This window comes from Convolutriloba macropyga, chromosome 7 (assembly GCF_964194025.1).
Source record: "Convolutriloba macropyga chromosome 7, txConMacr16.3, whole genome shotgun sequence".
In the NCBI taxonomy this organism is placed as follows: Eukaryota; Metazoa; Xenacoelomorpha; order Acoela; family Convolutidae; genus Convolutriloba; species Convolutriloba macropyga.
In genome coordinates, this window is record NC_134474.1 from 27,263,306 (window position 1) to 27,335,394 (window position 72,089).

Genomic DNA, 72,089 nt, shown 5'->3' on the forward strand with positions numbered 1-72,089 from the left:
GTAAGTTTAACGTAATAAAAATTTAATCAAGATATCTTCCTTAACTTTGCTTTCGATCGCGCGCTTAAATTGTCACTGTATTGTATTAAAAGTGGGGTTTTCCTCTCAACTATTTTTGCGAATGCTATATTTTTTTCTTGGTAAATGTGGCTTTATATTTCCCTTCCAAACGTGTTTCGAGTTATCCGGTTACAATTTTTACAGTCCAACATTCAGTGTACTGAGTGTTCAACCATATGATGTGTTGTACACGCCTCGTCATAATATTTCCATTTACTCGGGCAACAAAGAAACCTATGCACAGTTCTTTGCAGTATATTTTTCATGTGTTGCAATGGGGCACAGCTACGAAAGTTTAGAATTATAGAGGTATCAGTAGGATCGTGGTACCATATGCCTGAAATTTTATTTTGCTTGCTGACACGCTTTTCATATCAAGAAGAGCCAGTTCGCAGTTTGAATCCAGATTTTCTATTGTAAGCTGAAAGTTTTTAAGCAATGCGTTAACGTGGAGAGTCACGTCGTGTCTGAATCATTACACAGCCCTGCATCTGGAGGTATCGCCAGAATTGCACACCCTGGAAGTTGTGAGGAAGCGCTTAGACAACCTCACACAGTTATTGAACAAAGGTAGAGATAAACAGAAAACAGACGAGAACAGCGAAAATCCAGAAAAAATTGTCAAGCTAAGGAAGCGAACCGGTTACTCACGAATGGTATTGTCCGCAGTTCTGGTGACCTTGTTGTGAAGGATGCAGACGTCTTCTCTAATTCTGCCGGTCGTTTGGATGAGAAATCTTCTCCAAAACCCTAAAAAATGGAAATAATCTTCAGAACACGCGAATTGTTTGGTAAAAATGATGAAAGCAAAAATGAGAACAAGTTTTCTTGAACGCTGCTTGTAGAACAATTTGATAACCAACATGTTTTTTTCTGAGCAAGCAGTGCAAAGTTATTAAAAAATATTTATTAAAAAAATGGAAGGTGAGAACGATTACATAATTGTAAAGGTTAAACACAAAATCAAGAGCAGTTTGCTAGAAGTGAGGAAACGGGAGTTGATAAATGAACAAATATACTACGACTCCAAACAACAGGAGCACAACCTGCTGGTCTATATGGTTTAGCAAAAATTCACAAAATAGACACGCCACTGAGACCGGTTCTGGCAGTTCCTGGGAGTACATACAACTTACAAAAATATCGTACCCTATAATTCAAGCATCCTCACTTGATGCACGCAAAGAACTTGAGCTATCTCTGCTTGATGACATCAAACCGATAGTCTTTTAAACGTAAACAGTTTATGCATGAACAAACGAAGAAATAGCTCCAACATTCCTCTATTCAAATGACCACGCTCCCGACATAGTGAGATTAACATTAAAACTTCCGTTTAATCTGGTTGTGACGAATGTTCACACCAAATGTAACAAAAAATGGTACTGTCAAGTAGAAGGCCTAGCAATGGCTGCATTCTTGGCGGTCATAATGGCAATCGTTTGGATGAATTCGATTGAAGATGATAAACGAAAAGAGCAAAGTTGTATTCCAGAATCAGGCTTGAAGAAAGATCCCAGTGAGAGATTTAAGAAGTTTATTCAAGAATATTAGTTGGGAATAGCAAAGAAATTGAATGTAATGATGCAGAAATTGGTTTTAGGGAAAGTGCCAGAAAATAAACAATGAAGATTATAAATTATTAGGGTCTATTGGGCGGTTTTGTAGTCACTGCAACAAATTACCCAAAACAGAACTCAAGTTGAAGAGACGGGTTCTTGCGGGATATGTTGACGCTATTGTATTTGACACAAAATCAAAAAGCGAAGGTTTGCTCAAAAGAGTAAAAGCATTGCATAATACATTGAGTTTACATTAGAAAATGTAGATGCAAACGGCGACCTGGCTTTTCTTGATATTATAATATCCGTCAGCAATGAAAAAAAATTTCATGCAAATGGTACCTTACGCTTAATGATACCTTTAAATTTCTAAAATTTTGGTAGTTGTCCCGCTTTGTAACAATAAAAATATATAGTGCAAGGCACTGTGCATAAGCTTTTGCAGTGCCCAAAAAATTGGGAAAATTTTGACGAGGCACTTAAAATAAATCAAGATAAATGGTTGAAAAACCAGTTTCCTGAAAGCTGGACTGTTATAATTGTAAACAAAACTATTGAAATACTCGTGATGGGAAACAGAAAGCCTCATACACCTAGAAAAATTTACCATTGGTTAAAAAGGCAAATTAATCTTGCGATTGAAAGAAAAACTACAGAAGATATTTTGGTTAAATGTTTTTGTTATGACTAGGAAAATGAAACTGGCTTGCCTTCGCTTAAGTAGAGTGAGTTTCGATAAAAACCTCAAATCTACCGTCAGGTGTTATATAAATTTTTTTGTAGTGAATGTGAAACCACCTATGTCGGTCAGAATTGCCACCGTGTCACCACGAGGATGACAGATTGCCAAAAACTGATCCACCGGTCGGGCAGTGCGTTTGTGGTTCTTCAAAGATTTTTAATTGTTGGATCATCAACCAGTGCAGTGACACTGAAAAAGGAATCACTTATTGTGATTATCAAGTGCGCGTGTGTCATGGCTGTTGACTGAAAAATACTATTTGGACTTCCAAACTACACTGCCTCTAAATCCTTGCATTTTGTCTACAACACATTTTTCTATCAATGGCTGGACAGTCAGAAGCAAAGTTTACTCTAACATATATTTAACAGGTTAATGTCTATCCTGAGTTGTCTTCTGGCTTTCTCGGACAGAGCCAAGCGACTACCCCGGGCCGAGGATTCAGTGGTATCAAGGACATTGAAACAAACAGATTGCAACCGGCGGCGTTGAAAAGGTGCATTTGAATCTCATTATGCGATGAATCATACATGCCATTAACCTGCAAAAGTCTCTTCTACTGCAGAAAGAAGAACAAAAACAAGCTAAACCAAAAAAACTAACAAAAAAAGCTTCATTGTCATCTGTATCCTCCTCCTCTTCATTCTGTGTTGAAGACGTAGATCAAATTTTTATTATTGCAGCACAAATTTCTGTAATTTTTTTTCCTTGTGCGGAGCCTGGATAAGATTTACACCCGTTGAAAAGAAGGAAATAAGTGGACAAAACAGTGTAATTGTAGTGTATTTCTAAGAGTGTAATTTCTTAAAAATTGCGGTGTATTTCTAAGAGTGTAATCACTTCAAAATTACACTTTTCACTCTTGTCCCCACTAAAAATCGAACAAAAGAGTGTAATTTTTAAGAGTGTAAAAAGAGTGGAATGAAGAGTGTAAAGAGTGTAAAAAGAGTGTAATTTTCTTAAAATTACACTCTTACACTCTTTTCCCTGCTATTTAAGAGTGGAAACGCTTTACACCCTAATCTCGCTTAATAACGGTGTATTAGGGGTGGACACCTCGGCCCGGGACCTCACATCCAGCAGCAGGGTCAGTATACGGATTCTCGTTTACATATTGTTTTATGCCTGAATGGTCGGCTCGCGTGTGGCTATAAAAGGCTTTTGGAGGAAGCAATGCACACTTGGTTTCATTTTTTATCTGGAGATGGCCGCGTACATCGAGTATGTGCTTGAATTCATTGTATGTCATAGAATGAAGACTGCGATGTTGCTCGAATTTGACATCAAGAGTGTGCTGACCGCGAGTATTGAAAATCCATGGGTTGCGCGTAATTTCTGGAAACAAAATATTGAGAATAATTGGTTCCCACTTGGTATCTAAATGTGATATGTCCAAATTTGTATTAGGAAAAGTTGTATCTCTACAGAGTATCAGGGGTTTAGGTTTGTTGAATTTGTTGTCTATATGCTGTAACACTATTTCGAGTTCGCACCTTGTATATCTGTACTTACTATTTGTCGGCGGAGTATAGAAATCGCAAAGAAAAAAGTGAGGGAGAGGCAAGTAATGGAAAAATGCAGCTATCGCGCGATGTTCTGACCAGAGTTCTTTTGGGTCTCACTATGGTCGCATCCTTTTTTGGGTCGCAATACGGTCTGATCAGAGGGCTTTGGGTTGCACGATGGTCTAATCAGAGGGCCAAGTCTGGGAAATGGACTGATCAGAGAAGTCGAGGCTTGAGCAACTAAACCTTGGAAACTTGTGTGAAATACATTCAGATCTACTCTGGATCAGTCCCTGGTGTTTTTACGACACGCTGCCGCGACGTGAAAATTATACGTACAGTAAGCAGCCACGTCTTGTCCCGATTTCATGGTATACATATTTGAAGTGTTCTCATAGTAAAAATTAAGTCAATTTCTTACGATCTTTTTCGCTGTTGGTTAAGTTGCAGTCAAGTGTTTCACCTTCATTGTTAAAAATTTGTTGAATGATATTTTTCATCGTGGAACTTCAGTTTAGTAATCTTTGTCGTAAAAAATTTTTGTCCTACTGATGCCTGATTACTGATTTCTGGACCACCTATTTTAATGTTGATGACGCCGCGTCGAAACTCTGTCACATATTTGATCCCTTACAGAAAGATGCACTTTGAATGCTCTTTTGCGTTTCATGTCCTCAATTGGCGCACAGAATCGAAAACATCGAGAAATCCCCGTTTCAAATGGTTTCTGGAACCACTTAAAGCTTATAACCTTATCAAGTTATATATTGACAGTTCAAATCGTATAAAATCACACTGGTTTAAACCTCGACATATGAAAATACTTTATAATTCTAGTAGGATAGGTCCAAAATTGACTCTAATTTCACAGTCCAGCTCCTACTTAAAGTCGAGGTAAAGTCTTTTCATGGTCCAGATAAGGTCTTTTCATAGCAAATTGAGGTCGAGCATGATTTCTTCATGAGTCGAGGATTGCATTTTGTGGGATTAATAACAGTTAGAGTTTCTATAATTCTTTTTGCTGTTGTGTAACACCTACCAGCAATACAAAACCAGCGTTTCAACAGGCAGTCCACCTTCGAAAAACAGGTAGATTTTTGCCAAAAAATCTTAAGAAACATTGTACCGTAAGATAAATTAGTTTTCGCAATTCACCAATATAGCGAACTTGTTGGGCTTAATTCAACTAGTTAACAAGACTCTAACAATCGACATTTCATCAGCAATGAGTTTATTGTGTTATGATTTAGTTCAAATGATTCTAAAAATTGTTTTTCAAAAATATTTATAATAGCACAGTTCGTTTTTCGAGAAAATATGACAAACATTGAAAAATTTGCAAGAAAAACCCGTTGACTACCTTATAAGCAAAGGCCAATTTTGAGTGCAAATGTAAATTTTTATGGGTCCAGCATGAACTTATTTGGTCGAGGTAAAATGAACCATCATATTTGAGTCGAGATAAAGTCCAGCATCAAAGATTTTGGTCGAGCCAATGTCTAGCTGAACGATTAGGTCCAGCTAAATTCTTTTCATGGGCTTTTTGAGTCCAGCATGGTCTTTTCATACCACTTTTTGGTCAAGCATGGTCTTTTCATCAGTCGAGGCCTAAACCTGGATAGTGTTTCCGGCATAACCGAACCCTCTGAAAAACTCTTGCGTTTGAAACTGATCGTACCAACGAGTTCCTAATAATTTTTGAGTTCATATTTAACATCTGGACTAGAAAACGAAGTGTCAATTGAAACAATTTTGGTCATTTTTTATTTCTAAGCTCAACGTTAGAATTTATAGACTAAAATTTATTATAAGACCGGAAAAATACAGAGCTGATTTGACTCGAACAAAGATAGATGACATTGAGATATTTTATAATTCACCTAAGTATTTTTCTGTGTTCACTTTTTTAGTTTTAAGATGTTTTTTTTTGTATTAAGTTTTTTTTTGTTTCGTTCTGGTTCATCGTTCAATATTCTGGTTGTCGCTTAAATTTCATTAGCGATCAAAATTTTACTTCGAAGAAATGTTGCTGTAACAAAACTGCAACTGTCAAAAACTCAATTAACAGAGATATCAAGTTTAAATATACATAGCATTTAAGCTCATATTATTTAGTAAAAATTGTATGCCAAATCAAGAGTAATCATAATAAAATTTATTTCGATAAATCAACCAATAACCTTTAAAAGTTAATTTTAATGAGTTAGAATAAATTGTCCATTAATGAGTGTAGCACAAGACAATTTTTTTGAAGCTGACAAAGACACCTTTGTTCTTGGCGCTGAAATAAGAAACAACAACTGAAATGAGCAATTTTATCATTAAACTCAACTGCTATATATATCACCATTTGATTATGCGCAGTTTTGCAGTTTTTTTAATGGTTTCATGGGAGTTACAGCATAAGAATGATCGCCCAAAATTTTAGTTTTTTTTACATATATATATATATATATATATATATATATATATATATATATATATATATATATATATATATATATGTGTGTGTGTGTGATACGCGGTGTTTGAGGAATAGGTTTCGAAGTGGGGTTAACTTATCTGGGGTGAAAAATTATGATTTTAATTTCCGGGGTTAAATGAACCGTGTCGAAAAGTGGAAGAGCTGCATACGTAGGAGTACAGAAGTGTGCTTACCATGTGAAATATCGTCTGTCCTGGAACACTCCATCGTGTTTGCCCTCTGAAATCACACAAAAGAATTGCTTCATAATTAGAGCAGACACAACTAATTCATATAAGCAAGCAACCGCAGTGAAATAATAATAATAAATTGTTCTCAAGTATGTATAAACAAACAACATTGTTCAATGAGGTTTACATATACATACTCAAAAGGTCATCAAAAGGCAAAAAAGCCTAGTCGTGTGATGCCTTTGGGAAGCAGTTTGTTAGCAAATAGGGGTGGGGGTAGGGAGAAGACACAACTAATTAATATAAGCAAGCAACCGCAGTGAAATATTGCACAAAATTTTAGAACATAAATATGGCTTTTGACCTTTAAACTTTAATCAGCTATTTATGAAAGTAAAACCTCTAGTTAGCTATTTATAAGCAATTAAAAAACATTCCGTCAAGATTAGCTCCGACACAGCTCATCAAACTAAGCAAGACCCGGATAAATTCACAGTTCGAGTTATTTCAAACTGTGAGCTAATCTGGATCGTGTCTATAAAGGCTAGCTGAGTTGAGTTAAGCTATGTTAGACAACTATAAAGGAACATTTTTTCTTGCTGATAGAGAATTCAAGAAGTACATCTCACCTGCATCGCAAAGTTCCACTCCTAAGTAGTAGTCACTTCTGGATGGGAGAGTGCCAATGTACATCACAATTCCCTGGCTGATCTTGCCCCCTGTTCTGGAGAACTTGATCCTATCCCCAATGCTGAGGTCACCCGGTACCCTTGGAATGTAGGGTCTACCTGCTTCTAGGGGTCTGAAAGGTACATACCCGCAAATATAGTTACTTGCATGAAGTCCTGATACTCCAACATTATACACTGCACTCATAGTTTCATCACTTTCAACCAATATTTTCCGGAACAAATTGTGGTCGCTGTGAATTCAAGAGTGCCATACCAATGAACTGGGATTGGGCAGTATTTTTAAAAGCAAGGTATTATTTCATACCTGGAGAATGCCTTGGACTTGGGCATGTGTTTGGTGCTGGCAGACGAAGAAGAGTGGGGTTTGCTATAGTTTGCAGAAGAGGAGGGCAAATTCCATATTTGACTTATACCCTCGCCGTCTGAAATATAGTCTGATTCAAAAACAGCTGCACGTGTTGGCTTAAATTTTAAAAGGTAAATTTGTTCAGAACGAAAGGAATGTGAGAGAAAAACCAGTGGATTGTGTATGGTTTCGGCCATCGTAAATCAAACCTTTGTATCCAAATTTTTTCGCAAAATTTGAAGATGTTATCGTGATCTTTTTCAGCAATTCAAACATTTTCCCTCCCTAACATAGTAAAGGCTACACCACTAAAATCCTTCTCAGCATCTTAAATAACAATCCGCAGAGTTTGCAAGTTATGAGCGTATGTTAAAAACAGCAAAGTATTGACTTTTGATATATTCACTAACACTAGATTGACGCTCTAATCTTTGTTTCGTGACCCAAAAAGAGCCGAAATTAAGGAAATTTGATGTTTGAAAGAACCAAAAATTAAACGGAAACAAAGAACCAAATTACTTGTTACCAACTAATTTTACTCACAAAATGCGAGAAAGATATTACCTACCAAGTATAATCGAAAATTTGGGAATCAAACAATTATTAACGAGCAAAAATACTATTCACGTCGAAGGGGATGTACATCTCTGCCGACATACATGAATATAAGAGTAGCAAAAAACCTATTCCATTTTTCACTGTTTAAAATTCTAAAACAATCAGATCACTTTTACTGAATTGAAAGCTCCAATTCTGACCTAATCACAATAGAGCGGTAAGATTTTGAATGTTATCATTTAATAGGACGAGAAGGAAATCAGAAAAATCGCAGAACAAGCTAAGCCTCGATGGCTGTAGGAATCGATATTAATCTATCGCAACTGAACTAATTAGTGGTCTACTTGCTTTGGTCAATTTGAAAATCATTCCTTATAACTACATTCTCCGCCATTTTTAAAATTAGTTCCTGTGTACTCATTCTTATACATCACAATAGTTGTGTTTAATCGGCTACATGACAATTTACCCAATGCCATTATACCCAATGCCATTATACCCAATGCCAAAATACCCAATGCCATTATACCCAATTCACATTGATATTTTCGTTCCATAATCCGAGTACTAATTAGAAGAAATAGCTCTTACACGTATGATTTAACAAGCGGATAATTTAATACCATGTTTGGTTGTGACAGTTTCATATCAAGTCCCACGGGCCGCTGAGGCATGGTCATGGCCATTAAATGTGTTAAAACATAGGGTAAAAACGCCTGCTAATCTGTTGACGGAATATTGAACGGAAGCATCAAAGTGCATTGGGTATTGTCGTCTTCTGAATTTCTGCTAGGCTCGACATTGAGGGGACTCTGTCGCTCAGAAGATCAACCAAATAAAATAACCAAATGTTTTGAATTGGTGAAGCAAGCGTTAATTTGTTACTCTGCTTTTTCCCCCCTCTTCCGCTCTTGTATGCTGTTGCGAATTAGATTGCCTTGAAATAAGTTATTTCACAATGGGGCTCGTAATATCAATTCTAGTTATATGGATAACAAAGGCAAGAGAATTACTTTCAAATCAATAGAAAAGACAAATTCAAGACAATTTATAATAGTAACTACAATAATAATACCGATATCCGTGGTTCACTTCCCAAATGAACTACATCAAAACAGCTCACAGAATCCCAACTGGTCTGAAATTACAAACTTCCAAAGTTTTTCACACTATCTTTTAAAGTTTAGTCCCACTAAACCAACTACTTTCTCTCGCTTGTGCCAAAATCTCTTCTGTATCCCACGTCTGCTGTGCCTAAGCAAATTGTTTCGACCCTCTCTGATCTCTCTGCGTGTCACTTCAATTTATACTCATCCAATATGCTCTTATCTTAAGCAAACAAACCTTAATCTCTTAAGTAAACAATGCAACTTGCACTTGAAATTATCACATTCTGTAGGAGGGCTTTGTTTGCTATACAAACCAACCAATATAAAACTATGCATTGTCATTCATCTGCTACCAACCATCGTTCAACTTTCTCCTTATCTTAAATAAACGACCTTTGGACTCTTATGTAAATAAATCAACTCCGCTTTATCTCAAATGTGCACTTGACATTTCACTCAATGTTTGCTTAGTAAACATTGAACGTTGTTCTAAAATGTTCTTAAACCTCTATTTCCGCCATCAAATTAAGTAGCTGCAATTAATCCCTGTCGAAAGTCATGTGTTGAAAAAATAATGGAACGCAACCCCAAAAACTAAGAGAAGTTGCCATTCTGAGCTTTCTCAACATTTCATGCAATTCTCCAGTTAAAAACTCCCGCAAAGTCTAATACTCCTAAAAGCCGACAATTTGACCTCTAGAGTCATCCAAAGGTCACCCGTTCAAGATGAAGTTGATAAAACTAAGTACAGTCATGGGAAGTACTCTCCTAGTTGGACCTACCCACAAAATTTTACGGCCTAACTCCCGGTAAAACACGAGCAATGACTGCGCACACTTTTCATCGACCTCCCGGATGAGCTAAAATTTCAGAACTCAATATCTCGGGAAGTAGTGCTTAAAACGTCTTCGAGTAAAAATTTCTAGTAAATATAGGGTGCCAACAACTTGCCTGCCAAATTTCATGACCTACGGATAAGCCGTTCCGAGTGGTTTGCAATTTTAATATTTATAACGAGTCGTGGATGCCGAAACCCGAAAAATCCCCGTTCGTCAAAATTGACCGGGGTGGCTATTTTTTGTCACTAACTGTCCTGGGTTATCATATTAATACCATTTCAAAGTCATTCAGCCGCTCAAAAAGGCCAATTTTCGTTTTTCGCCACTCGGGTTATCACGAAGCACCGACTTCCGGTCGGAATCTGGGGTTAAAAATTTTGCCCATAGAAATCCCTTGAAAAGTTACACTAACCCTCCTGAAATGATAGGGCAGCTACCAATACTCCACGAGCAATTCAAATTTTACGCTCCGCAGCACGGGCGTACGGTAGTTCCGTGCATGGTAGTGTGGGGTCAAATTTGAAATTAAAATTGGATTCCTCGAACCCAAAATAGTCTTTCCCCCAAATTTCAGGTCAATCAGAATTCGACTTCTGAAAAATACTATTTCAATTTAGATGCTAACTACCTTCCAGTGATAATTGGCAATATTCTCAAAAATCGCCATTTTACATCCTAAACCCTTCCCAGATCATGCAAAAACGTTAATTCATATGTGCATGAAAATACGACTGGTTAACCCCAATATTTTTTACCCAAACAGTCATATTTTACAGTAACAAAACCTAAAAACCTTCAAATCACACTACTTCCGGTGTTAATAGCTCGGTGTCGGGTGGTTGGATTGGCCTGAAAAATATACCCGCAAAAGAGGACCAATAGGGATTCCTCCCATCATTGACTGGTCATCAACCAATAATTCCTTCCCATCCCGGGAGGGGTCGGACAATTTATGTACCCAGGGTATTTCGAAAAACTGATAAATTGCCTTTTCTTAATTCAAAATTACAACAAATATCTCCCACAACCTTCTAAACCATTCCCATGATCATTTTTGCACAAATAGATGCTAGTACGACTGTTTTATACAGTTATTTCATTCATAAACTATCAAATTTTTAATTTAAATATCAAAAAACCTTCGAATAACACCACTTCCGGTGCTAATAACTCTGATCGAAAAAGTGTAACTGGCCGCGCATCCATACAATAGCATCCATACAATTCATGAACAGAGGCATATCGACAGCTCAATATGCCTCTGTTCATGAATTTGTTTGTTTAAGATATATCACTCAACTCCCCTCTCTGGCGCCTTCGAAACAATAACCCTTCAATTACCAAAAGCTAAACTCAAATACCTAACTTAACTTAAATAACTTGCCTAACACATCTAATTTAATCTCCCACTGCCATGTCATTTTAAAGAAAATTAAGGACTACTACAGGTATAATGGCATTGGGTATTTTGGCATTGGGTATAATGACATTGGGTAAATTGTCCTGACACCGTTTAATCGCATCCACCACTCCTCAGCTTTTCAATGAACTTGATTGGAAGTTATCAGAAACGAACTTGAGATCAATTAATTTACCCAAGCGATTAGTCTTACTCAGTGTTAAAAATTTAGGGTAAATGAAATGAAAACTTGGGTTCTCTCTGAATCAAGTTAAGTTTCCGAACTTTTCATGATCGGCTCTTTTTAACGTCAGTGGTTTTTAACCGAACCCTAGTTTTTACATTAGAATATTATTGAGGCTAAAGACAGATACGCAGAGAGTAAAAAAGGCAAACGTATCAGCACAGAGTTTTTTTTGTGCTCAAATACGAAACCAGAAAACGTAATTACTGTGTTTTGATTGACTTGTACTGAAGTGCGCTAGCTACACTCAGTAACATGAGCTTGATATTTTACCGCTATTAGATAGAACTTTATCATAAACAGTGGATTTGTGGTAAGACCAAATCTTCACTATCTAACCTCTCTGAGAATATAGTCAAGTAACAAAAGTAAATATAATAAAAAAGTGAAATACCTCCTAATATCATAATGGGTAATGATGTGTGTAATAATGTGTAATGATGACGTGCATTGTCTTCTGTCTTCTAATATCAAAATGTGTAATGACCTAAGATAATAGTACCTTCAATGTCTCTGTATGCACTAGAAGTGGTCATGTGAGGTAGATCGATTGCGAGAGACAGTTCCTTGTCATAGAAGTCCATGTCTTTGCTCATGTTTTGGCTAAAGGGATCTGTCCTACTCTTGTACTCAACTATGTCATCGTTAATTCGTTCTCTTCTCCCTGAAATATTAAATTTTTTCATTGATGTTGAAAATTACGGCAAAACTGCTTTAAGTGCAGAAGCAGTTCTGAACGTACAAAAGTCTGATCAGAGCTATTCTAGTGCTGGGTCTGGACAGTGCATTGAACCTGTGGAACTCATCAAATGTGGCCTGCGAAGAATTGTGAGAATCAAATTTAAAAGAGTTGTTCATCCATTTTAAGCACAATAAATTTGTAATTGACAATAAGGATAATGCGACCGTTTTAATTGATTGGACTTTTTTCTCACATTCATCTCGGTCTTATGGACCTTCCAGACTATTAAGCACTCAAAGTAAACTCTGATGAGATTTTCTTGCGACTGAATCTTTTATGCACCACGAGCGCTGGCCACCAGCTTTTACCTCTCATCAGACACAGTCCACACAATTATCGAGAATTTCTTTAATTCAAATGCCTGCGCAGATCCTGTACTTTCTCCTGCTCTTGAATTGCTTGAGTTTTGCTTTGAATTGGCACGCTCTGAGATTAATTTGATCTGTGACTTCAACTTGGGTGCAGAAGCAGTCAGCATGTGGAAAAAAACTCCGATTTAATACGAATATCGGTTGTTTCAGTAACAACGAAACTGTTTTTTTTTTCATTTTAAGCTGTTTTTGACAACAATGAGTCAGATGATAAAAGCAGCTGAGAAAGGGTGAGAAGAATCCAAACTTCGTTATCCTTGTATGCTTATGACTATTTATCTGTTTCTCTACATAACAGCAAAAAAATCGTTCGCACAAATTTTTGTGAACACAAGAGCACACAAAAACGCGTTCAAAAAAATCATTTCGCATTATAACTCTCAAAATTGCGTGCAATTTCTAAATTTTTGGATTAAAGAACATTTGAATGTTTAACAATCTCAATAAAGAAAAACGTTTGTTGAGAGGGTTGACAAATGTAGGCATGATAACGTATAGCACTTCAAACATATAATTTTTGTGAGTTTTAGGTTCGCAATGTACCCAACCCTTAAATGTATTGTGATTGGGTTTTGTATAGCATAGCTCCCATTGCAACTAAATGTTGTCCAACGGTATAGGACAGTTTATTAAAAAAATTGATCTTTTTCCAAAATACTGCTTCTCATTGCTTGCTTTTTTACTTTAAGGTGCAATTTTTTTGGCTCCTTCGCTTGGTTGAACTAAAGTAGGTGGATGTTCAAATAGTTCCGTTGCAAGGTATAATGGTGGTCTTCTCCTTAAATTCTGCTATAGGATACAAACCAAGTATTTTGTGCGGAATGGTATTAGTGCCACATTCTGTATGATTTTAAGATCAGTTTTTCAATCAAAATATTTTCAATTAAAACCTGCTTTAGAAATAAAAACAAATATTTTACAAAATTATTGCGTGAATAAATGAAGCCAGAATTTTTTGTTTTCAGTATCCCACAAATATTCAAAAATCAGTCATTTTCATTTTTCACTAAAACCATCTGTTTGCTTTTAAATATGCTCTTTCTTCAAATTCATTTATATTCTATACGGTTTTAACTTGATTTCAAAGTTCATTTTTTCAATGAGTCATCATTTATTTTACACCAATAGTTGAAAAAAATGACTGCTCTAGCTCCATCTGTACAAAAATTAATTGCACAATTATTTTAATCAGAGCTATTTTCTTGGGGATTTTTTCATCGATTTTGCTTTTATTTTCATCCGAATTTTTCACATTTCAGAAGCTCATACAAAAAATTTAATAATTACTTCTCAATATCTATGAAGAAGATATTTCTATGAACATCAATTTTTGAGTAGTTTTATGAATATATCTTAATAAAAATGCTCAGAACAGTGTTCAGAGGTTCGTACTACTGTTGATTCCACTCAAGTTGATAGTTTTATAAAATTTCACCAAAATCAAACACGGCTTTTATTTACGCTCCCAAATGTTGTAATAAAAGTTTACCGGAATGAGGTTCATAAGCAGCTAGAAGATTGTTGGATTTGAGGAAACCACTCTTTGGATTATTTTCTGAAACAAAAAACAGGTAAATTGGGTGCAACATAAATTGCCGGATAAGCTCGCAGCATTAAATTAAGACCATTGCTGCAATAAATATGGTCGCATATTTTCGGCCAACTAATTGCTAAATGCTCGATTAAAACAAACCAAAAGAAAATTCAAGCAACGGCTGAATACTGCTCTTGAAGTTATCCAACGACTCAGCTTCGCCTCGGAGTTTGATAACTTCTCCATGGCAAAAGCAACTATTGCGCTCATATTTATGAACAGAGTCTTCCTTAATTGATAAAGTTGCTCAAGGTTGTGAGATGGCTATCAAACGTCAACAAGTCACTTCATGTTTAGGTAAAAATCACTGATTCCCAAGTCGTGAATACGACGTCTGCTATTCTCTTAGTAAATCGTATCCTGCTTTAAATCTGTTTTTGTACAAGGTTCAATTACTTGTTGTTCATATTTGGTTCTAGCAATAGATTACTTTTCGTTTCGGTTCATACACTCATTCACAAAAACTAATTTCAAGCTGAAGACATTGGCCCGTTACAATTGCATGGGTCTTCGATGAATACTGATTTATAAATAGTGATACTTCAGCGCTGCAGAAGTTAATGTTTTAGCATTAAAAATTGTTAGGCAACCAGAACGCTAATTTAATTGTGTTTATTCCGCAGAACGCTTTATTTGCTTTAAAAATGAAATCAATTTCATTTGGACTTCAAATTGAGACTCGTTTACGTTGTCCGGACCACCAAATTTTTAATGTTCCTAATGTTGCGAGTATCAAAAACATATTTTTTGGAGTTTTTTTCAAATTATTTTTAACCACACCATTTTCTGCGTTGTATCCGTTAGTGAACTTTGCTGAAGGTGATGGTCGTTTGCCCTGTTCTTGAGTTTCACTTGAACTAGATCCACTTAAAGAAGATGCACCACGACCTCTTCTGCGAGCTGAGCTGTTCCTAAAGAAGAGTAGTTATTCCGCTATTAATCTATTATGAAAATTCCATATACTCATTAATTATTATCTATTCCCATCGTCAGTGGCACCGAGCCAGGTCTAATAATTGAGAAAAGTTAATTTTTATTCTTACTTCATATATACATTTATAAAAAACAATTTCTCTGAATAAAAATGAGATCAAATTGCCGCGGTAAAATATTAATTAGTTTTCGTGTCTGGGCATGGCTTAGTTCTATTCTAGCATCAAAACTGGCATAGTAATAAAAATCAATCATCATAGGTTGTAACTTGAAAGGAAATAATCAATATGCAAAGGAAAAACTAACAACGAGGCAAATTTAAAGGAACATATGAAGAATATACTTTTTTGAGGAGCGCCATTGTAAGGTAGTTAGAGAGCTACATTATTTCCATTCTTACAAGAATTGAGTACTGCACTGAGTAGAGTTGAGACCAGTTGAAGCCGACTTGAAACGAAAGCCAAAATATATTACCCAGGTTGAGGTGGCATCCGGAAGTGACTTTTGATCAGACCGGTCCAGACGAAAGCAACCACTGATCAGACCATCCCAGACCAAAGTATCCTCAGATCAGAATAAAGTGCGCAAGAAACACCGTGTGCGCTCAAAGTGCGCTCGAAACTGTCTCTACTCAAACCTTGCCAGACGGAAATGACCTCTGATCAGACCAAAAATAGACCATTGTCCAGACCTTTGTGCAACCATGGCCCAGACCAAACCCAGACCAACGTCCAGACGATTGTCCGCTCAAAATCACTTCTGATCAGACTATTGTGCGCTGGAAAATCACTCCTGATCAGACTATTGTGCTCTCGAAATCACCTCCGATCAGACTCAATTGTGCTCGAAATAGTATGATCAGTGAATGGTTTTAACTATGAACAAAATTTTTTCATTTTGCTATAATCTATTCTTTTCATAAAAATTGATGCTTGTAGTATTAAATTCATCTAAAGAAAAGACCATTCTCAAAGTATTGCTAATGAAAAAAACTGCAGAGAAAAAGTTTGTTTAGTATACCATTAGTGCATATTTCTTGGATGATATTGATGAAATTAGACAGCTTTCAATAAGAAACGTCTTGTTCTACATTTAATCAAAATTTCCTCTTAAGGGGAGCGGCATTTTCTATGAGCTGGACCCTTTTGTGGTCATACTATTGTGCGCTCGAACAAAAATCCCAGACCCTGTAATTTTGGTCTGGGAGCACACCGTGTGCGTTGGACTTGGTCTGATCAGACTCCACTTCCAGCTTGACAAAGTACAGGTTCAAAAAAGAAACTGAAAAACTTTAATTTTTGTCCAATTTATGTGATTTGCTTCTGCTCCCATAGAGTGCAAAAAATATTTTTGTCGGAAATATTTGCATCGAGTGGCTACCAATTTATTTAGCTCAAAATATACCACAACAAGTCAACCTCAAAAGCGCCCAATTTGCTGTTACAACCCCTGACATTTATATCTGTAAGAAAAACTTTGTTGTAATGTAAATTAGGTAAATTAAAGACTTTGTTCGAGCCATTAATGTTCCTTGGGAAACGAAAATTGAGCAACCAAAGGATTGTTTAATGTCTGCAAATGTGTTTTGTTGACCAAATTCGAAATCTGTAGGAAACATACAAAATAGAAAACATTGAAGTTTTAACTGTCTACCGAAAGCCAGTTTTTTTTATTAAAGCCAAAAACCATCAATTTTTTCAATTTCAGCAAATGGTCAAAAATCATCTATTTTTCATTCGAATGCAAATTGCCCCGAATTTGAAGTCCAAACATAATAATGAGTTGTTATATTAATTTCATATTTCGGATTACAATTTTTCGCTGTTGATGTTCATGCAAACATAAGAAATAAGATTTAACATTTTACTCCTGTGAATCACAATTCTCTCTCTTAAAATAGTTAATCCCTTCAATGACAAGATAGTAATTGTAATTTACAAGGCAGATTAGGAACACATGTATAAACATAAGCTGTGCTCTTTTTTTTATTTTCGCGTTCAAACTTCCACGAATTCTCAATGATCGAATGCTGTCAATTAGGCAGTAATGACTCAATTTGAAGTACGATAAACAGAGGACAGCAAATTCAGTTGAGTACAATTAAAGCTTTTTAACCCATTTTTGAGTCTACAAAACACATGTCCGTGTAGTTTAAAAATTAAAAATGACGCATAAAATTGCAACGAATAAAATTTGACTTTTTTCACAAGTCGGTCAATTGATTTATCCATCGATTTTTACCAGTAGTACCGAACATTATTTTGAAATTATCAGAAAAAATACCTTTACTCAGCCACGCAGAGGTATGGTTTCTGATCATAGCTGTTTTAGTTCTCAGTGAAATAAGATTATTAGATTTTTAAGAGTAAATAGTCGAGGCAGATAATATATTACTATGATCGAAAAAAGGGATTAAAAGCAGGTTGTAAGTCATCGCCATGCTCAAAACGTGCATCGTCTAATGTTTCAAATTTTTATTTTTTGCATTTTTTACAATTTGTCATGATTTTCCTATGAACATAATGTGGATCAAAACCAAAGATGCACAGTCTATTTGCAGAAAAAAACCATCAATGGGACTATACTGCTCATCATGAGTTTAATGATACCCAAAGGATACACTGCGATACAGTACTGGGCCGACGATATACAATTGGAATCCAATGTTTCAGCACTGATACCCGGGTCGAGGTGTCACCGCCATTAACCGCAAAATTATGTAAGATAAGCGGTGAATGCGGAAAATTTTGTAAGATAAGCGGTGAATGCGGTGAACTTACATAAATCAGGTGGTGAATGCGGTGAAAAAAACCTTAATCGCCTGGTAGCGGTGAAATTACATAATTATACCGCTGATTTTAGCGGTGAAATTACATAAATTCACCGCCTCGAAACAAAATGTCCAAATTATGTAAGATAAGCGATGAATGCGGTGAAATTACATATATTCAACGCTTAATTTAGTGGTGAACTTACATAAATTCACCGCTTCGAAAAAAGTGTTAAAATTTTGCGAGAAGAACAGTGAATGCGGTGAAATTACATAAATTCACCGCTTATCTTAATGGTGAACTTACATAAATCACCGCTTAGAAAAAAGTGGTAAAATTGTGTGAGAACAGCAGTGAAAGCGGTGAAATTACAAGAAATCACCGCTTGTTTTAATGGTGAAACTACACAAACTCAGCGCTTGGAAAAAAGTGTTAAAATTTGGTGAAAACAGCGCTGAATGAGGGGAATATTATGGGACGAGGGTCCGGGTTGTTACAGATGTTCATCATAACAATCTACGACCTATTCTTAAAACAACTTCTAATCAATGCTAGTAGCATTTATGCGACTGATAATAGAATCTAATCAGCAAAATGTTTCCAATAAGAGCACTCATAAACAAAAACGAACCTTGCTCTCGTACTTCTCGTTCGTCTTATTTTAGCATCTTTCCTTCTTTTGCTCCTGATCTCGCTATCCTTATTGTACGCAACAGAGGTGTCATCTCTGAAAGCATTAGCCGAATGTGCAGAAAGCAGAACATCAGTTGTGTCACTGTCTCCACTGTCTGCTTTGTTGTCCGTTGTCTTTACGAACAGACGCTCAGATAGATGTGAGGAACCATTGGTCAACTCTAATGGATCTTTGCTCGCAATGTTAGACGTGATGCCCTTGTAGAGCTCACCAACACTGTAATCTGCAAATATGGAATTTATTGAATGCGGTTTTGAAAAAAAAAAACGAATGAAAAAGTCTTCATTTAATTATAGAAAAAATCCTCAAGGAAAGATACCCCCCACGAAAACAAACCCCCAATTGACTAATTAAAAGCTGCGCATTTAGCGCGTTTGACCATGCCTTGCTATGACAGCCGAAGAAATTATCACGACCGAAATTCAATTTTAAAATGGGGATGTAATTCCTTGGGGTTTTATTTCCTATATAAAGTTTGGTAGGTTTTTGAGAATTTCTCAACAGGAACGGTTAATTTGGGAGAACAGCCCCAATGCGAGCTGCTACGCCCCTTTAAATAGCCAAGAACAAAAAATTCAGATTTAAAAAAAAACTGAGCGTGGAATTGATTGAGATGGTTTGTACAGTACCTTTGTTGAAAGGGTCGTAGCTGAAGTTGAGATGATTGTCAATTGTTAAGTCGTCTGGCTTCTCTTCTAAGGATGCGAACAGTTCGGATGGCTTTTTCAATTTCCCTATTATGTCATTTCTGTTGGCCTCAGATAAACTAAACAGAAAAATTACATTATTAGGATTTTATGATATAGGAATATTAGGATATTATGATATTAGGAGTTTACTACAGATCAACGCCTATCTATTAAATTGACATTGGTCTGGAAAAAACGTCTGAAGTAAATTTTTTAAAAAAAGCACCAAAAAAACTTCAACAAATATAATGTGTGAGAGCGCTAAAGTAATGCTAGAAATGTATGCCTGCCGATCTAATTCCGTAGAATACATTTTAAATCGTTATTTAACAATTTGATCCCATCTTACAATTCATAAGAGGAAATTGGAAGACAAAATTTTCTTTTGCGATGTTAAAAAAAATTTAATCGCAAAATTGGTTTCCTGGTCTCGTATTTCTGTTTTGTGAAATATACGGAGATATTTAATCTTGTAAGAGCTTGCAAAAAGCTTTCTAAATCATGTAAGACCGCGAAAGATAATGCTAGAGTGGCACATGTACAGTGTCTATAGAGTATATGGTATGTAAGCCCCTGAGATCCAAATTAGTACGGCTCTTGTGACACACTACACCACGGTTCTGGGGATAGTTGTTTCGAGTACTGTTAGCACCAGATATTTGTGCTAATTGCTGCTGACAGTGGGTTGTTATACAGTGGGAGTTTCATTATTCAGTCGGGATTTGATGTCGTAGTCCGACTGTAATTTATTTAATTTTATTTAATTTGTTTTATTTTGTTTGGAGATGGAGTTTGAGCCCGGTTTTTTTTACCGAATGCTCTGCTCAAAATCTCCTATAGTTGTTTGTTTGTAGCGGAGTTACAAACAAACAACTATAGGAGATTTTGAGCAGAGCATTCGGTAAAAAAAACCGGGCTCAAACTCCATCTCCAAACAAAATAAAACAAGCCGGTCCCAAGCCCGGAATAAAAAAGGAGGAGGGTAAAAAAACATATCATACTGGAAAATCTCGAAAGTCGCTTCGTACGTTTAAAACCGACGAAAACCGACGCTTCGTACGTTTTAAAACGATGAAAACTGACGCTTCGTACGTTTTAAACCGATGAAAACCGACGCTTCGTACGTTTTAAACCGATGAAAACCGACGCTTCGTACGTTTTAAACCGATGAAAACCGACGCTTCGTACGTTTTAAACCGATGAAAACCGACGCTTCGTACGTTTTAAACCGATGAAAACCGACGCTTCGTACTTTTTAAACCGGTGAAAACCGACACTTCGTACGTTTTAAACCGATGAAAACCGAAGCTTCGTACGTTTTAAACCGATGAAAACCGACGCTACGTACGTTTTAAACCGACGAAAACCGACGCTTCGTACGTTTTAAACCGATGAAAACTGACGCTTCGTACGTTTTAAACCGATGAGAACTGACGCTTCGTACGTTTTAAACCGATGAAAACCGACGCTTCGTACGTTTTAAACCGATGAAAACCGACGCTTCGTACGTTTAAAACCGACGAAAACCGACGCTTCTTACGTTTTAAACCGATGAAAACCGACGCTTCGTACGTTTTAAACCGATGAGAACCGACGCTTCGTACGTTTTGAACCGATGAAAACCGACGCTTCGTACGTTTTAAACCGATGAAAACCGACGCTGCGTACGTTTTAAACCGACGAAAACCGACGCTTCGTACGTTTTAAAACGATGAAAACTGACGCTTCGTACGTTTTAAACCGATGAAAACTGACACTTCGTACGTTTTAAACCGATGAAAACCGACGCTTCGTACGTTTTAAACCGATGAAAACCGACGCTTCTTACGTTTTAAACCGATGAAAACCGACGCTTCGTACGTTTTAAACCGATGAAAACCGACGCTTCGTGCGTTTTAAACCGGTGAAAACCGACGCTTCTTACGTTTTGAAACCGCCGAAAACCGACGCTTCTTACGTTTTATACCGACGAAAACCAACGCTTCTTACGTTTTGAAACCGACGAAAACCGACGCTTCTTACGTTTTGAAACCGACGAAAACCGACGCTTCTTACGTTTTGAAACCGACGAAAACCGACGCTTCTTACGTTTTGAAACCGACGAAAACCGACGCTTCTTATGTTTAAATGCCGACGAAAACCGATCAAACCGACGAAAAAAACGTAAGGGCTTTGATCGGTTTTGGTGAAGTAAAAGCGACGAAAACCGACGATTTCTTATGTTTGAATCCGACGAAATTCTCATCTCGGGCGGACTTACTCATGGGTGTCCTCTCTGGACTTGACCTGTGCCCTGACAGATGCGAGGTGGTCTCTCAGTTCCTCCAGTTCCCTCAGGGTTCTGTCTCTCTCACTCTCCTCGCTCTCCTCCCCACGAGATACTCCACTTCCAACACCCCCACTGTAATCTCCCTTCAGGGAGTTGCGAGAAGGGGAAGCAAACCGGGAGCCGAATTTAGACTCTAAATCAGGCAAAAATAAGGGTGGAAAAAGAGAAAGATATCAGATATAAAAGAACTCAGCTGCATAATCTGAAGACATACATTTAAACAATTTGAACAACATAATCTTTAAATAACAATTAGTTCAGAGAAAAAAAATCCATTAATTTTTCTTAAAAATTTATTATCTCATCTTCAGTTATTGAAACTTTTCATAATTTTCAAAGAGTCATTTCCTTCTTTTTGTTCCTAGTTTTAATTTATTAAGGCCTCAAAAGGCAAAAAATTTACAAAAATTTGGATGACTATTAATGAATGACTTGAATTTCTCCCATATATACGACAATAACGAAACGGATTAAGCATAATTCAATTATTTATTTCAGCAAAGGACGATTGGCGATACTCTTACTTATGGTATCTTTATGGAACGCCCTCAGAAAAAACATAAAACAGGTTACTTGAACACAAGTTCTTTGATTACACTGTTCTGCAATATTAAACTATATTGTAAAAGTTTGACAAGATTTTCAAATTCACGTAGTCATTTTTTCAGTATTTGGCAACACCTCTACACCTTTTTTCTGCAGCAGAGAATTCAATAAAACTCCACTCCTATGTTCAAGTGACATTGTTGTCTTTTTCTTTGATGATTTTGGAATAACATGTTATGCAGTTTGGAACGTGTCCTATAGCTATGATTACAATCCACATCCAAAATCTCATTCATTTCAACTTAAGGCTAAACTTTATGCTAAACTTGAGTAAAGGTTTCAAGTACAGCTCACCAACGGTTAAGAGCTTAAATCCAAAAAAAAAAATGTTGAACATTGTGTCACAAGGTTTTTTGAAGAAAAATAACAAGTAACCTTACCACGCCATTTGAGCGGCAAGCTATTACATGATCAAGTTTGTTCTGAACCAGCAAGTTGAAATGGTATTTGATCAAAATTTTTGATAGAAAACCTTTGAACCCTTTCCAAAGGATGCTCCTAATTCCGCTTGGTTTCACCTCCCTATCTTCAAAGTTTTTGCATTCTGGTGTTATATGGAGTTAAAGCAGTCGAGTAAAATTATGAAGCATGTCAGTCAAATATTAGTAAAAGAGTACAGCAGGAGTTGCAATTGCGATACCTGACGTGTTGAAAGCAGAAATATTTCTGATCATGCTTTCTATTTCACGATCAGTCTCGTCAAATATGCAAGACTCAAGCAAAGGCTCATCTTGCTCCATGTCCATTTCTTCAACAAACAATTAACAATTCACCACTGTCATGATTGTTATTTATATTTAATAAATATGAGCAATAAAAAATTAGTAGACATTCATCCAATTATAGGTAATAAGGTTGCAGTTAGAGGATTTTAATTTTTTACGAGGAAACAATTACTTTTTCTTCAAATATCAATCTTCAGGAGTTTCGGGGGGGGGGGGCATCTAGACCTCTCTTTATTGACAAAAACACTACATTGCATTCAGAAATTAGGAAATTAAATTACATTACCATTTATGTCTATTTTGTGAGATGTCAAGTATATTTCAAATATTAAAACATTATCGCAGAAATACACTTAATGGCTGAGACAAATGCTACAAGGTCTTGACTATATTGCAACATCTTTCTTGGCACCAATTTGTGATATAATGTTGGCATGACTTGAACTGACCAGAATTCTCCAATAAACCAAGAGTGTTTAAAGAGACCTCTAATTGAGGAATTTGAAATCTCTAGAACTTACGAGAAAAATCTGCAGTTTGATTCTTGCTGATTGATCCATCATTTAAGCTCGACTGCACTTGATTGTATTTCAGCTGTAACTTTTCATTCTTCTGTCGCAACTCCGAAAGCCGCTCACGTAGAAATCTCAAATTAGTCGAAGTGAATGAGTCTTGCTCAGCTTTGATAGGCTCAGCTTTATCCATCTTTCTGTCTTGTGATTGGTTGTTGCTAAGGACTGTGTTCTCTAATTGGATAATTGTGTCCTCCATGAAGTCCTCCGTTTTTGAGTACGCGTCATCGGGAATTTTGTCGCTTGATTTGTCCAGCGGTTTTTCTTCGGTCCCTAATTTCAGTCGGAGCCGCTCGTTTTCTTTCACAAGTTGTTCGTATTGTCTGGACTTTTCGGTTAACTCGTCTTTGACGTTTTCGTTCATCTTGCGCGTTTGTTTCAGTTCACTTTCTAGATATTCTGAAACGTACAATGTTTCTAGATGTCATAATAATATGGGAATTGTTTTTATACGAACAAGAGCCATTTTTCGTATCAATTCGTGTGCGAACCCATGCCCCTCGCTTAACAGCCATAGGTCTTATTGCGTACGCTTTTGCAACTCCTGCTGAATTCTTTAATTAGTATTTGACTGACGTGCTTGATATTTTTACTCGATTGTTTTAGCTAAATATGACATGAGAATGCTCAAACTTTTTTATCAGAGAATATCCCAATAGGTAGGAAGATGAAAACAAGCTAAGTTCGGAGCATCCTTTGGAAACGGCTAACCCCGGGTTCAAAAGCAATAACCCCGGGTTATCGTCTTATCGGATGCGTATTGTATTTGTCTATTGCCCTTTCTGAATCAGCAGTATTTTCGTAAACGGCTTTATTGACTCGCCTATTTTGGCTATGCAACAAGCTTAATGAGCGCAAAATATGTCCAGAACACACGCCAAAGTATGACAATAGAGAAAAATGAGAAGGAAAGAAAGGAAAAAATCGAATGGGAGCAAAATAATAGGAACGAAAAAAATTAACGAAAGCAAAACAAGATCAAAAATGTTGTCCAAGCGTCTTTGTCCGCCTTTAATTGGACTCGGACACTTGCCTCTCGCTTAACAGTCATTGGTTTTATCCTCTATGATTCCTGATGCCTACGCTAATTGACATTCTAAAGAGCAAAATTTTTGTTTAGTTACTATTTGGCTTGCTTGTTTTTTCTATGAGATTATTCTATGACTTTTCTGTGCAAAAAATGAACGAAATAAGAGCTTAAATATGGCAATAGTGAACTTCTCCAACCGCTTGCATTACGCTATGCTGCGTGCTTAAGGACCGTTTAACAAGTGAGGATTGGAGATTGAACATGGTGGCACAGCAATCGAGTTAGAATTGACATATAAATGTATATCAGACCCGGCTTCAGCATATTTTTTTTCTATAAGCTGGCAGGTCAAAAACGCTCTTGTATTTGCCCTTAAGGATGAGTGAAAATAACTAGGGCATCTATTTCGTTGAAGAAAATTAATATTTCGTGGCCTTAATTGTGGCATCATCAAATTTTCAAACACGTAAAAATTTTTGAAAGAAAAACAGCAACAAAGATTCACTGGTCTATTTCATTGGTCTCTCAAGTGCACGCAGGTAATATTTTTCTTAATAATCGATATTGATATACCGAAAACAGAAAGATTTTCCATCAAAACTATTGTATCTAAAATCATCGTTTCCTTTTCAAAAAGCAAAAAAAAGAACCAACTGCGGCTTAAAATTCTGGGGACAAAAGTTATTTATTTTACAAAATTGACACATCCACATTTTTTTAATAGCAAATATTTCTATTCGGACAAAAAATTATCATCAACTTAACAAACACATGAAAAACTTCACATTGCTGTTGAAAAATTGTTCAAACGAAACGTGTTGGCTCTGCGTTCTAGACAATTGTCTTTCTCGACAATTTGTCTTTACTTCTAAAACAGCTAAGTTTGTGTTTTTAAAACCTCTGAATTGTACAGCTTCGGATATAAAGTATTTTTGACAAAGATACGATGTGGCGAGTAAATATTATTGATTGTGTATATTTTTAAAAAGTTCCCTCCAATTTTTGTGGAAATCGAAGCATTAATAGATCAATACTGCAAAATAAAGAGTGCTATTCAAAAAGAAAGAGCACAATTCAAACCCAAATGTTCTACCCGGAAGCACTCTTTGCTAACCATTACAAAATCTGCTATTAAAATAACAAACTCTGGCTTTTCTCTCCTAATCCCTTTTCTCATTTTTTCTTGTTCCACAATTTTTTATGTCTCTGACGCAATGTACAATGAACAGGTAAATTCTTTGCCAAAGATTATCACGCTTTTCATATCCAATATTCAACTTTTGGTATTTCATCTTTCGAAAAAGGACAAAATTAGAACGAATAAAAGAAACACTGAACGATAAAAAGATATGCAACCAAGAATTGGACACCAGTTAACTAAATTATTGCTTTTGACGTACTGGAACGACTGTCTTCGACAGAGAATTAACCAATCAGGTTGTGGCACCTGGCAGGAAATATAAACCGTCACTAAAAAAGCAGTGAAATTTTACTAGAATCACTTTTTCAAAATCTGCGAAGATATAATCCATTGGCGGGCGTTTCAAGCCCAACATCAGAAGAATAGTCGTTAACAGTAACAAGCACAGTTGAGCGCGGCCGCTAAATTTTTAGCGATTTAGCTCTAGCAGTAGGAGCTAATGCTTTTCTGTTTTCTCCACATTAGTATTACATACAAATTTGCGCTGTATTATATAGTGATGGCTGTAAATAAGTACCTATTTCCATTACAACATCTGATTATCCACGCTTTTTTATTCTAAAGTCTGGACCTCCGAGCAGCAAAAACTTCACACCTTAAGATTGTGAGACTTTTACCTTCGATAACTTTTACCGCTATTTTCTTTTGTTTTTGTCCCCGAAGGATGAATTTTTTGCAACGATTTTGTTTTTATCAATAGTTATAACTCTGAATTCGGACTGCGATAATCAATTTATTAGTCATATATAATCGTTTTTTTGAAAACGCCAAAATGGAAAACGCCAAAGTTTGTTGATGCGTATTTTATTCACACATTAAACCTGAACATTATTGTATTATAGCCGTAGCAGATGTGTCAACGAAACACAATAACCGGATGCAACAAAGCAATACTAGAAGATAAGTAAATCCGAATAACCAGAAAAGTCATACCACTATTTTAAAAAGCTATTAATTTTCTCAAAACTGGGATGGGATGTAGCAGTACTACATACAAAGCAAAACTTAAACATTTTTAGTTGTATATTATGCAATCCTACCGTGCTATTCCTGTAGCGTCGACATAGTGAATCAACCAATCAGACTATGGCACCTGGCAAAAATTATAAACCATCGCTATAAAAACAGTGATTTTGTACTAGATGCTCTATTTCCACTGGCAGGCAATTCAAAGAAAGAAAAGAAAAACGAATTGTAGCAAAATAATAGAAACAAAAAATGAACAAAAGCAAAACAAAACTTTATCTTAAAATTGTTGTTCAAGCAATTATATGTCTTTATCCGCCTTTTGGACTGGGACACTTGCCTTTGTTTAACAGTAATTGGTTTTATCCTTTATAATACCGATGCCTAACGCTTACGCCAATTGAACTTTCGATATTTGGCTATTCGGCTTGCTTGTTTTTCAATGATTTCTGTGTGCGAATAATGAACGAAATAAGAGCTTAAATGTGGCAAAATTGCGCGTCTCAAAACGCATGCATTACGCTAGGCTGCGTGTTTATGGACCGTTAAACATGTAAGTATTGGAGATTGGACATGGTGGCACAGCATTCGAGTTAGAATAAACATATAGATGTATATCAGACCCGGCTTCAGCATAATTTTTTCTATAAGCTAGCAGGTCAAAAACGCTCTTGTATTTGCCCCTAAGATTGAGTGAAAATAACTAGGGCATCTATTTCTTTGAAGAAAATTAATATTCCCTGGCATTAATTGTGGCATCATCAAATTTTCAAACATGTAAAAATTTTTGAAAGAAAAACCGCAACAAAAATTCACTGGTCTATTTCATTGGTCTCTCAAGTGCACGCAGGTAATATTTTTCTTAATAATAGATTTTGATATATCGAAAACAGAAAGAGTGTCTACCAAATCTCCTGTATTTATAAATATTGTTTCCTTTTCAAAACCAAAAAAGAAATGAATGCGGCTGAAATTTGTGGGGATTAAAGTTATTTATTTTACAAAATTAACACACCCCTTTTTTAAATAGCGGTTTTTAAAGAATATTTTTCTATTTAGACAAAAAACTAACATCAAATTACCCAAAAAAAGAAAAACTTCACATTGCTGTTAAAAAAATATTCAAACCAAATGTGTTGGCTCTGCGTTCTAGATAATTGTTTTACTAGACAATTTTTTTTACTTCTAAAACAGCTAAGTTTGTATTTTAAATTGTCTTAATCGTAAAGCTTATGATAAATTTTTTTTGATAAAGATACGATTTGGCCAGTAACCATTAGTAATTGTTCGTATTTTTAAAAATTCCCTCCTATATTTGTGGAAATCGAAACATTCATAGATTAATGGTGCCAAAATAAAGAGTGCTATTCAATAAGAAAGAAAAATAATTAGAGCACAATTCGAACCCCAATTTCCTACCCGCAAGCACTCTTTGCTAACCTTTACAAATTCTGCTATTAATCTAACAAACTCGGGCTTTTCTCCTAATCGTTTTACTCATTTTTGCTTTTTCCAGAATTTTTTATGTCACTGACGCAATGTACGATGAAAAGGTAAGTTCTTTGCCAACGATTATCACGCTTTTCATATGCACAATTCAGCTTTTGGTATTTCATCTTTCGAAAAAGGACAAAATTAGAGCAAGTAAAAGAAACACTGAACAATAAAAAGACATGCAACCAAGAATTGGACACCGGTTATCCAAACTATTACCTTTGACGTACTAGAACGGCCATATTCTGTGTTTTTGAACGCAATCTGCCAAACCCATTGTAGCAGTGGTACGTACAAAGCAAAACTCAAAATTTTTTAGTGCTATATCATGCAACCCTATTGTGCTAATGCTGTAGTCTATGTTGATATAGTGAATCATCCAGTCAGACTATGCCAGCTGGCAAGAAGTATAAACCATCACTAGAAAAGGCAGTGAATTTTTGAAAGAATCGCTCCAAGCCCAGCATTAGAGAAATATTCGCTAACAACAACAAGTTCAGCTGATTGCGGCAGCTAAATTCTGAGCGATCTAGCTCGAGCAGTAGGAACGATTTTATTCTAATGTCTGGTCCACCGAGCAGAAAAAAATTCACACCTTAATATTGTGAGACTTTTCACTTCGTTAACTTTTACCGCTGTTTTTTTTGTTTTTGTCCCCAAAGTATGCATTTTTTGCATCGATTTTGTTGTTATCAATAGTTATTATTCTGATTTAGGGTTGCGATGTTCAATTTATTGGTCAGATGTAATCGTTTTTTATTGCAAACGCCAAAAAAGAGCGTTGATTTCATTTGTTTGTCTAAATTGGCGTTTTGTTGGTGCAGATTTTACCCACACATTGAACCTGAAGGTTATTGAAATATTGCGGTAGCAGATGTTACACCAAAACACAATAACGGGATGCAACAAAGCAATACTAGAAGATAAGGAAATCTGAGTCAACATGAAAGTCATTCTAACTAACAATCTGAAAAAACTTTCATTTTTCTCAAAACTGGGATGAGATGTAGCAGTGCTACAAACAAAACAAAACTTAAACTTTTTTAGTGCTGTATATTGCAATCCTACTGTGCTATGGCTGTAGTCTATGTCGACATAGTGAATCAACCAATCAGTCTATGCCAGCTGGAAAAAAAGTACAAACCTTTGCTAACAAAATATGTGATTTTGTACTAGAAGCACTTTTTCCACTGGCTGGCAACTCAAACCCAGCAGCAAAGGATTAGTTGCTTACAACAACATGTTCAGCTGAGCGCGTCGGCTAAATTTTTAGCGATTTAGCTCGATCAGTAGGAGCTAATGCTTTTGTTCTTTCCTCACATTAGTATTACATACAATTGGGGGCTATATTATATAGTGATGGCTATAAATAAGTACCTATTTCCAATTCCACATCTCATTATCCACGCACTTTTTTATTCTAAAACCATCACAAAAGTTGACTTCACACCGTATCTGGATGCTATTATCAAAAACACATTTTTTGATGTTTTCCTGAGAAAAAACTTTTTAAACACGGCTTGAAACCATAACAATATTGAAAATTTTTATAGAAACATCAATATCAAACGCTAATATTTTTTATTTGAAGTGGTAAATCCACACTAGCTATTCAGCTGTCTTATTGAATGAACAACATAGCACTTTTTGATAATAGCTAAAGTCTATTGAGAGAAAGTCGCGGAACGACATCTAAATTAGCGAGAAAAGAGAAACTGCTTTAAGATAGGCCACAACCAGCAACAGATTTTAAAAAACTTTTCTAAGGTTCCAAAGCCAATAGTCTTATCAATGAAAGTTTGGCATTTTTTGCATATAAAATTGTCCGAAGAACAGTGGAGAATTAGAAACAGGCGAGGCCGAGTTGAACAAGAGGCCCACATTGATCAATGAAGCAATAACAATGTCTTCAACTCCCTATTAGACCACTTGGCCTATTAAAAAAACGCCGTGAGTTCTCGATCACTCATTTTTTCTGCAAGGAAAAGAAATAAACAAAAATGGTTATCGATACAAAAAAGTTTGTTCGATTTCAGAAAAGCGTTCGAAGAACAGCCTTGAAGTCATTTGTTCTCTAACTTATCGCCAAAGAAGAATCTGAGGATGAACACATTACAGTCATCCGAGGGATTTTTGAAACCATCGAAACATTCTAATAAATCTAATACTTGGGGGGAAATTTTTGTGTGCTTGCGTGTAATTGAATATGAATAGAAAATTATTGTTGAAAAACTGTCAGCTTCATAAATTACCAGTCCACATACATTTGACAACCTCCTCTTGTTTAGCTTTATTTCTCGCTGAAGTCACATAAGACCGAGACTTTCAATTTACCTATTTATTTTTATTTAGTTTTTTACGGCGAGGGATCTGTTATGACATAAAACGATTCTTCCTCTTGAACCATGGAGTTTTTCTGAATCGTAGATGTTGCACATAATGTTTAGAATAATTTGGCTGCTAAAAGCACGGTCAATTTTTTTTCAAAGAATCCAAGATTTCAAAAACGGGAAACGTCGCTTGATTAGGATTTCTACTCATGAATATAACAATTCTAGTTCTATATTTATTTGAATTTGTGTTCTACTCGGAGTACTTTTCTTGGAAGAAGGCAAAGTCAATAAAGTACCATTAGAGATTCGTTCTGATTCGTTACAATACTGATAAACTTTGTATATTGATGGCCTAAGTGATCCTGTTATTGAAAATCCCCCCCCCCCGGTTTTTATTTGCCTCATTGATTCACAAAGCAAAATTCAAGTTGCTTTATTTATGGTAAAATTATATTCTCGATCTTTATAAACTTCAATAGCACTCAAAATAAGTTCTGATGTTTTTTCTTTGAAATCTAAAATTAGCAGAAGTTTGCCATTCTTCTCCCATGACGCGCTCCCAAATGAGTGTTTTTGGTCAATTAAACTAATAAATGTTGTGTTTTTCATAATATAGGTCCCGAAAAAATTTTTTGGGGTCAAATTCTTAATGGGCAATAAATTGCTTCCACTTAGACTTTTAAAAGTAAAATAGATTTGAAGTGATAGTTAGTGCAAAATTTACTTGCTAAGAAAATGTGTTTTATGGTAGATGTTATTTTAAGCTGATAAAGGTTTTTGTAGCTTATTTTTCAAACATTTTTTTTCAAAATGGGGAAATATATGCGACGCAGGCTTTTTCTTTATTCGGAAATTCACTTTTTGCTTTACATCGTGGGGGCAAAACAAATACACCATTTTTAGCCCTGAGACTTTAGTTTCTATTTTTCTAGAAAGTTGACCAAAATTTGAATAAAATTAATGAAAAAAAAATTTTTCGAAGGAAAATGGAAAAAGTAAAAAAACATAGCTCTTGGGGATTGATAGATCGCGTTAAAACTTCAGATAAAAACAAACAGAGACGTTTTGTAGTAATAATAGTTGGGTTGAATAAAGTTTTGATTGGCACTAGTAATTTTCTAAAGTTTTGATCCAAAATAATTCATCTTGACAAAAAAATTCAAAAACGAAATTATTTTGTGTTTTCGCAAATTTTGTTGACTTTTTTCATCAGTCTAGATGTTTTCTGCTGATTCAAAACGATTCTAAGTGTCAATTTGACTCTGTATCAAACAGATGCTTTGGAAATTAGAAGAATATCTCGCCATTGAGAGCTCTAAAAATAGTAAAAATCAACTTGCAAAACACAAAAATCAAAATTTAAAGTTGGAAGCAGAAAATTTTACTGTTTCCCAAATTCTAGACTTTATTATGTAAAAAATTCTTCTCATTTTACAAGAATTATCCTTTGTAGTACTTTCAAAACAGCGGAGACGTAAATAAAATTGGTTTTGATCGAAGGAACATGAAATAAAATTATATGTTAGAATAAGCCTGTTCATTATTCAATCAACCAAAATCATTGTTGAGAAATAAAGCTAATTCTTTTCTTGTCTCATTTATTTTATTTTCTCATACTGTCAGAACAGTTTTTTGAGCAAAGGTCCATTAGCAGAATCCAAAACCGGAGAGTTTAAGATTCATAGAGTTTTTATGGATCGACAGTTTGATAAACTTAATACAATTGTTTTTTTGAAAATCACATGATTTTTTTGAAAATCATATTATAAATATTTTTCAGTTCTGATTTTTAAAAGCTTTTTCAGAAAATTTTTTTGGGTATTTGGGCGTTTCTGTAATGTAGAAAACTAAATACTTCATTAATTGTGAGACTCTTCATATAAAAACGAAGTTTTTTTGAAAAATTGAAGAATGGAATTTTCATCTGCTTTTTCAATTTACATAAAACATATAAAAAGTTTTATATTTCTGAACATACTCCAAAGATTGAAAAAGCCAAAGACAGAAAAAATTATTAACAACAAATGCACCTCTGTGCTACTAAATAAGAGCATTTAAGGATAGCTTTTAATGTTCTCTCACATGATAGACAAAAATAAAAGCACAGTTCACAACTGTCTGAAATCTCTAACAATCAGAAAAACATAATCATTATTTGCTGCCAATTGCGATGTCAATTTATTTAGAAAAACAAAATTTTGTTCATTAATTCTGGCTTGTAAGAGATCAGCAAGACTTTAAAAAACTGAGTTGGCTCATCATGCTCATTTATAATTACCAAGGCAATTGCCTCAAGGAGTTCACATCTAGTTTAGCAAATAGAACAAAGAAGATCTAACTGAACGAAGACTACCCAGGGGTAAATATCAGTTCCCAAAAGAAATGTAAAAAATGGTGTAGTTAGTATTTGTGCTTTTGTGTTTGTCTGAGCGCGCCCTTTCGGCTGCGTTGGTGGTGTGTGTAAGAGAGAGAGAGAGAGAGAGAGAGAGAGAGAGAAAGAGAGAAAGAGAGAGAGAGAGAGAGAAAGAGTCAGAGAGAGTTAGTTCCTTTAATTGTTAGACATAAATCGAGGCAGAGCGCAAAAACGATCAGAAACTACAAACAGTTATGAATTTACTCATTATTTGTTATCAGTTGCTGCTTTATATCTGTCTCAACGTCAACGCAACAATATGTTTTTCAAATTTTGCTGGTGATCTTTTCGCGAGCTTTAACAAAATTTAGTTTCACTCTTCACAAGAAACACAGAAAATGAAAAATTTTCTGAAAATCTTTCAAATTTCATTTCAAAGTTTAGTGCCAAAATATCAATTACCGATGCAATTTGTTTCCAAACTTCCAGATCTAGTTATTTCGAAAAACAAACGAGATCTAATTGAACGGCGGAGAACCTTGAGTAAAGATCAGTTATCTTTGTAGAATAGAGATTTATAGGATTTTTGTATTTGTTTGCCAAAAAGGACGGCATATTTTTTTGGTTTATACAGTACAAGTAGTTTTCTCCAATACATGTAAATTGCTTTCGGATACTCGCAACTGTTTCTCTGGCAGAAAATAGTACTTATTTTGCAACATTGAATGGTATATTGGAAGATACTGTGCTATACAGACTCGCACGAGCCATCTTATTTATAGATGTCTTTCTTCGTGTTTTATAAAAATTTTCAGTTTTCCTTGTCTCGCAAGAGTGATGGTCGTCTTTCATTGTTGTTTCTGGTGCGACCGCTACAAGGTTAGGGTCTTGCAGTTTAGGAGATTATCTAAGCAAAATCTTATAGAACAACAGAGCAAGCTGACGCTCAAGTTCGCAGTATACGACTATGTTTGTTTAAACAACCCCCTGCAACGGCATTGACAAAGCTAGAGAAAATCAACATAACTATAAAAATCATACCTAGTCTTTTCATAACAGCCAGAGATGACGTTTCCACACTGGCCAGTTTGTGCGCAGCAGACTGACTGAGAGTGTTTTCACACTCCGATTTCAATTTGCGAAGTTCCTCTGTCAACCTGTGGTTTTCATCATGTAAAGACTGGTACCTGACCTCTCTTTCGGCTCTCTGCACGTTTACGTCTTGCTGTTCTTTTAAGTGCCTCTCTGATTCCATCAATTTTGTTTTAAGAACAATAATATCGTTAGATTGCTCAGCTTTTGATTTCTCCAAACTTTTCACCTTCTCTTCCAAAAGCGACACTTGACGATTTCTGGCAGTACCGGTTGGTGTTGTGATCTTAAACATTGCGTTTTTTAATGGTTTTGTACAAAAGATTATTACATCTAGTTATAACTACTTGTTAAGAACGAAAGTAGCATACTTGACAAAATTAATTTGTGAAAGTTAACTCAATATAGTCAACTGCGAGTAACAAGGTGTAAAAAAAGTCCGTTGAAGATGTAAATTTTATTACGCTGTTTAAATTGTGTTCACAAACGGACTTTGATCAAATTTAGGCCGCCAAAACTCTAACATACCGAGACTATTTAGTTGCTTAGTTTGTGCTGCCAAAACTAGTCGGATTAGTGGTTTTATACTCTTACTATTCTTTTAATGAATATTTAAATTACGTACCAAATCAAAGGTTGTTTTACGGTTTAAAATGTTAAATATATATTCTCTTTTAACGTTCTTTAATTTTAATATTTTTTGAACGCGTAAGCAAACAAGTAAATACGAGTGAGGGTTGAATTTCATTGCGTAAACGTTACCATGGTCGAATTGTCACATGTAGGGATATCAGAAATTAGTACCATCAAAGTGGCCTATAATTACCTCTTTATTGCCTTCCCTAGTTTAGACTTAATCTCAAATTTGCAATTATAATGAAATTTGCAAATTTTGTAAAATAATGCGTTAATTTTTACAAATATATGCAAACAGGTCTGAATATTTTGTCCCTTATCGTTTGAAGTTTGCCTTGTAAGGTGATTGCCGAAATCCCTATTCGATTCGTCCTTCCATTACTTATTACGTACGAACAACATTCTCATTTCCCTTATTTGTCACACAGGCGGCACAAAAGCAGCAAAAATAAAATTGTGAGCGAAATCCGATTTGAATTAGCTCTTTCCCATATATTAATATTGCAAGATGGAATGCACTTTTTAATCTGAGTATGTTTACCAGCCTATTAAAAAGTGACATTCGGATCCTAAGAACGTAACGCATTGTTATAACAAAATGTTAAAATTTCACGTACCTGGTCGCTGTTTTCATCATAATCCTGTTTATACCCATTTTGCTCATGTCGTCCTTTCTTTTTATCTATGGGATGTCCATTTAAGGTAATCTCGGGCAACTTGGCGTAACTTTCGGACGGTTCAATATCACTTCCACTGACCCCATTAACCGAAAGTGCGGAAATGTGTTCGAATTTCTTTAAAATCTCGTCTATTGAGCCCAACGTTGCTTCATGAGGGTCTTTATTTAAAGAATCATTTTTCGCTGACCTCCCAGCATCTTTTCGTCCTCTCCTTTCGTTGCCAAAACCCGAGTCATAGTCGTCTTGAGTCGAGTCGTTTGTAGCTTGTGACGTAATTGAATTGGGCTCGAATGGCGATTCGGTTCCCGTTCGGCTCCATTTGACTTCAGATTTACTAGGCGAAAGAGAAATCGTGCTCGATCTCGGTATTGGGAGTTCTATCGGCTTCATGCCTGAAATCGGCATCAGTTCAACAAAATGCATGATTATTGAATTTTTTAAACAAAGTGATAATTTTTTGTTCTGAGTTTTTACTATGATCAGTTTAAAAAATGACATGAACATAGTACTGCTCAGAGAAAAATCAGATTTGAAATAGTATGATTCAGCGCTGAGATACTTTAACTCGAAGGTCCGGGTAGCTAATTCATTTTGTGATCTAGTTAAGTTCTTGGCAAGGCATATCAAATAATTTTCTTGGCACCGCTTGCTAATTTCTTGATGATTGCAAGCAGACTAAGTAAACAAAGTATTTAAGCAACTTATCGTGTTTGGTTGTACCGTGGACGCGTTGAATTTGTTAATACGCCGAGCGTATACATTTTTGTGCACAGGACACAGGAACGGGTTCGATTCCGACACAGGAACGGATTCGATCCCTTGACACAGGAACGGACAAACTTTTCTGCTTTATTTCTTGATACTCGTGGAAAGATCTTACAAGCTCGTACATATCTCAATGTTTTTGTGGCAAATGCCATGGCAAGATACCGATTTCCCTTAATTTATTATAATTCTCATCAAGGCCTTCAAGTTTTGTTTCATTTGTAGCATAAATAATTGTCAAAATTACTTCTAGTTTCTTTGATTTTGGTTGCTCATTAATTTCAAGTCACTCTTAAGAAATGTTTTGAACCAATGACAGTTGAATATGACAACGAATGTTTTGAAATATCATTGTTAAGTTCCAGCGGGGTTAGATTTGAATTGTACTAACTTGTATCTCTCTTGACTATAATTCGAGTTCTTTCTTTCGTAGCTTCAAAAGGTGCCAACTGATACTGTGTCAGACAGTATTCCTGAGAATCACAACTAACACTCTCCACTTCTTCACTACAAGTCTGTTGGTTGGGTAATTTGTTCAATATCTGAAGATGGCCCACGTGACTTCCAAGGGGAACTGGGAAAGGCAGTGACTCATAAACTTCCCCAACAGAATCGAAATTGAGAGCTATGTACGAATCCTGAAAAGTTTTAACTCTGATTTGCTCAGGTTTTAAATCCACAGCAACAATAAAGATATGCTGATAAATTTTTTGTTAATAAAAGAAATTTTTATACGTAACTATAAAGGAATGAATTTGCCGAGGGTATACATTGATCAAAAATAGATAATTTTGAGGTTTGTGAGTGCATTTTTTAAATTTCATAAATCCATTTACAGTTAAACAGTTTGTAATTATAACGTAAAGTAGCGCAAAATTAAAATTTAAATAAATGATATTTGGACTTGGTTAAATATGATGTTGTTGAATGTTTTGCTTTGAAAAATTTGAGTTCACGATAAAATCGAAGTAGCAAAAACTGAACAAAGATAGAAAAGGAAAATGTTTTAAAAATTTAATAAACTTTGAATCATTTTGCACCTGCATTTACAAAATGAGAATTAAAGTGAAATTTGTGTTTTTCCCATTTTTGTTCAGCTCCATAACGATAAGCGACGGATTTTCAATCAGAGCTCATACAAGCGTCTAATGGAACAATGTTACCTGTTTATAAGCTCTCGATTGTGTGCATATTTTGTTTATTTGTTTTATTTTTCAAATGACTAATGTCCCCTCGATTTAGCAGGCGCTATGGAGAACGCTTAAGTCGCCCCGCGTCCATTGAATTGAGAGGATTGCCGCGTATTTATTGGTTTTTAAGTCTGGAAAAATAATCACACGATTCTAGGCGCGCATTTTTGAGGCGGTATTAAAAATAATTTAATGTTATTTATTCTTCTTGGTAGTTTTTAAGTTTAAAAGTATCCTTAAAATTGGAAATGAAACCAACCTTTTTCTTTTCTGCAGACTAGTTCTGATTTACTGGGTCACATATTTGGGAATATTACAACAACAAAGGTTATAGGATTTCAAACATCACAAAGGTTTGAGATGTTTTTAAATGCGTCTCTTGGCCTTAATCAAGGAATGCGCTCATTTTGCGTGAAGCGTGAACGAACGGTTGAATCAACACATTTTGAAGAATTTTTTTTCTAATCTTTTTTTAATTGAAAGCCATGGATAATCAGTTGGTAAAGTAGTTTTATGATTGTCCTTTGTTTCTTTTCAAGGATTTTTCATAGTGGTACAGAGAACATTTTTTAAAGTAGGAATGTAAAAAAAGTAGGGATAGAAAAAATCACAAACAGTTTTGTTAACTTGGGTAATCAATTCGATGCTTTAAGACGTACATTTTCTGGTATGAATATGCGAACATCTATGTCTTCCGGCCTCTCATCTTGTGACTCAGTTTGGAACCAGTAGAACACAATGTTGGTCCTCGCTGGTTCCGGGTTCTCTGAGAACGACAAACACATTACAAGTCACAATATCACAAACTAGTCTACTGTTATATCCCACCCAAGTATTCTAAACATGAGATCTGAAACTATACAGGAAACTCCTGCTGTAAACATTACATAACTGTTCTTAACCCCGAACCCTCTAAAACCTATGCTATTCCAATTGGTAAGGTTCAAGTTGACATTCTCCACAAAATCCAATTCTCTGAATTTGATTTTACTTGACTGCTTATATCAAACTTTTTTTCAGCCACTCTTTTGCTTTTAACTAAACCAGTAATACTCATTTATTCCCTATCCGGATGAAGATTTTTTTACTGAAAATTATGTAAGAAATGCGCTGACAGCCGCTGAAAAAAATATTTTTAGGCAAATAAATCTTATATATTTATCTGTTTAATGTCATAAATATTCGACACATTTTTAAACATAATTTCAACAATTCTCAACGCATTAAATGTATACTTGTGTAAGCTTTTCCCGACTGAAAGTATTTTTTTATTCAACGCCTGTCGAGCATGCGTGGAGCAAAAGTCTTTTCATAAACTTGTTTTTCCAAAATCGGATTTTTAAAAAAAAATTTTGCTTCCTTAGATCCAGCACCGGAGAAAGAATAAAAATCATTGCACAAGATCCAACCAACTTAAAAAAAGACAGTTTGAAAACTGCCAAAAAGCTTAAGAATTTTGTCAAAACTTAAGCTAAAGCAGTTACCGCAGCTGGAGCATATTGCCACATTACTTGATTGAATTAAACCGCGTAGTTTAAATGTAACTGTCTTCCTTCTGTTATTGATAATGAACATGTGAAGCTTTCCCTTGTATTCTTTTCCAAAAACATGAAACATTAATTTTCAAAGAAACAACGCAGATTTTTGATCGATTAGTGGCTCTTCAAAATTGCAAAATATGAAGAAGCGTACACGTTGACTACGTAATGAGCCATAGTGATCAATAAATTTGCACCTAAAATGTGTATTTAAGGAATGCGGTGGAAGCGCCAAAATTCGTCATTTTTTGAAGTGCTGTAGATTTGTAAGAAAGTGCTGAAATTTTGGAGTATTGAATTTATGTAACGAGTGTGCTAAAAAAAACGCTGCATTTTTTTAAGAAACGTGTTGAAGTTATTTAACAATTGCTGAAATAACTAAGCTGGGGAGCTTTGAAAGTGCGGAAATAATGGAAGAGGAATGCAGTCTGATAACACAAAAATTTGAACACATTCAGCATATTCATTACATAATATCAGTACATTCAACAAATTTCTTGCGACATGTTCCACTTGTAACCGCTCACTTCTCAACCAGGGCATTCTGCGAATTTTAAAGCTCTTATAATATACTTACAGAGTGTATTTCAACAGAATAAACTCTTTGAAAGCATTTTGCTCTCGAAAGCTCGATATAGAAACAAGAAAATATAACACCTACTGACTTCTTCTCATTTCTGTTTCAACCCTGCCATCAGCTTTGACTGAAACAATCCTCAAAGAGATTTTTCACTATAGAAAAATATGAGGCTTAAAAGTATCGAGACCTTTCATTTTTGTTACCCTTTCAGGGCTCTTGATTTTGGTTAAAATATAAAAAGTAGATTTGTTCTGTGGTATATTATCTGCATAATTTTGCTAGGTAATTTTTCAGGGTATTTGAGAAACCTAATTGACATTTAAAAAATACAGATCTTAGCCTAAAAAAAGTTTCTTTAATTAGGAAAGGTAACAAAAGATTTTTGCTATTGACTTTCAAAATATAGGATTTTTCAATAACATATAGCGAAACAATTTATCTAGGCTATAGTTTGATTCTCAAACAGTCAAAATGCAAAATAAAGCCAAAGGTTATTTCATAAAAATCTGCACCGCATTGAAAATTTTTTGCAGAAATCCAAAAATCACAAAATTCTTGTCAAAAAAGTTGTTTGGAAATCAAAACATAGCACCATTATAGCTGCTTTTTAATCGATATTAAAGAAATTTTAGTGGTCGAAGTTTTCAATTAATGTAAAATTTTTTGTACCAGACATGTTTCCAAATAAATTTGTTTCGTTGTTTTTTGATAAATAATCTAAGAATGGTCTTAAAAAATAGGTAAAATCTGTTGAATTAGTTCTGAGTGCCATTTGTTATAAGTTTGAATTAGGTAATTGAGATGGCAATCGTGAAAACCCTCGAAGATATAAAACAAAAAAAACAAACCCTTAGTCGAGAAATATTCGATTTTTAAATGTAAGAAAGCGTTGGTTTCGTCGTTATTTTCTAGCCGAAGATGACAGAAGTTTCTACGATTTTTTAGTCTGTTTTGTCGCCTTTGTTCGGTATTTTACATTTAGAAAAGTGCAAGAGATGCCATATCGTTGAGAGACCATGCACTTTTATCTACTGGGTTTTAAAAGCAGATTCGTCCAGCAGACCACACAAAAATTGTCGGCATGTTTGGTTTCAAGCATAACTAACCGTTAAAAGAAATTTGCCTGAAAAATACAACAAAGTAATAATCAATAAATTTATATTCGTTCAATTTCTTTGGTGAACGAGCTAAAGAAGAATTTTCAATAATTTTGCTCATTTTTCGAAGAATTTTTTACTACGAGTAATTTTGGAATTTCTGCAAAAAGAACGCTATCATAGCGTTTAAATACCGAACATGGCGACAGTCTTTTACGTTTAAATATCATATAGCCAATAAATATGAAATATCAAATAACCAAATAGCTTTTTTCACTTCCAGTAAGATTTCAAAAATCGTCAATACGAATAGACAGATCAAATAATTCCCCAATACAATTCAAATTGACCCCGATTGAATAAAAAGAAAAAAAGTGCCTGAATAGTAGCAATGTGAGTAGTTGTCGACGGCTGAATAGTGACTTTACTGGTACCACTGACTGAATATACTTGATGACCCACCCAAATTTACATTCCATGACAAGATATTATTACTATTTTTTTGCGGTTTTTATTCGCATTTTATTTCTGATAAATATGAGCCAAAAATGCGGACAAGCGAGGTCGGAATATTATGGGCAAACAAAAATTACAGATCCACAGTGTCTATTGTAATCATTAAAAACTTTTTTTGAAACCTGACTGTTCGCGGTCCTTGTTTGAGAGCTAACAGATCGAAATAAACCAATTTTATTTATTCTGCTGTTCCGGACTGACGGTTAGAAAAGATAGAACAATCTGGTCTTTGAGAACTGTGCAAACTCGTATCAGTTTCTGAAAGTAGATCAGTACTAAACAATTGCAATTACATTTTTTCTGTAACGTATTTTGCCTCTCTTTCTCACTGGACTGTTGCTATTTTGAAGTTTTTATTGGTCGCTTAAAATCGTTAATTTCAACAAACAGGGATAAGATAGTATACAATAGACTTGCGCTATTTTTTGTCAAACAAATGACACTGATCAGTCTATGATTCAATACAGATTTGGAATGAGACTAACAATTGTCCAGTACTGATTTACGCTGTACTGAATTTCAAATGATACCTCCAAGATCATTACTTTTCTTCACGCAACAATACCTATATCTCTTTTCATAAATTAAGGGGGCCAACGTGTTTTTTGGCACGATAACTTACTTTACATTTACAATGACGCTTTCTTCGAGAAAAAAAAACAGTAGTTCACAGTATTTCTGGGAGTAAATGAGTAAACTTGCATTGTAATTGTAATTCCTGAATAGTTTGATCTTCCAACAATTTCAGAAGTAAGCACTAAATGAAGCTACTTATTGGTGCAATGTAGAGAAAGAAACTTACTTTTCCTTTGACTACTTTCTCTTGAGAACTATTTCTTTGAGCAAATTTAAAATTTTTTCGTAGAATGGCGCATAAAATTCGTGTTTTAAACATTGTTTTAATCTGACTTGACCTGCATAGCTAAAAAAAGACTGTGAAATTTTTCGAGCTATTTGAAAAAAACTCATGTTTCCGAAATTTACGGCAAACATGTATCACCAAGTAATTTTAATTTAAAATTTAATTCAATTATTGCCTGGTTCTGAATTATCGGTAGCTGCTTTTAAATATTGAAGAAGGTTTGTTTGAAAAAGTTTGTTTCAATTGATTTCGCATTCCGAAAAGATATTAAAATTATATGCAAAAACAGAAAAGCTGCCGTAGTTTTTTTCTAAGTCTAATCATAATTGTTCATTTATAAATGGCAATTTTTTCTCTTTTTTGCGTACAAACAACTATATTTGGGATTTATCCAGCAATGTTTTGGAACAGTTTCCCCAGATGAAAAATTACCATTCATAATTGTGACTTTTCAGAATTTCTAATTTATATGTTAATTAACAAGACTAGTGTCACCTATAGGTAGGCTATACAAATTATACAGCGCTAGTCCAGACCTAGACTTATGGAAGAACCAAATAGTCTAGTGGGGGTCGATATTGACCAAAATTACACAGTCGATCTTATCTTCCTAGTTATGGTTCAGCGAAAGTCATTTCACGGGTCGAGCAAAAGTTGTTTTATTAGTCTGGTTTATTGCAAACGTGGAACAAAAATTGTTTATATAATTTTGCTTAGCTGCTGCACTTACTGAAACAGCAACGGAACAAGTTCTGGTTCTCCAAAATTGCAAAAGTGAAGGAGCATACATGCTGACTACCTTACAAGCAATAGTGGGCAAAAAATTTGCACATAAAAATTTTGAGAAAAAAAACGCAGACCGATCAAAAGACATTTGCTTGACCTATGATTTAGCAATAGGTTGACCCAATTAAAATATTTCATTTTTTTTGAGGGAAAAGACGAATGAATATATATTTTCTTGACTTATGATTTGACTTTTGTTCAGCTCAATTTTTAATCTTAAATAATTTTAAGTCCACCGCCCAATTCTTGTGGCGCAAATCTCCAGTTGTAATTTTTGGGTCAAGCAAATGTCCAGAGTCACATCGTTTGGCTCGGGCAAAGACCAGGCGATTAATGAAGTGTAGCAAAAATCTTTTTATAGCTCTTTTGGGTCAGGACTCTTATCGTCTAACCATACCCTTTTTTGGTCGAGCATGGTCTTTTCATAGGTCAGGGTCGATACTAGGAAGGTCACAAAAACCGATTAATTAATTTTTTTTCGAAGAGGCTTCTGAAAATTATAGTTGAATAGTCCCATGTTTTGATGTTTTTTTCCAAACCTGCTTCTTTGTTGTTGTCGACCGCGTTTGATTCTATCAGCTTTTCCTCGTTTTTATCTTGTGTTTGACAATCTTCTGTTGGTGGCAAGCTGGTCGCAACAGTTGCCATTTTAGATAGTTTTTGACGTGGCCCCTTGATGTAATCAATACTCTTTTTAATATCCCGGCTAACAAAATTACTGATGAATTTACTCGAGCGTTAAGCAGGCGCGATTTATGAAATGTTAATTTAGTTTTTCTTAACTCAAGCTCTATTTATTATACTGAAAACATATTGAAAACACAAAACAGATAAACTGCTTAAAAGATAGCCAGTTTTTGTTTTCTCTAAAATGTCTCAAACTACTGCAATGTGTTTATTCAATTAAGAATTTACCGTGTTTAATTCTAATGGCATTAAATAATTTGTTTAATTGAATGGCTTTTTAAGAGCGCTTTGGTTATATGTAACTATCAATGAGTTATGTGTGTGCGTTCAATACCATTTGTGTACGTGTATTATAAGAAACTGAATGGCTGCGTGTTTCACACGAAGCAAAGTTTTTGAGCTCAATTTGATAACAAATAATCCGAAAAAATACCAAAGATTGTTAGTAAATATTAGTTTTAAAATTTATGGGGAAAAGAGCGCTTTTTAAAAGATCTTTTAGCTCGAGTTCAGCTTGAGTTTAGCTCTCATCTTTTTTCTGTCATGAAAATAGAGAATAGGCTTCAGGGATAAAAAAATTCCAAAAAGTGTGACAATCAAGTTTGACTTGAGGTAGAATAATTTTTTTTTCTTAGATACCTAAATTGCATAAATAATCTAAAGCGCATATTACTTAAAAATTGTTGTTAGGGGGTCTAAGCAGCCGCAACTACTGTGAAAACAGACAAGTGCTGGATTTAAACCGGGATCTTTTACTTGCAAGCCTATTTTGCTAACCTTTACACAAACCGGTCTCAAGCTCTCGGGATTGGGCATCTCCTATAACCCATTCTCAGGTTCTTTCTTGCTCCTCAAGGCTTCATTTATCTAGCCAGATATACATTGAAGTAGAGCTTCTCGTCAAGCTATGTCAAGCTTATCTTATTCATAATTTACATTAGATTGTTCGCTCTCAACCTTCCAACAGCTGGCACGAGTGACCAATATCCATTGATAATAGAAACTTCAATATTCAAAACAAATATACAAGAAAGCAACAAGGTGACTCGCAATTTGAAAAACCTCACAAAAAATGCCAAATTATGAGATAATTTTTTAATCACTTAATTTACCCGGTCAAATGAATTTTTTAAGGAAACCTTACAAAATTTGAATAGTGGAATAACTGTCAAACCATTAATATGAGTATGAACAGAAAATAAATTGTCGGGTAATAATGGATACAAAGAGACTGCAAGAATTACGACAGCAAGATTCATAGAAGGAAGTACAAAAAAGTCGTTTCCAGGAAGACTCAAAGTTTATCGAAGGAACAAAATTGTACCCCACTCAGGCAAGATTCGAACTAATTTATCAACTACATTGCATCAAGAAGTAGAAAAGTTGCCGTTCATTTGAACGAATGTAACAACTTTGATGGAATTTTGTTTATTACTCTGGTTTTTTTTTGAAAAAGCACAAGAAGTTATATATGGTATCAGGTAATCCAGTAACACAAACTGGAGTGGGCATTAATAATAATGTTACTTACTGTTGAAAAGTTTACTCAAAGACACTGCTACCTACTGTCCAATGTTTTGAAATATGTTACCATGCATGCTTTTCAAAAATGCAAACAATTCAAAAATGCGAAAGTAGCAATCAGTTTTGTGGGAAAAATTGTAGATTCATAAAAGGCTAAACAATAAGCATTCTAACAACAAATGGAAAAGTTTTTGAGGGAATTGCAGACCACTAGATGGCAATTTTATGGGGAATAATGACTTGGCTAAATGCACACAGTGTCGTCTTCAAGCAAACAAAGAGTTTATCAGGCATTTAAAATTTTTCCAAAGTCAATTCGAGAGACCGCTAAAATTCGAGAGACCGATCTTTAAAAAATACGGCCTCAGAAAACTATTTAGAAATTGATCAAAATTACTAAACTGTTGGCCATCAAAACAAGCTTATAAAAAGAATCAGTTATAACGCCATGTAAAAAAGTTAGTCTTTAGGGTTCGGTACAAAAACTATTTTACTCATCCGTTCTTCAAATATTTTATAAGTTGTCAAGGGAGCAAAGCTGCTTTCATTGGCTCGATGCCTTCATTCTCAACGCTCTGCTCAACCAGAAAGACTAAATATTAATTACGATTTGAAATAGTTTTCTTAACTATCAATGCTAAAAATCTCAGCTCACAAATTTTGCCAAAAATTTATCAAGCTCAGTAAATTGAATTTCTGCGAACCTTTGTATTATCTGCGAAACATTACCGAAAGAGATTAATCCAAAATTTTTCGGCATCATTTAAACAAACGATAACTTTTTTACAAACTTTTGGGAGATGCATGTACCGGGTACCGTTTAATTTTTTACACAAACTGGCCTTATTTGAACTAAGAATATTAACAAGAAAACAGCATGAAATCATATGCGCCGTTTTTCTTTTAGTCCAAGAAAAGTGATCAGAGTACTAATTCTTAACTCATCTCTGTAGGAATGGAAAGTTAAACTTAAGCTTTTTTCGGAAAAGAACCAAATTAATACTGACCTTGAATTATTCCCAACACAAAAGCGAATTCTAAATTTGAAACTGTACAAAGATAATAATGGTAAAAAAATTTAAACTGATGAGAATGGTTGAATAAGTAAATATTGATTCTGATAAAGATTATATCATGGATTGAACACCAAAATTCTCACCCACGTAATATTGGATTAGAAACCCAAATTAGGGGCCTAAGTTATGAAAGTCATGAATGACCTTCTGAAAAATTTTCCCAAAAAGGTTTTTTTTCTCACATAGATTCGGAACATTTGGTAAAAATAGGACTAAACTATCATAACCAAACATAGATTAGCAGTATATATACGGCTCAATTTTAGCCAATTTTTGTAACCAAAATCAGTCTGAAAATAGTTATATTGTCGTGATAATCGAAATTTCGGAGTTAGTTAACAGATCTCTGTCGTGGTACTGAACTTGTAATAATTGTTGAAACTAGTATACCCTGGTAATTATACTTTTCGTTAATTTAACTTAGCACATTTTCAACTACTTTCTCTTTTTGGACCTTTTCTTATAAATTAGTAGAGTTTAAACTGGTATCTAGTAGATATTTGTTAAACACTATGATACGTGGCACTCATAGGCATTTGTAACTAGTTGTTTTGAAGGAACCATAGTCTTGTAATAATTAGGACTGGGTAAAACTTAACCGTTTCTTTCGGTTTTCTGTTAATCAAAAGCGTACTTGTACAACTTTAGTAACTTCACAATACATCTCTAAGGATCTGAAATCATACTCAATCTAGCTTTAATTTATTGGATTTAAATTAGTTTGGTGACTAGTAAAGTAGTGATCAACCAATCAATAATTAGGTTAAGTTAGGTTAACGGACTGGAGGACAGCACTGAGTCCAGGACAACATCAAGACGATTGATTTCTCAGAGTATTAATCGGCCCAGCTCCTTCCAGGAGACCGCATAGTGAAGCCACTCAGAGGTTAGGCCTGCCTGCTCGTAGAAGATTTGGCAAGTTAAGTTAACCCATGTAGTATGGAATGGTGAACCAAGTAGACAATTAAAAAGGTCTGCAGTAACCTGACGTACCTGATGGGCAATGTCTTAACGTTCTATCAAGTTGGTTAATACTCGTCTGGTTGGGTTGTGGAGTGAACACCGACGAGCTCTTCACGTCATCTACTATTTATTTTAAGTATATTGGTTGATCGATTAATTAGAAACTGAATTGAGGACCTGGTATAATTCTCAATCTTAGAGACACCAATTTATTTCATTTTGTAAAGCATTTCTTAGAAGCTAAAATATCATATAACATAGAAAGGCATTACCAACATATTTTAATAACATTATTATTAGCAATTGACTACAGTTCTATAGCGCCTGAAAATACTTTCTTTAGGACTTGAACGGAGGGCCTGGTATAACCCTTCAGTCTAGTTAAGAGTAGTAGGTTTTGTGAAGTTACTATCCAGTCCAGTAGTTTTCTCTAAGGTAGATTCTAGGAACAATTGTGGAATTGTGAATAGGGTAAAACCTCCACCCTAAATATTCAGATTCTATATTGGCGACCACAGAGGGATTCTTCTGATTAGAAGGCGGTTTTGCATTTTACAAAAAAAAAACTCAGAATTGAAATTTGAGAGAACCGATGAATTAGATCTTTGGAATACGTTCCAAAGGTAAAACTCATTTATATTTTTTTTGTGTCATTTGGTTTTGCATCGAAAATTACTTCAATTACCAAAAATGAACAACGCACCAAACAACCAGCAACAGCAACAACAGAACCAGGCCAACAATCAGCAGCAAATAGTCGTAGCACCACCCCTTCTCACACCCCTCCGATACCCCAGCCGCGACTTCGAGAGTTTCGAAAGATGGGTTCGACACTTCGAATTCATGTCAAACGCCAATAATTGGGATGACCAGAGACAACGCGAGGTCCTGCCCACGTGTTTGAACAGTTATGCATTAGATGAGTATTACAATCTCCCCAATCATTACTTTCAACAAGTGCAAGGACAACCAGCCCCGACCATAGCGAGAGTTCTGAACGCTCTTAACAACAGAATCGGCGACTTTCCCAACGCAAGGAGTGCACGCACCGAATTCAAAAATCTTCAACAATTGGAATCAGAGTCAATCCAAGAGTTCTCAAGGCGAGTTCGTAAGTTAGGAGAGGCAGCCAATGCTCATCTTGATGTTGCGGGACGACAGGAAGCTAACAAAGATGCCTTTGTGGACGGACTGTTGGACAGCGAAATCAGATACACACTCCTGAAGCAAGAACCGGGAAGCTTCAATGCAGCTACACAACGGGCCATTGCGCTAGACGCCATCAGTAAAGCGGAATCCAGTCGACTGCGAGGACGAAGAAACGGGCATGTGAGATGGACAAAGGGTGAACAGGATCTTGATGAGTCAGTAGCAGCTGACTTTAGTGCACTCAACACCAGTCTGTCATCGAGTTTCAATCAAATGATCGAGTTTCAGACCAGAAGCTTCAATAAGATGCTAAAGCAGCAAGAGCGACATACACAGATCATGGAGAAGATTCTTGAGACCCAAACAAGATTTCTATCTGAATCAAGTCAACCCAGATTTCAGAGTAGAAGTCCGGGAAGACCGGAAGGCTTTCGACCCAGAACGTCTGCGATGCAGTGCTATAATTGCCGCGAGTTTGGGCACTTGTCCAATCAGTGCCCACAGAAAGGAAAAATACAACCTGGTTTACCCGCAAACTTGGCAACACGCCGATAGACAACCAATCGTAAAAAGCATTTTACAGAGAGCGAACCCAGAACAAGTGAGCAATATCAACAAAGTTCAAGCCGAAGCAGTCTTTGGACCTAGAGTCTACGTGATGGTTGATCTTGACGGACATAAACACAAAGCGTTAGTGGATACTGGGAGCAATGTGAACATTCTATCAGAAAAAGCTTACTCACAGTACGAACAGCGTTCCAAACTTAGACCTTTCCGAGAACAAGTTCTTTCGGCCACCAATGATCCTTTCGAAATACTTGGCGTTTTTACTGGCGAAATAACGTTCGACACCGGGGTTAAAGTGAAAGCCGATCTCCTGGTGACCCCAAACACAGACGTGCCTTTGATACTTGGAACCCAGGTGATGGAGGAGAATAAAGTATCAATCGACTTCCATTCTAAGCAGCTCATGATGGAGAAGGAAAGCAATGTGGTAAATTTGCAATTTGCCTATAAACCTGAAGTCCCCAGGCACGTACATCTTTGTGAGACGGAAGCAGAATCTGGTCTTGATCAAATTGAAACAACGGAAGAAACACAGCACAGGGCAACTGCAGAAACGAACCTAACCCTATCATGCGATGAAGAGTTGGAACAGATTTGTTCTTTAGCAATTCCAGACAGAAACCAACAAACAGACGACAGAAGAACACTGCTACGAGAGTTCAGAGATGTGTTTGCAATGAACGACAACGAACTTGGACAGACACACTTGGTTCAGCATGAAATTGACACAGGTGATACGCTGACCATCAAGCTTGCACCCCATAGACTTGCATCTGGAAAGATCACTGTGGTTAAGAAGGAGATTGAGGACATGTTGGCACGAAACATTATCCGACCATCAAACAGCCCGTACAGTGCACCAATCGTTCTCGTTACCAAAAAGGATGGGAGCAATCGAATGTGCACAGACTTCAGACGACTAAACGAAGTAACAAAGAAAGACTCTTTTCCCCTTCCGCGAATTGACCAGATACTGGATCATCTTCACGGAGCAACGATTTTCTCAAGCCTCGACCTAGCCTCTGGATATTGGCAGGTCCCATTAGCTGAGAGTGCCAAACCAAAAACTGCATTCGTCACTCCCGATGGTGGACACTATGAGTACCTCAGACTTCCATTTGGACTTTGCAATGCACCGGGAACCTTCCAGCGACTTATGACAAGCATCTTCAATGAATATCTCTTCTCGTTCGTCCTCATCTTCTTGGACGACGTTCTGGTGTTTAGTAGGAATGTGGAGGAACACGAAAAACACATGCGCCTCGTTTTTCACGCTCTTCGCCAGGCCAATCTTAAACTGAAACCCAAGAAATGCCGCCTCTTTCAAGAATCCGTAACCTATCTGGGATACAAGCTGAACCCAGAGGGAATTGCACCAGATGAAAACAAACTCATTGCAGTACGGGACTGGAAACGACCAGAAAACGTTACCGAAGTGAGGTCTTTTATTGGATTTTGCAGTTACTACAGACGGTTCATCAAAGACTTCGCTGGGATAGCGAAACCTCTTCACCAGATAACAAAAAAGAACAGCCGTTTCACTTGGAACCCTGAATGCCATAATGCGTTCGAAAAACTGAAAGCGGCTTTGATTGATAGCTCAGTACTCAAGCATCCGGACTACAACTCTCCTTTTATTGTGGACACGGATGCAAGTGACAACAGTCTTGGGGCTGTACTCTGGAATATTGTCGATGGAGTAGAATACCCAGTGGATTCCGCAAGCAGAGTTTTGACCCCAGCAGAATGTCGTTACTCAACAACAAAAAGGGAAGCATTAGCAGTCATTCAGGCGATGAAATGGTTCAAGCCTTACATTTGGGGAACTCAATTTGTGCTCAGAACAGATCATGCATCGCTACAGTGGTTATTTAGACAAAACAATGACGGGATGATATTCAGGATGCTACAAAGACTGCAAGAGTTTGATTTTCAAGTAGTACATAGACCAGGAGACAAGCACGGGAATGCAGATGGACTGTCAAGACAGTGCTGCATCACACCTGAGCTAACTGAAGCTGAGAGACTGGATACGTTTGGAAGTTGCCCATCAGCTAACTCTTTGGAAGACGCCCTCGGAAGAATTAACTTAGTTACAGCAGAGGACACGAACGAACCAATGAGTATCCAATTTCAAGAAGACGTAAACTCACTTAGACTGGCTCAAAGAAACGATCCCTGCTTACGTCTCATCTTGCAATGGGCAAACGCTGAGAAACATCCAGACCAAAATCCGCTGAGAGACTTAAAAATCAAGAAGGCAAACGCAATAGCCCAAGGAGAAGATGCAGTAGCGATGTGGGGCCTTTGGGACCAGATGGAACTGACTGATGGCGTGCTGTACAGGAAGTGGCATGTAGAAGGAAGCAATACAACACAAAAACAACTTGTAGTACCGCAGGGACTCAGAGAGACAGTTTTGGAACAACTTCACGATTCAAAACTCAGTGGAGGCCATTTTGCTTTTCAAAAAACCTTGGACAGGGCAAGACAGAGGTTTTGGTGGCCCAATATGAGAAAAGACATTGAACGAAAATGTGAGAACTGCACCCTGTGTCAAGCACGAAGTACCGCTGGAAAGAAAAGAATAGCCCATCTCCAGACCATCAACGTTGGGATCCGATTCAGCAAAGTGGCAGCAGATATCCTAGGTCCTGTTACCCGAGCGAAGACAAGCGGTGCAAAATACATACTCGTGTTGACGGACTATTTTACAAAATACGTGGTTTGCGTTCCCTTAGAAAGAACTACGGCCGAAGATGTTGCTAGAGCAATTGTGGAGTAATGGGTTTTGACGTTTGGAGCACCTGATTGCCTACACACCGATCAAGGATCAAACTTCTGCAGCGAACTGCTACTGGAAGTGTGCAAAATTTTTGGAATAGAGAAGACAAGAACATCTCCATATCACCCGCAGGGAAATGGTATGGTAGAACGTCACAACAGAGTTGTTGCGGATGTTATTTCCAATTATTGCGCAAACAATCCAAGTAGCTGGGATCAAATGATTCCCTATCTCAACTTCGTCTATAATACGACCGTACACAAAACAACAGGACAGACTCCATTCTCCCTTGTGTTTGGACAAGAATGCAAATACCCGATTGACTTGCTACTCCCAAAAGCACCTGGTCACGAAATTGCCAAATACGAATTCGCAAGATGGCTCAACGAGCAATTCAGAGAAGCACAAATGAATGCTAGAGAGACACTTGGTTACAAGCAAGAAAGACAGAAAGATATGTATCAGAAAAACGTTTTTGGAGAGGAATTGAACCCGGGAGAGAGAGTTTGGCTTTTTGCACCCCACAAAGCGAAATCAAAAAACTTCTTCCTTCCATGGGACGGATCGTACAACATCATTGAGAAGACGTCAGAGGTCAATTACAAAATTTCAAAGGATGCGAATACAAAGAAATGGCAGATAGTCCACTACAATTGATTGAAGCCTGTGAAGGAGGAAGACGAGTTACCCAGAATGGAAACGAGATCATCACATCAGGAGAAATGGCCCAGCCGCCAGAATACAAATGACCAGGAAGTTCCCATTGAAGTAAACAATCAAACTTTCACTCCAGAAGTTACATCAAAACGACCCAAACAAGAGAGTCCCTTCAAATGGATGGACGAAGATGAAGATTTTTTCTACGATCTCTTTGCAGAGCGAAAACATTCAACTAAAAGGCCCACTAAGACTAACATAGGAGCAGAACCGAACACTCCGGAACAAGCAACAACCCAAGAGAACCAGTCTCCTTTTGTAACACCAGCCAAAGAGATCGAATCTACACCACTGCCCCAACGACCACAAGCCAAAAAATGTCTTGAGGGACCTCAGTGAAATACAGTCAACACCTGCAAGCGCCAAAAGGGAAATGTGCAAACCAAAAACATTTGCAGAACTCTTGGGAACCAAAACTGACGAAACAGTAAACTCCATCGCTAAAACCCGAGAAAGACGCGCAGTGAAATACCCAAAACGATTCGGAATCGACGACGAATAAAAAAAAATAATATATATATATATATATATATAAATATATATATATATATATATATATATATATATATATGTCTTTAAAAAAAAGAAACTTGATTAAGTTTCTCTATATAGCATTGCCTAAAAAAATGTAAAGATCAAAAGATGAGCCGAAATTCCCATTAACGACGGGGGCAATCGTAAAACATATTTGAATAGCACCAAATTAAAAAAAAAGAACTATCTTGCAAGTTAATGTAAAACCGGTATTATGAAAAAAACTAATTAGCTCGAATACATTTCAGGGAATTTGGGGGAATTTTTGTAGAATGTAGCACTCTTTCTAATACAGAAAAAATGCTATCTCGGTTTAGCGCAGTAATTAACCATAGTAGTATTTAGATGTAAAACTTTGTGATATTTATATTAATACTTGCGGTACGACAGCAAACAGCGGAGAGTGCACGAACTACTGCGCATGTTCTCTTCCAACCTCACACTCCAGTTTCATTGGCTGACTCATATCTGACTGTGGATATCGCAGTCCCACTTCCAAAGCCGTTGAACGTGGATCTCCGACCAATTTATAAATTCTCTTCAAAACTTCAGCAATTGGAACAGAAAACATGGAAGAGCTCCCAGTTTTGCAACAACCCAGAAATAAGCGCACTTTTACAGCACCACTTTGACGGAATAATCTCATCTATTCAGACAGAATACGAAAGAGCAGAGAAAGAAAGGACAAAGCTTGTCAAAGAAGTAGCATCGTTTGTAAACCAGACTATCACTCCTCAGCGACAGAGACAATCACCATTGCTGTTTGCAATGGGAGCTGCGACGGCGATAACTTTGGAACCCTTACTGGAAAAAGCAGGCTGCAGGCTACTCTCAATTTTTGGTCTGTGTGAAAGCTCCAAGCGAAAGATGGAACAACTGGAAGGACGGTTGCACTATTTGGAATCAAGAATGGTTCACCTGCACAACGAAGAAAAAGAGTCTATTCAGGTCATGGCCAGCAGTAGTTTGAAGCTTCATGAAGACCCACGAAAAGTGCTAAACTATTCAAAGGATAACTTTGAGATTCTGCAAACAAACCTGGAGATGCTTCAAAAAACAATGGAAGAAATACAACAAGCCCAAGCCTGTGATAATCGAAGATCTGACGTTTTTATGTATGCCTTTCGCGTCCAAAGTGCAATTAACAACGTATCGTGGACTCAATGCTATGCACAGTGAATTGCAAGTACAAACACTATATTTGACGGAACAGAGAAACATGTTTATTACAAGCATTGGAGTGCTATCCAAAGGAACACTGCCAACCGCACTAGTACCCTACGAGGATTTACGGAAAATAATTACAACTCTGAAGCTGGGAGACAAAAAGTGTTCAACCCCATACGACCACTCAAGTTTACTTTACAGCCTGCCCTTAGTGAGAAATGTTTTTTCCAATCCACACGGACTGTTAATCACAATGGAGGTGCCAGTGTACAGTGGTGAACCAATCCACGATGCCTACAAAGCAATCCCTCTGCAGCAACCAATCAAGAACACAACAACGGCCGCAACTCTAAAATTAGAAAGGAGCTATTTGATCGTATCAAGGCGAGAAGAAAGCTATGCCGAAATGAAGAGTGAGGAATATCTGTCTTGTTGGGGGACACAATTGCTTAGACTTTGCACTAAGCCAGTAGCGTTAGTGAGCGCGCAAGATCAACTCTGCTTGACTCCACTCCTATAAAATCACGAGGTGGCTGCTTTGAAGACTTGCACACGAGAAGTAACCGAATTGCCAATTTTACCGACAGCAATCTACCTTGGGAACTCTATGTACCTCCTCAACGCGGCAGACGATCAACAATTTCTTTATAACATAATGTACAGTGGGGGCAGAAAGTTTTCAAACCGTGTACCAGCCTGTAAAAGTTGCCTAGTGCATCCCCCCTGCAATGGAAAACTGGTTCACCCGCAGAATGGACTGGTCATGTTGCCCGATCCAGCATATTGTCTTCAACACAGTGGACTAATAACAACAATCACAACTCCCGAACTACTGGATACCGCTTTCGACATCCCGAGCTTTCCAGCGGTCACGCCTACAGAAGAGAGTCGGAACTTGATCTTGCATGGGATCAGATCGGCACTCAAGGATGTCCCTACGCTTGATGTCAGGCCTGAATTAGTCAGTGAGATGGTAGACAAAATCCATCAACAACTTTCTGACGATAACAACTTCAAATCCTTTGGCCATGGGTCAACACTGCATACATTTAAAGAGCTGGCTGGTCTGCTTGGTTTCTCTTTATGGTGTCTTGCTTTTGTCTTTCTGGCTGTCTGGACAGGGAAGAAGTGTTACCAGTCCAAGAACACTACGAAACATATTCATAATTTGCCCAACGATGATCAACGAGATATCGGAACTGACATGCAGTTTGAGGAGAGATTAAACTTAGTTGAGAGAATGCGAAATGAGGAGACAAGCGCTGATTAAAAGAACAAAAACTGTCGTACCAAAATATGGTGATGGTGCTTTTATATACTTATACTCTAATTTCACTTTATTGTACTTTTCAGGAGATAAGTTTAGTCCGGATGGGTGGGATGTAGGAATGGAAAGTTAAACTTAAGCTTTTTTCGGAAAAGAACCAAATTAATACTGACCTTGAATTATTCCCAACACAAAAGCGAATTCTAAATTTGAAACTGTACAAAGATAATAATGGTAAAGAAATTTAAACTGATGAGAATGGTTGAATAAGTAAATATTGATTCTGATAAAGGTTATATCATGGATTGAACACCAAAATTCTGATAAAGGTTATATCATGGATTAGAAACCCAAATTAGGGGCCTAAGTTATCAAAGTCATGAATGACCTTCTGAAAACTTTTCCCAAAAAGGTATTTTTCTCACAAAGATTCGGAACATTTGGTAAAAATAGGACTAAACTATCATAACCAAACATAGATTAGCAGTATATATACGGCTCAATTTTAGCCAATTTTGTAACCAAAATCAGTCTGAAAATAGTTATATTGTCGTGATAATCGAAATTTCGGAATGAGTTAACAGATCTCTGTCGTGGTACTGAACTTGTAATAATTGTTGAAACTAGTATACCCTGGTAATTATACTTTTCGTTAATTTAACTTAGCACATTTTCAACTACTTTCTCTTTTTGGACCTTTTCTACTATTTATTTTAAGTATATTGGTTGATCGATTAATTAGAAACTGAATTGAGGACCTGGTATAATTCTCAATCTTAGAGTCACCAATTTATTTCATTTTGTAAAGCATTTCTTAGAAGCTAAAATATCATATAACATAGAAAGGCATTACCAACATATTTTAATAACATTATTATTAGCAATTGACTACAGTTCTATAGCGCCTGAAAATACTTTCTTTAGGACTTGAACGGAGGGCCTGGTATAACCCTTCAGTCTAGTTAAGAGTAGTAGGTTTTGTGAAGTTACTATCCAGTCCAGTAGTTTTCTCTAAGGTAGATTCTAGGAACAATTGTGGAATTGTGAATAGGGTAAAACCTCCACCCTAAATATTCAGATTCTATAATCTCAACTGAATAGCTACTTGTCTTTGACGATTTTCAGAAACATTTCAAAGAGTTAAAAAATTGCTCATTTTTGGTTCTCTAGACTATCCGAATTTGAAGAACTTAGTTCAACAACAACTAGTGAAATAAACTTATTAACCCTTTAAAATATACAGCGTAACTTAACTAAATTATCCTTCAGACAAAGGAAAATAAAGTTCTTGCACAATTTCCATGAAAGTAAGGAGTTAAATATCTTCAGGGACGATATGAGAAGTTTACTACTGTTTCTATATTAATTTTAGTCCGCGCTATATTTACGAAAAGGTCAATTTCTTGAACAATTTTTCACTGAAATTACATATGAAATACAGAGATCTTTTGATCGGACGCTATGGCGCTATGAAAAGTAGATCAAATCATTCTGTTGTTTTAATAGCTAAAGTTTTACACGATGTAATGTTCACATGATGAAATAAACCATTTTTAAACAAGTATAAGACGATCTAGTATTGAAGTAATTTAAGCCCCAATTTTTTCTGACAATCAAAAGTTTGCCCTCCAAAATATTTTACCAAATAACAAGAAAAAAACTCTTAATAATTTAATAGTTTGCAACCCTAAGTTCCGTGAAGATAATCTTTTGGTAATCTGTTCGATGTTAATCTGTTCGTAATCTGTTCGATGTTAATCTTTTCGTAATCTGTTCGATGTTAATCTGTTCGTAATCTGTCCGATGTTAATCTGTTCGTGATAATCTCCTTGCAATGAGATTTTTGTTAACATTGATGCCAACGTTTCCTGAAAATGACAATTCAATAACGTGCAACGAATATTTTTCGTTTCTTGGGAGTTCCTACTGAGGTGCGGATCACCGATCGATGTCACTTTTGCGCAAATTGGCATCAATCTCTTATTAGGGGTACCAGAACATAAAAACTAAAATAGGCCCTGGTCACACCCACTTGAGGGGCACACTAGGTTATCAGACCTAACTTGATCGCGCATTAGGGGTGTCAAAACTAAGTTAACTCCACGCCCAGGTTGCGAGAATAGTCTGAGTTGGCTAAGTAGTGCACTGGGATTAAATACAAATAGGTTTAAACGCCATTTGTAACAACTGAGTTTTAGATTCAAGATAGAACCCAGATTCAGGTTAGATAACAGACTATACCTCATTATTATGTTTTTCAATTTGCTGGTAACAAATTTTGTTTTCTTGCAAACAAAAACGTTCAACTCTAAAAAAATAAAACAACGCTTAGCCTTTATTGTGTTATTTTCTGCCTATTAACAAAAGTTTGGCTGTTTTTGGTTCTAAATAAACTATCGAAATTCTGGAAAATGTTCTGATCGAAATATAAAATTTCTTGAAAGGGCTCTGTTCACACTACGCAGACCTTATCAGAATAATATCCAGATTTTAGACTCTGCTTTGATCAGACTCTGAGCAGGGCTCACTTTAGATCGTCCAAACCGTAGGTAACGCTCTGATTTGACCATCAAAATTTATCCAGATCCCAGAGTGACTGACTACCAGGCTCTGTGGCTGGGTCGCACTCCACCACTTGTGCGCGATCAAGTTGGTCTGAAAACAGCTGGTGGAAGTATCTTGTTAATGTCGAGACACTTACAGGCAATAAATAGCACTGATCAGACCTTAGCTCATGAATGGTTAGACTTAAGGCTGGGTTAAGGACATGACCTCGTCATTGTAAGGCACTTCACTCCTATGTTATTTTAATAGTCTGGTCATTAAAGCAAACCTCTGCAAGCATATTGAGCTGAGTGAAAAATAAAATCACTGCATTTCTAACTTAATATCCACACAATTTCTCAACGGCCTGGTTTGTTTATTTGGTAAATTCAAAGTCTTCTTTTTTGCTCACCTCTTTTGTTCATAGGTAATCATTAAACTAAATATTTACTTCTAAATATCTTAAAACAATGTACATAAATGGAAACTCTTACGCGAGCATGCATCAGTCAATTGAAACTAAGTTCTGACAAGCGAACTCTCAGAACCAGGTCCGAGAAAAAGTCCAAATGAACTCTGATCAGATCTCCCCGGGCCAAAATTACCTCTAATGAGACCAAGCTGGAGCTGGCTCTGATCAGATTATGTTGAGTTCTTGAGATCGCTCAGACCCTGTTATTTCGATCGCTGAATTCACAGGTGTGCGCTCGAGTAGGTTTTAATCACATATCAATTTGGTTAGAATCCTCGTCTTGGGTAAGATCTTAAAAGTATCTTCTAACCAATTGGATATAAGATCTCTGTCGATTTGGGCATGATCATTACAATCTACATTCCATAAATTCTCTCTTTAATTTTAAAAGGCTTTTTATCACCTTGTCAGGAAAAGCAAGTGATGAAAGTGCGGCGACGTATTATTTACAGAATCTCCCCTTCCTACCTCATTATATGATATCATTAGCTCCCGTTTGTGGTCTCCAATGCAGGAAGCTACCAGCTGATTGCCTCCTAATTACGCCATCGCCCCATTTCCTATCACCTTTCTTCTTCCATACAATCAAATTGACAGACTCCATTGAGGCAGAAAATCTGAAAGCTTAAAGAGAGACCAATTGCGTTTTACTAATCACAAAAGAGAAAATTATAAGAAAATTGTCAATAAATATAACGCATATTGCACTATCAACCTCTCTCGGATTCAAACTTAAAATAATCTTCACTAAGCATTTCAGATAAAATGGAAGTCAAATGCTTCATCAAAAACAAACATCAAAAGTGTTCAATAGGATATGAAGGTAGCAAGTAAACGCAAAAACAGGAGTTTGATTTTGGAAGCAACTTTATTTATCACAAATTTTCTCCATTATTTCACGAGGCTCAGTTAATGACTCAGAAGCTTCATATTTCTAAGAGTTTCTGAACTTCTGAAATTTTAAAATGAGGGATAAGACAAAAATCAACGATTGACTTTTGTTATTGCAAAAAACCTATAAATTTTTCATTAAACAATCATCTACAAAAATGCAAAACTTTTGCAAATTTTTGCCTGAAAATGAAGAATAGCTCGCTTAATATATAAGAATTCTAGAAACATCCCACTGTGCAAAAATTGCGTTGATATATATATATATATATATATATATATATATATATATATATATATATATATATACACATATATATATATATATATATATATATATATATATATATATAAATAAATAAAGTCTCCTACCAGTTTATAAATACCTCCGATCAGTTTCATAAATAAATATTTACAAATCTAATTAAAAGTAATCACCTTACAATTCAGATGTGAACAAACATTTAAGTCTCCAACACATGTTTTTAAATCAAAGGTTTGGCTTTTAATCGCGAAATGCAGTTTTATAGTGTTCTTGTATTGAAATTGGTTATAACTGTAGAAACAAAATTGTCATAAATTGATCAAAACAATTATCAATCTTTTTTTAATAGACTGGATTTACGTTTAAGTTTCTTCAAAGGAACGACTCAATCACTATGATATTCTATAAACAGATTCTTTTGCGCTAATGCCCCACACTTAGACACCCCTATTGGTATATTTTAAAACTCTATAAATATGATTGAATAGTTACGTGTGAATACGCATACAGCAAAAACTAACGAAGCGGAAAGTCGAAATTATTACCTACATATTAATAACGTTTTGCAAACATCGTAAAACTAAACAAAAAACAAATTATTTGTGATGCTTTCAAGGAAACACCAAGAAACTTTATAAGTTTTCTTTAATAAAGTTTCAAAGAACGAAAGAACTTATCTGACGAACTATGCTTCTTTGTAGATAAGTAATAGCCACAAAACTAAAAGAGATTCTAATTATGTCTTGAGCTATCATTATCTTCTTGACCTATTAATGAGAATTAAATTCTCCCACCTATAGAAACCTGATTTTACGATCCACTGACCTCCAACTAATAAACTCGAAATTATCAGTGCCATATATGATTCTCATGAATTGTTGATGAAAATAGAAAATCACGTCCGGGATTCGGATCTAAGATCTATTCACATGTCAACCTGGTAAAATATTTTTTTTAGCTAATCTAAATTTTCTGTACATATTTTTGCATAGACCTGTACTATAAATACGCGCCGAGTTTTGCATATTTTCAAGTCCAGTTACAATTTACACTTCATTTTATTAATTTTTTTTCACCCGTGACCCGTGTTATCGATCACGACAATGGTGCCCCGATGACCAGCATACAGACAAATTGTGGATCTACAGAATGCACAATTAGCTACTGTGTGGATAAAATCTTTTGAGGCGCAACGTCGCGCATTGAAGAAAGAGGAAAAGATCAACAAAGTTGGTAATATAGTGCACCTAAAAGTAATCAATTTTTTTCTCAGTAAGCGCGAGCACGAAGCAATTATTAAATTTAGGAGCCTAATGAGTCCTAAAAGTTAGATAGACACTTTTTCAAAGACATCAGATCGGCTATTGATCATAATGTTTCTTCTAAAAAGAGAACAGTAACGGCGAAAAATGCTAGCCTTCCATCCAAAATACAAGGCGTGGGGGAGTCAAACGACAATTTCCTAGCCGGGCTCAGATAAAAAGCCGGCTATTGTGACATCCAAAAACTCACAACAGAGGCCAACATCGAAGAGGATCTGGTGAAAATATAGTTTTTCTCAGGATTGGGGGATCCTAAAGCAAAGCCAGCAATGTCGATTACTGAAATTACTGAGAACTTATAGTTCAGAAGTCAACCAATGGCTTTGGCAAATTCTTCATCAGACAATAAACCCTTTAATCTAAAATAAGAAATTAGATACAGCTTCAAAAAGACCTTTTAAACACGCAACAGACCTTTTTAAGGCTAATAAAAGAAACAAAATATGCACTTGGTGTGGAGAGAGGCCTCATTATAATAGAACCAGCGTTAAGTAAAAAAATCAAAATTCTGTCAAAAGGTTGGATACTTCTCAAAAATATGTGGAAGCAAATGTCAACCAAATTCAGGCAAGAACAATAAACAGCAAATCCTTGTGAACAAGAAAAAAATTCCTCAGAGCAAGCTATTCCAACCTCGCAGATGGGAATGTTTCATGATAAGGAACATATCTTTAGTATGCTTACGACATGGGAAAATATCTCAATAAAAAACTGCAAAGAAAAAATGAAGGTAGAAACGGGTGCAGATAGCACAACCATGTTGTCAAAAAACAGGATTGAGCTTGGTAAACCTCAGTCAGATGGTAAAACAAGGCGTCTCTAAGCTTCTGATGGTAATCAATTAACGTTTCAGGGATCACTAAAATGTGACGTTGAGTGGAACGAAAGCAGACACACAAGAAAAGCAGATACCATTTGTGCAGTCTGATAAAAAATTAGGACTACTTGGTAGAGACTTTCTACCCAAACACGATACAAACAGCATTGTAACTGAACACATGCCTGTTATAAGTATTACAGAGCTCATGTGAAGCTGATAACAGGTTCAGAGCCAATGTTCTGCAAATCCAAAAAAACTCCTACCCCTTCTGGACAATGTCACGGAGAAGCTGGAATAGATGGTTAGACATGGCATCCTTGAACTGGTACAGCCAGGAGGAGTCACTAATGCATATCCAATCGTGTGGCACAGGAGGAAGAGGGGAGATCTGGTGACTTGAAAATGCACATCAATGGCAAGGCCATGGATGAGGACGACCTAATACCAGACATGGAGACTATCTTCAAAAACCTACATGAGGCCTCATTCTTTGTCTCTCAGATCTCTCAGATGCCTACTACCGAATCGAACTTGACGCAGAGGCAAAATACATATGCACAATCAACACACCTCATGGTCTGTTCAAGATGTGCTGACTACGTCAGGGATTGAAAAACTCTTCTTCAAACTTCCTGAGCTGCATCGAACCAACACTATAAGGAATTAAATGTGTTGTGATCTTTCGAGACAATGTAACTACCAAGGAGCAGTTCAACAAGAGAATGCCTGCAGTCAAGAGTCAACTACGTGCAAAATTTTTTTTTATTAGTGAAGAAATCAAAACAGTCAATAGCGTTAATTTTTTTGGATACTCCATTTCAAAGAAAGAGACGACCTCAGATCCCAAACAGGCTGAAAGAAATTCAAAAGCGCCAATTAACAACAAACAACTTGAATCGTCTGTTGGGCTAGCAAGTTTGTACGGAAAAATGGTCACCAATTTTGCATTAAAATTGCTACCACTTAATGATATGAGAAATTGCCTTTTCTCAAGGGGCACACTGCCACAAAATGAATTTGAACGTATGAAGACCGAATCACGTGCTAACCCCTGAGTACAACCTTAAAGTTTGCAGAAAGAAGCCATTGTAACTTCTGACGCCTCTGAGGAAGCAGTGGGTGGGGTTTTTCCGCTAGAAGGACATACAGTATGATATGTCTCGAGGATATTGAATCCAGTCAATCAAAACCACTCGATCGTAGTGTGTGAAGAACGGCAATTGTCTTTGTGGTCACAAAATTGAAACAATTTCCTCAAGGAAGACAATTTACACTACAAACATCCACAAGCCACTCAAAAATCACTTTGCACCAGACGAGGAGATTCCGAAAACAGCATGAGCTGGAATCACGAAGAGTGGTATAGCTCTAATGGGTTTTCTACTTTGATTTGAAGTACACACCATGAGAGGAGACACCCCACGCAAATTGTTTTTTTTTCAGAAAGGACTTTGATGTTGACGACACCGACAACGATCGAGTGTGCTTCGTAATCAATATTATCTAGTTCATTTAGAGTGATTCATTTATACAAGCTGAAATCAAAACTGAAGTTTGAACAAACGGAATTTTCCAGGACCTAAAGAAACGAATCAAAAGTAGCAATCATGAACAATTTTCAAAGGATGAAAAACGATTAAAACAGATGTGTTGACCACACGCAATGGAATTCTCTTCAGAGGTGTTTTTCTGTTTATTCGACCGCAACTCGAACACAACCGACCACTTGCTTTAGACAAAGCGCATGAGACATATCTTGTGAAGAATGAATGCAACTGAAGCATCAGCCAGAATGATAGCTTGGTGGCTTGGCATTACCCAAGACGTTGAATATTTTGTTAGTAAATGCAAGAACTGTTAAGTGAACAGGCCCAGCCTTGGAAGAAAAGTCTCTACATAGCCAGAAGCCGACCTCTGGGAACATCTCCACATAGACTGGGGTTATGTTAAGGACCGAGACAATATATTAATAATTGTTGAAGCGAGTTGCGGCTGAATAAACAATTTGACGGCGGGGAATACAACATGAGAAACAGCTAACATATATCTTAATCAAATCTTTGGAAGATTCAGAATACCAAAGACTTTAGAATCCAATGATTGTCATGAATTTGTAAGTGGTGATCTTAAAAAGTGGTGTGAATCACTGTAAATTAACAAAATGCTATCACTCGTCTTTCATCCAAAAGCCAATGGTCTAGCTAAGATAGCACTTCAGACAGTGAAGCGGGCGCTTCAAAAGTAGAGTCCAATCTCAGCGTGTCATTTGGGCACTCGTGCAAAAGCTATTGGTGACAACTCGAAACACTTCAGAGACGAGGGGCAAAATTCCAGTTAAAACTTTTTTAGGGCGCATAGTGATACTGTCAGCAAGAGCAGATTTTGAGTTGTGCGAACCCATTCTTTTCAAAGCCAACGAAAAGACGAAGACATTTCCTGTGACCCTCATCATCGGGAAGGGTCTGAACACAACTTTCATAAAAGCTGAGAACTCAATTTGGACTATTCTAGTGAGCGACAACCAAACTGCGATACTATATGAGGACAATGTGAAAACGTAACCACCACTGGAGGTTACCAAACCTCAACCATAACCGCAAGTTCAGAACACAACTCTGTGACCTTCAAATCGAGAAGAAGCTTCTGCAGCCACATTAACTGCAGATAAACGACAGCCGAATCAACAGAGCCTTCATGAACATTAAGAGGAAAAAAAGCAGCCCGACAGGTTTGGAGGAACTATACCCAAAAACTTGCTTAAAAATAGGGAGGATATGATGGCTTCAAAGAAACAACAAGAAATTTAGATATTTTCTTACTTAAAAATTCAAAGAACGAAAGAAGAACTTACCTGACTTACCTTACGTGCTGCTATGTCGATAAGTAATGACCACAAACTAAACTCGATTCTAATTTCGTTTTGGCGCTATCAATATTTTTTGGACCTATCAGCCATTTGGTTGTATCAGGGCCATATATGAGTCTCTTGAAATAATCATGAAAATTAAATATCACGTCCGTGACTCGGAACTAAGATCTATTAACATGTCAACATGTCAATCAAGTAATATGTTTTTTAAGCTATTGTAAACGTTCTATGTATATTTTCGCTTAGATAAGTTCTATAAATTGGAGCTAAAATTTGTATGTTTTCAATTTTATATAAAAATTTAATTTATTGAATTTTCTGACCAGCGTTATAATCCGCGACATTAATTATGCCTTTTTTGAAATTCCGGTCCATGTAATGGGATCTAAAACTTTTATTTTTTTTGAAAGTTGATCCTTATAGAGTAAAGGATAAAAAATTTCCTTGTGTTTGGTCTAAATAGTTAAATTATCAGGTTGCGCGATCTCTGATAAAAGTATTAGCATAACTGATAACCAATTTTCCATACACACTCAATATTTATTTAAAACCAGACTAATTGTTCCGACGCCTCTTGAAGGGAGAGGAACTATATACTCAAATGGGTTTTTTGTTCAGTCAATTTTTGCCGATCGATATATTCATCGTAGACAGTTGAGACTGGTACCATTAGAAAGCTCGTCCAGAAGAGAATATGGAATTAAAAAGATTTTTTTAATTTTCGTTTTCTTCAGGGAGTTGTCGAGGTTTAAAGTTCTGAAAAAAGTAGAGTGAATTCATGTTGTTTTATTCACATTTTCCACAGTTTCCTAATTTTACGTCAATTTTGCTAAAATTTGTTGAAACTGTTAAAAAAGTGTCATTGATTTAATTTTAAGGACAAAAAAGCCTTGTTGAATATTCTGATTTAATTTTTTTGTTTAAAAACACTGGATAAATATTTCAAAATTCAGCCTTTTTCCATCAAAAACAGCAGGAAATAAGCTATTTTAGTCCACTTTGATAAAATTTGCCGGCACTACACCCCAAAGAAAACTAATACAATCTTTTAGACTCAGAAGGGGGCTACTTCAACTTCCGCTGAGAGTCCTCTGTAATTAAAACTCTGCCTTTTTTTTGCTAGCTTTACTCGTTTATTATCAAAAATGCAAATTTTTTTTGAGCTTTGAACTAACAAAATATCTATATCTAGAACATTTGAAAAATCAATAGTTCCTAACGAACAATAAGCATTAGCAGGGCTAGTTGTGGGCGAATCCTGGACTGTTACAATCCAAAAAGAATTCGGATTGCAATCAGTCGGTGTTTTTTTTTCGAGAAAAGTCTTTTCTTATTAATAAAGAACAGAACATATCAAATGAAAGCCCGGGAGTGATAGGTCCAATTGGCTTCTCGAGCAGCTCCAAGCTAATGCAATTAGTGTTATACTTGAAAGTTTATGATCGGTTCATCTTTTAAAAATAATTGATTTTTAAATAAGTATTGGCTTAATGAACTTTTCCTCCATTTTTTCTTAATTTGGTCAACTTGCAGCTTAGTGTTTCTAAGCGTGAAGTTATTGTTTTCTGGCTTAGATACTACTAGATTTCAGATTTTTTTTCGTTTTTAGAAATTTGCCAGTTTTTCACGTTTTCTAGTCACATTATCACATTACTGAGAGTTCTCATATCACATTATTAGCGTTCAAAATGAAATTGAACTGAACATCCTTAAAGATATAGATTATCGCTTCAACGGCCTCGACACTTCATTCTTCAAAAAAATAATTGAATTTTTTAATTTTGTCTTTAACTGTCATTTTTAATTTGTCATTTCAGTTGTATGAAATTTCCTGTATAGTGATAGGTTTCACTTGCTCTTAATGGAAGAATAGATGAGCCGGTATTCTGATACTAGTAGATAGCTGACGGCTTTCATGAGTTTGAAAACAATCGTTTTCCAAAACTAAAAACAAAAGTTTTTTTAACTTCGCAAGTTTGTTCTTTTTATTTTTCTTTTTGGTACCTAATCCGGTTAATTACAGGTCAAATATGACTTTATGGTTGTCAAGGGAAGGTGTCAACTAAAATTGATGTCACAAAGTCCATTTTTTTAAAAAAATGCGTTATGATCTTACTGACTTCGACACCGGTTTTTCACAAAAAAAAAGTAATTTATTTTGATTTTTGCCATGTTTGACGTTCTTTTTGTAGACGCAAAAATTATTCTGGAAAATTGCAGGTCTCAAAGAATTCCTTTGGATGAATAAACGACCCTTTTTGAATATTTCATTTTTTAATTAATGTTTTTCATGACTTTGGATATAATTTAATTTCGAAAAAAAATCAAAATTATTCGATACTTTTTCCCTTTTCTCTTTTTTGTCTACTTTTTACCTAGTCTCACTAACAAATGGTTCAATATTACAATATCGGTGTTTGAAGATGGCGCAAACAAATAAATTTTGAGGCCCGAAATATGGCTTGACGGTTTTGACAGCTTTTTCTGGCAAGTTTCACTTGAATTTTTGTTTGTTGTTTTTTTGTTCTTTTTAGCCGCTTAAAGAAATGAATAAGGACAGGTCATTATACCCTTCTATAGAAGCATTGGTAATCATATCCCTTTTGGACATCTTACTTGATTTCAAATGGTTTTAATTACTTTGAAGTTAATAACTTAATTACTTTGTTTGAAAAAATTAAGCGATGATTTTTTAACTTTACTGTTTTTGTTCTTTTTTGTCTAACTGTTACTAAGCCTTTTTACGGACCGGTCCATATTTTTTGTGGTGGTTTATATGTTATTTTGTTTAGTTTTAGGTTCATCTGACGGTGTGTTAACTTTGTTATTAAATTTTGTTTTTTAAAACGGTTAAAAAGTTTTTGATGTAGTTAATGTTTGTTGTTGTTGTTCGATTTTGCTGTTCGTCTTGACTCGCTTTCTTAATATCTTAATAATCACAGCAATTTTATGCTTCAATTTTTACTCTACTGAGTTATTTGCTTTGGAGGCTATTTTATCGTTCATACACAATTTTTTGGAAAAATACTTGGGCTTTTATTGGGTTTTTTGGGATTCCCAAAAAGTATTTTTTGGGTTTTCTATCTGTTCCTCATTTTGTAGACAATTATGCCAAATTTGTGGATGGGCGGGGTCGGCAGCTTATGTGCCATTGCACATTGCTGAGCCGCCTTGTTGTTCCGACCCTCTTGAGGGGGGAGGAACTATATACTCAACTGGGTTTTTTTTTGTTCCGTGAATTTTCGCCGCTCGATATATTCATCGTAGAGAGTTGAGACTGGTATCATTAGAAAGCTCAACCAGCGTAGAATATGGAATTAAAAAGTTTTTTTTAATTTTCGTTTTCTACAGGGAGTTATCGAGGCTTAAACTTCTGAGAAAAGAAGAGTGAATTCACGTTGTTTTTATTCACATTTTCCGGAATTTTTGCCTAAATTTTCGTCAATTTTGCTAAAATTTGTTATAATTTTTAAGAATAGTGTCGTTGATTATATTTTTGAAGACGAACAAGCATTTTTGATTGTTTTGATTTAATTTTTTGGTCAAAAAATCTGGATAAACATTTCAAAATTTCGCCTTTTTCATCAACAACAGCACGAAATAAGCTACTTTAGTCCACTTTGATTAAATTTGCCTACAGTACACCTCCAAACAACACTCATACAATCTTTGTAGACTCAGAGGTGGGCTAGTTCTACTTCAGAGTCCGCAGAGAGTGCCTTGTAGTTAAAACTTTGCCGTTTTTTGCTAACTTTACTGGTTGTTTATCAAAAATGCAAAATTTATTTTGAGTTTCAACTCAGAAATTATCTATATCTACAACATTCGAAAAATCAATTGTTCTTAACGGACAATAGGTATTAACAGGGGTAGTTTTGGGCCATTCTTGGACTGTTACAATCCAAAAAAAATCGGGTTGTAATCAGTCGGTCTTTTTTTTTAAAAAAAAAGACTTTTTTTTAATAATAAAGAACAGAACATATCAAATCAAAGCTCAGGAGTGATAGGTCCAACCAATTCGCTTGCTAAACAGCTCCAAGCTAATGCATTTAGTTTTTTAATTGAAAGTTTATGGTCGTTTCTTTTTTAAAAATAATTGACTTTTCAATAAATAATGGCTTAATTAACTTTTCCTCTGTTTTTTTCTTAATTTGTTCAACTTCCAGCTTAGTGTCAGCAAAAAAAGACTGCTTCTTCTTTCTACTGAGTTAACATTTATTCCCGGTTGCAGTTTTAAGCCTGAAATTATTGTTTTCTGGCTTTGATACTTTAAGATTTTAGATTTTTCTTTGTTTTGATATTTGCCAGTTTTTCACGTTTTCTAATTTTGTCACATTATCACATTATTGACAGTTCTCATGTCACCTTATTAGCATTCAAATTAAAGCACAATTGAACATATTAAAATCCTGAAAGATATAAATCATCGTTTTAATGGCCTCGACGCCTCTTTCTTGAAGAAATCAATTGAATTTTTTAATTTTGTCTTAACTGTCATTTATACTTTGTCGTTTCGGTCGTATGAAATTTCCGATAGTGATAGCTTTCATTGGCTTTTCATGGAAGAATAGAAAAACCGATATTCTGATATTAGCAGATAGCTGATGGCTTTTGTGACTTTCAAACCCATCGTTTTCCAAAATTAAAAAAAAACTTTTTCAACTTCGCAATTTTGTTCTTTTTATGTTTCTTTTTGTTACCTAATCTCGTTAGTTGATTACAGGTCAAATATGACATTATGGGTGTCAAGGGAATAAAAGGGATTGGTGTCCCAAAATCTTTTTTTTAAAGATTTTGTTATGACCTTACTGGCTTCGACACCGCTTTTTCACAAAAAAAAATTAAATTAATTTGATTTTTGTCATATTTGACGTTCTTTTTGTAGATGCAAGAAATATTCTGGATAATTACAGGTCTCCAGGGTTTCCTTTTCATGAAAAAACGATGATAATTAAATAGCTCTTTTTGTAATTAATGCCTTTCATGACATTGAATGTAATTTTGTTTCGAAAAAAAAATTAAAAGTATTACATACTTTAGCACTTCGCTTTTTTGTCTACTTGTTACCTAGTCTTACTAATGAATGGCCACGTACTACATTATAGCTGTTTGAAGAAGGCGCAATCAAATATATTTTGAGTGCCAAAATTTGGCTTGACAGTTTTGACAGCGTTTTCTGGCAAGTTTCAATTGAAATTTTGTTTGTTCTTTGTTGTTCTTTTTAGCCGCTCTAAAAAATGAATAAGGTCAGGTCCTAATGCCCTTCTATAGAAGCAGTGGTAATCGCAAATTTGTGGTAATATTAATTTATTCCTAATGGTATTTATTACTTTGAAGTTAATTGTTTCAAAAAAATAAGTTAATTTTTTTTACTTTTCTGTTTTTGTTCTTTTTTGTATAATTGTTACCAAACCATTTTTATGTTAATGTTTGTTGTTGTTGTTTGATTTTGCTGTTCGTCTTGACTCGTTTTCTTAATATCTTAATAATCACAGCAATTTTATGCTTCAATTTTTACTCCACTGAGTTATTTGCTTTGGAGGCTATCCTATCGTTCATACAGAATTTTTTGAAAAACACTTGGGCTTTTTTGGGATTCGCAAAATATAATTTTTGGGTTTTTCTATCTGTTCCTCATTTGGTAGACAATTATGCCAAAATTGTGGATGGGCGGGGTCGGAACCTTATGTGCCATTGCACATTACCGAGCCGCCTTGTTGAAATGTTTAGTATTGAACCCGCCTCTTTTGTTCATCAGTATTTAGAGATCAATGACCTTCATATAGATATACCGGGTATGAAGACAAAATGCTCGCTTTTACAATTGATTTTTTTCAGAAAAATAGAAAAAAAAGATGCCTTCATGTGATATCTTCTGTAGAATGGCTTTGAGAAGGCATATTACTATCCATTTCCCGATAATGTAGGAGAGTTATATTTTGAAGTATACAACTAATTTTAGTTCAATTGTCCCTGCAAACAAATTTAAGCACATTGAGGTTCTCTGTTTAAGACTATTAGAATTAATGCAGGTACATTTCTTCATCGCAAACTTTCTAATTGAATATACGAATCTGAAAATATCAAGGAAATAAATGTCAAGAGAAATCATCTAAAGTAAATGACTACAGTTATTTGAAAGTTGCTACATTTGACACAACGCTTATCAAGATTTCTTCTCGAAATGATTCGAACGGAGATATCTGCCAGGATATAGAGATTTCGGTCTTGTAAAAGAGCGATTCTTCTCAAAAGGAAAAACTTTACAAAGCAGTCGGTTTAATGCAAAAAATCTGTGATGAAAAAAAAACTACGTCATGAGCTCGTCATTTACTTTTCCCGACTTTAGGATCCAATTAGCTGTTTATTTTGCATCACAATTGTTTATTTTATTGATCTGGTTGCTATTTGAAAACCGATTAACTCAAATACTTAACGTAGTAACAGGTTTCCAAATCAATACAGTCAAGAGAGATCCATATATGGTATTTTTGTGCGTAAATATATCTTGAGTATCACATATAAGGTGCTCTTTTAGCTTATGAGCATCGAAACGTTAAATTTTCAAAATAAAAAAAAGTTTGGTGCTATAATGTCATTTCATAATTAAACTTTTACTGAAAATGTCAGCTGATATATAAGATATTTTACCTATTCTCCTATCATTTTAGTGAAATTACTTAGCATTTTTTTTGAAGGATTAAAAACATTTTCTTGCGGATTTTATGGAAAATAACATAATCAAAATTACTAAGAGTCAAAAAAGCAACCAGAAAAAAATCATACTGACCCGAACATTACTCTCGAAACTATTTGCTAGCTTGCTTGTTCGGAATTAGGTTTAACGTTTCAAAGGTTGTATGAACAAAAATTGAGGTATTTTTTAGTTAAAATTGTCCATCCTGATTAGTTAGCATCTTTTTTAAAATCTATTTTAATAAAATTTATTGAAAATTGACATTTTGCTTCTACTCTTACTTTTTTGTATGTCAAAAAACGGTTTCAATTGGTTTCAATTTAGTTTACAATTGTCTTGCCCAGTTTATTTCAGTTTGTGCGATGCGAGGCTTTGCTGCGATGATAATTGCTCATGACGCTTTAGTGTTAATAGTTGGTCAAATACTTGCGATAATTATGTTTATATCTATGAGGTCTTAGGCTCAACCAAATAGCGCGGAGTAAATTACTATTATGATTTGTCACTCACTGAGAGAAGACATATTGTTAGAGACCTCTTCGTGTCAGTTTGGACTCACCTAATGGGTGCAGAAGTCGGATACGTGCTACAGAACAGACGTTATAAAGAACCGACATTAAAGAGTGCCGAAACCTGTCTTGCTTTAAAAATAGCCGAAAGCAAAAAGGTGCCTTTAATTACCCTAAATTGTTAGTTGATTACCAAGAAACGTTCCTAAGCGTATTTAAGTTGATTGCCTATGTAATTAAGCGTACTTAAGTAATCAACTTAAGAAGAAAAGTACTTAAGTTGATTACAATGTTCGGTTGTGATGGTTTCATATCAAGTCCCATAAGCCGCTAAGGCATGGCCATGGCCCGCGATAACTTAAAGATAATCATTCATTAATTCGCTTTGTTTCTTTTAATAGAAAATAT

The 72,089-nt window shown here is 35.7% G+C and overlaps 1 protein-coding gene across 3 annotated transcripts; it reads right to left on the reverse strand.

Annotated features, from left to right (window-relative positions):
• Positions 1 to 5,910: 5,910 nt before the first annotated feature.
• LOC142342747 (uncharacterized) lies at positions 5,911 to 43,765 on the reverse strand. 3 transcript variants are annotated; one of them, XM_075394280.1, is made up of 17 exons: positions 43,396 to 43,765; positions 38,137 to 38,243; positions 36,679 to 36,925; positions 35,460 to 35,914; positions 34,156 to 34,492; positions 23,687 to 24,136; positions 23,081 to 23,188; positions 21,766 to 21,967; positions 19,446 to 19,582; positions 18,754 to 19,039; positions 15,199 to 15,329; positions 14,314 to 14,379; positions 12,214 to 12,375; positions 7,521 to 7,638; positions 7,154 to 7,326; positions 6,528 to 6,573; positions 5,911 to 6,150 (listed from the first exon to the last, which is right to left on the reverse strand). In XM_075394280.1, the coding sequence occupies exons 1-17, from the start codon at positions 43,502 to 43,504 to the stop codon at positions 6,090 to 6,092; spliced, it is 3,195 nt and encodes a 1,064-aa protein (XP_075250395.1). In that variant the 5' UTR covers positions 43,505 to 43,765; the 3' UTR covers positions 5,911 to 6,089. The 3 variants fall into 3 exon arrangements, with proteins under 3 accessions (XP_075250395.1, XP_075250397.1, XP_075250398.1); XM_075394282.1 differs by lacking the exon at positions 23,081 to 23,188; XM_075394283.1 differs by lacking the exons at positions 38,137 to 38,243; positions 43,396 to 43,765 and adding an exon at positions 37,328 to 37,348.
• Positions 43,766 to 72,089: the final 28,324 nt, after the last annotated feature.

What these genes read in the sequence shown, in the direction of transcription:
- LOC142342747 (XM_075394280.1), bottom strand. Translation starts at nt 43,504, where the DNA reads ATGGCAACTGTTGCGACCAGCTTGCCACCAACAGAAGATTGTCAAACA. An exon ending in CGACAACAACAAAGAAGCAG is followed by an intron (nt 38,244 to 43,395) that starts GTTTGGAAAAAA and finishes TGTCGTTCTCAG; the next exon opens with AGAACCCGGAACCAGCGAGG. An exon ending in AGTGGAACTTTGCGATGCAG is followed by an intron (nt 6,574 to 7,153) that starts GTGAGATGTACT and finishes GTGTGATTTCAG; the next exon opens with AGGGCAAACACGATGGAGTG.